Below are 72,089 nucleotides of genomic sequence, written 5' to 3'. Positions count from 1 at the left end.
AAAACTTTAGAAATAATACGGAAATTTTTTTCAGACAGTGGAAGGCAATTCAGTGGATATTTCGGCCCTATGTCCAAAGGCCGTCTTCAGCAAAACACCAGAAAAAAAATATATATAAATATATAAAAACTACATCAAAATGTGAAAATTAAAACTTAAAATTAAATTTTTTTTTTTAGAACAATATGGTTTTTTGATATGGAAAGGGAGTGTGATCGTCTTCACTGTTGGCCTTTAACAAAGCTGGAAAAAAACTATTATCTCCAAATTTTGATAAAATATCTTTTCAGGAGAGCGCAGATAAAAATAAGGTGGAAATAGGGTTACTGTCCTCCAAACGCATTCCTCTTAAAATTGGAACTACAACTTCATCGATTTCCATTTAAATAAGCCCTCTTTGAAGTTTCATTGGCAATTCCTTCCATACAAAGTAGCCTGGGAAAAAAATTGCATATTGACCCCTCTTTTCATAGTCTTACCCCTCTTTTCATAAGCGGCACTATTGCAATACATATGATGCTTAGATTTTCTTTTCTGGCATTGGAATCCCTAGATTTTAAGATACAGGTTTAAAGCCCAGCTTCTTTGGGGTCCTAAATTAAATCAATACTGGTAGCTTATGGTTTTCCCTTGAATAAGTCGAATGTTCTAGACATCAAGTGGTTTTGAAACTTTCTTTAATACTAATCGCAAAGAAAAACTTGTTTTTGTGGACCTCTTTCACGTCCGTTTCCGCAGAAACCATCTTTTATCAATTTGTTCCAGAACCCCCTTGACTCGAAAACTTATGATTTAAGTTTTACAAAAATTAAAAAAGGGATTTCGGCCCAGTTCTTTCGCACGAAATAGATAGAAAGTTTTGCCTGATGTTCAATAGGACTAGTTTATTCAAAGGAAGCTTGGTTCTAAGTTATACACTAATTAGAGAAAAAAAATTGTTTTAACCTATTATGGGCCTTCATAAAGTTATTCCTGCCTTAATAAAATATGATCTACTTGTGGGCTAAAGAACAATCCTTGAAAGTTTCAAGCCAATCAAAATTAAACTTAGCGGTCTTTTTCGATGAAATCATTTGTCTTTTAACAATGGAAAATTCTAGAATTTACGGTCCTTGCTCGTGGGGCTGTGCGAGTTACGTCATCCTTGAAGCCCCATATATTTGATCTATTAACTATTGTGAGAAAAACAAATATCGGTAAATTTTGGCCAAATGCAACGGGTAGCACAGGGGTGAACAGGAAAGGGAACTCAGCTGCAAAGGGATGCTAACAGTTTCAATTCAAATCAAACATACCCGCTGCAGATGTTTCTACAGCAAACTTTTCAATACGATATGTTCAGAACAAACTGGAATTAGCACTTGGCTCTTTTTTGAGGTAATACCTATGCTTTGACTTTAACTGATAAGATAATTGTTTGTAGCTCTTATCTCTTTTCCTAATTTAGATAGATGATCGTAAAAAAAAACCAATAGCTTCATTGGTCAGGGTATAAGGCAATCGACGTGACTTTACCGTGAATGTTGCTTCGGCAAGACAGACAAAAAACCTGCATATGATCTGCACTCACTTTCGCTAAACTACAGTAAAAAATGAATATACGTACTTTTCAAATGGCGAAGCGGAGGTCTGGAGGCGTCAATTTCTATATTTTTGAGTCCGGTTAAGGCATCGTCACTTATACTACAGTTTTCCACTCTAAGAACAACCAAATTGATCAAATTAGTAGTTATTTCTCTAAACAAGTTATCATCCAAAGGACACAACGATAAACGAAGAAATGTCAATTTTAGGAGTCGTGAGGCAACAAATCGGAGGCACATCTTGGCAATGTTAAGAGTGTGTTGAAGAAAACCAAAGTCTATGTCTAAATGTGTCAACTGTATATCCCGTGGTTTGTCTAACAATCTTTGTAAAATTGTTGGCTCTGGAAAATTGCTAAAATCATGTAATTTAAAATCTTCTATTATAAGAGTTCTAAGTTCCTTGAAGTACATTAAAGACTCTAGCCAACAAGAATCCAATAATGTACCATAGAAATGGAACGTTACTAATTTTTCCAAGTGACGACAGAGCAAGTCGAAATGTTCAGTAGAAATATAACAGATGTTAATAAATAGATGGACTATTTCGATTTGGTGAGTAGCGATTGCGTTGATTACAGCGCCATCAACAAATCCGGTTACTGTTAGTAGGTTCAATGATGTTAGTCGCAAATCTGGTACTTTTAACAAACAAACCAATCGATCCCTGCTTATACAGTTTTGATCAACACTAATTGAAACGATGGTGGCAAATTTCGGTTCAACTATACGTCGTACTATGTTGTATTCGGGTCTAGGTAGCATTTGACTATGTAGGTCATGTTCAGGTATCGTCACTTTGACGCCCGTCAAAGACAGAGAAAGGTGAACTAGGTTTGTCATGAAATTGGTCAATTTTATTAGTGATTTATCAGTGGAATAAGGACTATACTCATTTTCAGTATCCTTTATTTCTAGATGAGTTACGCTTACCAAGTTTATTAAATCACAATCTGAATCCGTGTCACTATCAACACGATCACAACAATCCACAGTGAGGCTCACTAAGGAAATACAGGAACAAAGGAAACTCTCAATTTGTCTTTCAGTTATTTTACACTTGTAGAACCTTAGATGATTTACGTGATCTGAAAAAAGCTTCCAACAATCCAATACTTGTTCCCATTCTGTTTCTGTAGTATCCAGACCGAAGTCCTACACACAGAGAAAAAATTAGACAAGGTAGGACACTGAAGATGAAAAACATCTAACAGAGAAGGTTCAATTCAAAACAGTCCGAACAAATTACGGTTAGCAAAAATTTACAGTAACATAGAAAACTCAATTTTGCTTCCATTTATTTTAGACTAGTTGAATCTAAAATGATTGACCTGACATTATACATATAAGAAAAAAAGCTTGCAAAGGACAGCCTCTACAATTTATTAATTTAAAAACTGAAACTAAACTGCACTTTACTTGGAAAAATAATCGTAGATGTAATCCGATCTTGCATAATTCTATGCTAAAACTTTTAAAAACCTTTGAAATTTATTACTTAGAGCAATTCCATAACAACGGATTGACAGCTATTCTAGTTAGCGTCTCATCTATTTATGAGTGGGACTCAGATATCAATCCTAAGGCAGTCAAATATTTCGTAAAGAAAAAATATTAGAGGTCTTTTTTTGAATTGCACCAGTACCATCTGCCGGAAATGACAAATTGAGAAATGGAGCGATTGTAGCACCTGTATTGGCTAAATATAGGGGGTAAAGAGACATGTAGAGGCACTGGGAGGAACATAGTAAACAAATTGACTAAAGGAACGTAGATGGCAGCAATAAGAGGCGACGTCCGGATGTGTTGAACCAATACAACTTGCAATAGGTGCAAGCTACTACTGCTACTCGTACTAATTCTACTGCCACTACTACTAGTACTGCTATAACAACTACTGCTTCTACCAACGCTAATCTTTGGGAGTGACAAGTGGTGGGACCGCAACTGGTCCCAGGTCTATCGGGGTCCCGCGCTGACAGCGCCAAAAATGTTACGAATTACAATCACGTGAGTGATTTTGGGACTCCGCAAGGGGCTTTACAGAAAAAAACCGTGGAACGGTCAGCTAGGGTGATAAGATGATTTTTAACTTTTGTCTGCGAAGAGTTCTTAGATCGGTTATTCTGTATAATTTGGTTACAACACGTTAGCGCGTGGAAAGCGTAAAGGCACTAAAATATCAACCAAATAATATGAAAGAAGCAGTTTTGACAGTGGCTGACGAGAAAAAACCTTCCAAAGTAAGAAGCAAAGTGGACTCGTTGGCTAACAATAACCAAGGGAATATTGAGTTTATTCTGGCTACAGTTGTTTGGTATGACATCCTGTTTGCTGTAAATACCATCAGCAAAACGTTAGAAGCCGCTGACATACAGCTTGACATAGCAGCATAGCAAGTTGAATGGTTATTTACTTAGCTTAAGAAATATCAGGACAATGGCTTTCCTTCGGCTCTTATTACCGCAAAACAAATTACATGCGAAATGGGTACTGAGAAGGCATCTGAAATTGACCAAGACGTCAGGCCCTACGGTGTGGCGACTGCAAAAGCCCCATGCATCAGTAAGAGCCCTTCTGACTGATAAAACAACAACTAATTCTATTGCGACTACAGCTTATACTGTAGATATTATGGTAAAACTTTCATGAAATAATAAGGGGGAAGCTGATATTGGCCTAATGGTATTAATATGGAACTTTCAGGGAATTTTGAGAGGATATTGAACTAGATTAAAAAAACAGGAGGTAAAAGTACCATTACAAGAAAGGCTTAAATTGTTAAGTTGAAACTATCAATAGATGAGGGAGGAATGTTGACCAGCACCCAAGGGCACAAACAAACACTATTACTGCTTACTACTGATACTACCACTGGTATCTCTAATACTACTCCTATTGCTCTAAATATAGCTTCTGCTACTATACGTACTATCATTGCTAATGCTAAAGGTATTATTTAAACTGTCAGAGAACAGTGAGGGCGAAGTGCATTCCTCATTGTCAAGATATACGGGCGAGATATCTTAGGAGCTGTATAGAGTATAAAGTTGAAACTTTCAAAGAAAGTTTATGTGCTTTAAAAGTGAATCAAAAAGCAATATGTGTATTCTGGTTATCACTAAGATGCCTCACCAATGTCTCAAGAGCGACTGAGGGTATTAAGTTGAAACTCTCAAGTGTACAACTATTACTACTTCTGCTCTTACGATTGCACTAAATCAAATCGTGAAAGTGCATCCAGGTTGAAATACCATGGATACAACAATTTAGAAAGGGTATTATGTTTCATTTTTCATGGAAACTCAAAATGTAAGACTAAATCAAAAGATATTATGTGACTCCAGATTTTTAAACGGCGGATATTACTGATAATTGTCAAAAATAGTTGTCCAACATATAAATAGTAAGCCAAAATATGCCAAAATATGGATTCTTAAAGAAAAGAAACAACAAAAAGGTTTAGAATAAGTTTTTAAGCAATAAAAAAGACTACGTCAATAAAAAATGAACAGAAAATAATTTCAAAATATGTTCAATAGATGATGTTTTTCAAAAAACGTCAAGAGGAACCTTACAAAATGCCCTGTAATAAAGTAAAATAATTTTCCAAACTAACACAAATTACATAACAAATAAAGCCAAAAGGAAGAGAAATTACAATAAATAACCGAGTCAAACTAAAAACGAACAGAAACTAAGACAAGAAGGACAGACGCCCCCCACGTCTTCTTAAAACAAGATTATAATTAGCAATATACTGAAAACAAAATTTATTTAAAAAAATTTCTCTTTTTAACTTGGTGAATTCAAAATTATTACTATATATCTGATATTATTCAAAATATCTATATATATTTTATCTCGTTAAACGAGCAATAATTGGGTATTTATCAAAAAATTGACAATTTTGGATATACTGGCCTAAAAAAAACGATCTATTTAGGTAACGAGTTTAAGGAGATTCGTTAAGAGCCTTGATCGTTAAGAGCCTTTGCCTCTGTAGTGGTTGTATCTTTTTTAGTGTCTATGATTCAGGCAAAATAACACAAGATACATATGATTGACAAGAAAAACCGTAAGATTAAAGTCATATTTATGAGTAGCAAAGGTAAAGAGTATGAAAAAACGTCAATAAAGTAATGACAAACGAAAATGATGAACAAAGAACTATACAGTCAGAATACTTGCGTCAGCAAGAATTGCAGCAAGTCAAAAATAAAAGTGAAGAATAATTTGGTTCAAAGATAAACAGCAGCAAGAACTAACACGATTCAAAAACAAAAGTGAAGTACAAAGAAATATGCGGTTACAAGACATGCAACAACAAGGAGTAGAAAGAATTAAAAATGAAAGTGAAGAACAAACAAATAGGCGCCTAAAAAGATATGCCACAGCAAGACCAAAGAAACATGAGAATAGAAGATAAGTGGCAGCCAGTATTACAAGCGATAGCAAGAAAGCAAGTATCAGAACGTTATAAAAGTGAAGTGAAGAACTTAGAGTTGTGCTGTTAGAAGACAAGCAACAACGAAAATCAGAACAAGCGAAAAATAAAAGTGAGAAAAAATAATACGTTAGAAGAACAACACTGTCAAAATCTTCAACGCCAACAAAACGTGGCGTAAAACCTAGCACAAACCTATAAATATACCATAAATTACGCAACTTTTGATTAAGTCATTGGGAACCTTCAACCTTATATGTATTCCCTAGCAAGCCCTCCATTTTCCCAAGGAAAGAGTAGCAAATAAATGTGATTTGATTGGAGATCGCTATCAAACAGTTCGTGGTAACGAACTGTAGTAAGGAGCGACCCGGCTCAATAGTAACCAAAACTCTAAAAAATTGATTTTTGATATCAATAGCTACATCAAAAGAATCGCATTTTAATGCTGATTTCAAATATATAAGTTTCATCAAGTTTAGTCGTACCCATAAAAAGTTACGAGCCTGAGAAAATTTGCCTTATTTGGGAAAATAGGGAAAAACACCCTCTAAAAGTCGTAGGATCTTAACGAAAATGACACCATCAGATTCAGCGTATCAGAGAACCCTACTGTAGAAGTTTCAAGCTCCTATCTACAAAAATGTGGAATTTTGTATTTTTTGCCAGAAGACAAATCACGGGTGCGTGTTTATTTGTTTATTTGTTTTTTTTTTGTTTTTTTTTCCCAGGGGTCATCGTATCGACCAAGTGGTCCTAGAATGTCGCAAGAGGGCTCATTCTAACGGAAATGAAAAGTTCTAGTGCCCTTTTTAAGTGACCAAAAAAATTGGAGGGCATCTAGGCCCCCTCCCACGCTCATTTTTTTCTCAAAGTCAACGGATCAAAATTTTGAGATAGCCATTTTGTTCAGCATAGTCGAAAACCATAATAACTATGTCTTTGGGGATGTCTTACTCCCCCACAATTCCCTGGGGGGGGGCTGCAAGTTACAAACTTTGACCAGTGTTTACATATAGTAATGGTTATTGGGAAGTGTACAGACGTTTTCAGGGGGATTTTATTTTGTTTGGCGGTGGGGCTGAGGAGAGGGGGCTAAGTTGGAGGATCTTTCCTTGGATAAATCTGTCATGGGGGATGAAAAATTCAATGAAAAGGGCGCAGGATTCTCTAGCATTACTATAAGAAAACAATGAAAAATAAACATGAAAACTTTTTTTCAAATGAAAGGAAGAAGTAGCATTGTAACTTAAAAAGAACAGAGATTATTACGCATATGAGGGGTTCTAAAAATACTTTAGCATAAAGAGCGAGGTATTTAGGAGGAGATAAATACCTTGATCTTTATGCTAAAGTATTTTTAGTAATTTCAACTATTTATTCTACGGCCTTTCTGATTCAGGGGTCATTCTTAAAGAATTGGGAGAAAAGTTAAGATTTAGTGTAAAGAGCGAGGTATTAACGAGGGTACAAACCCCCTCGTATACATAATAAAAATATAAGGTTATGAAAGTTTGTTACGTAAGTTAATTCTTAAGTTAGCTTTTAATTCTTTTAAAAAGTAGAATTGTGGCAAAGAGTCAAACTTTAGCGTAAAGAGCGAGGGATTACAGAGGGGACAACCCATTTCATATATGGAGTAATTTCTGTTCGTTTTAAGTTTTAATGTCGCTCCTTACTTTCAGCTAAAACAATTAGTTTTTTTTATTTAATTTCAACAAGAATCAATATATGCAAGCCTGCAACATGCCAAGTGTCAGGGTCTAGCCTCGAAATTGGCTACATAATTTTTTTTTTTTTTTTTTCTTAAAATTGGTATATTGACATTTTTGGCCACAAAACGATCTAAGCAGGTCAAAACTTTAAAAAGAATTTTTATTTTTCAGAGGGTGGTTGTATCAAAACTATCATTACATTTTCATTTTTTTTTTTTTCATTTTCAAGTAAACCTTAAACTTGGTTCTGTGAGTTGGACCCCTCCTTCACTCTTTCTGGCAGAGTAAATTATAAATTAACTTATATGACTTGCTATGGCTTTTAAGACAAGTTGCACAAAAAAGGGTTATACAAAATGAATATAAATCAAAGTTAATATGACAATTGAGAAATTTCCTTGAATTATTTACTTTTTCCAAGAATAGAATAGGCCACAGTTAAATTTTGAACCCTAAATGATTTTCTTTTTATTTACATATTTTCCATACCAATTTTAGCGTAAGACTGTAAGTTTTCCAATGAATTTGATTTTTTGTCTGCAGTCTTCTAGAGCTAGTGGTCTCAATTAGTAGGGGGGTTGTACCTAACCCCTCTTAATATCAAAGAACACCCTTTTTAGTAAGTTTACTACAAAATAACTGTTTTCATTTGTAGCTGATTAATATAGGTAAATTAAGTTCCCCACCTTGAACAACATTGAAAATCACTTGTTTTAGTGTAAAACAGCATAAGTTTCTGTCCTGAACCAGTTCTAGAGTTTAGGAGAGAAGGATTTTTGGCCAATCCTCAAAGGGGATTACTCCACTATTGTCCTGTGTTATATGTCCAGTATAAATTTCAATTAAAGTACTTTACCTCAATTGTAATCCTTTTGCAGCGACTAGGATATCTTGATAAAGCAGCTAGAGCCTCACTATGTTTTCGGTGGATTACAAATTCAACATTTCTATGAATCTTACTGTTGTTGATAAATGCTGCATACCAGCTTCTACATGTCTGACTGGCGGCTTCTACATCTCTGAAGTTTAGGTATTCATAGAATGTGCATATAACCTAGAATGGTATATATTACAACAAAGAATTTGGATGCAATGGGCGCTTTACTTTTTTTGTTGAATGAATGTTGACAATTAGCCCTCAGAAAGGTGAGCGATCTATGCCACCTATCACTTACATTTGAAAACGTCACATATTTTAATCATATATTATATACACTATTTAGCAATAACACAACAAGTGGTGTTATTGCTAGCAGTATATTCATTCCTCTTTAAGTCTTTTACAGTAAAGAGCTATATACCTTTTAGATGTTTTCTTTTTATATATTTTTCCTTTTGCCCAATTTATCTGGAAAAGGTGACCCTAGAAACATCAAAGAGGGCTCATTTGACTGGGTAAAATTTGAAGATTTTGATGGGATAAAAAGATAAAGTTCCATCTTGGGTCTCCCCTTGGCTTGAAATTCAAAGGGTTTTTTTTATATTTGCTTGCAATGAATACCCAAAAATCCTTCAGTCAAGGGTATCCACCAACTAAAATATCAGCAGCATCAAAGGAACAGCTAGGGAGATCAAGCTGAAACTTTAGTGAGCTGTTGAGGGGTCAAGTCAACCTCAAATTTTGGCTTGGGGGAGAGGCTGTGAGTAAAAATTAACCCCGACAGTGATCATAACTATTGAAATCATTTTCTTCATTGTACTAGTCATAACAGCAATAATATCAATGTACTGCCACTGACATCTTAATTTAAAGAGAGATCTTAGATATTTTTTTTTACAATGGACACCAACTTTGTATTTACTATGGACACTTATACCTCCCTCTCAAAAATAAATAAATGATACTAGCATTCAAAAGTGGAGAGGGCAGTCAATCAATAATAATAAAAATTGTCATTTTAACTTTAAGACTCAAGAGATTTGTATTTTAAAAGTACATACTTCACCCCAGGTTCGCCAATGTTTCTCAAACAGGAGAACAGACTTTCAATAGAGAGACATAGAGGATTTGACATGAAAGAGATAATTTACTAAAAGATTTTCAATGAACATTCATTTTCATTTTAAAACGAAATCAGCAGCGGTAATCAGAAGGAAAAGAATTCCTGCATAATTCAATTTTTGATACCCATCCATCCCTTTGGTAGCATTTCTTTAATATATAACCAACAAAAATCTAAAAATGTAAATGAAAATACATTTCTTTTACATAAATCAATCAATATTTTTTTTTCTTTTTTTTGGGGGGGGGGGAATTACCCCACTCTGACAGATTCCTTTCAAACTGGTCCTTAAGTTTTTTAGATAACAAAATCATTATGGGTAGGAGCTTTCACAGAAACACATAACATAGCATATATATTTTTAAACTTCTATACACCACAACTGAACAATCAAGACTTCTGGTAGTAACGGCTTCAAACGGTTTCTTCTGTTGCTTGATTTCTGTTCTGTTACTTCTTTATTTCCTGCTTTACCTATACCATGCTTCGCTTACGTAATGCTTGTGCTGTTCTTATACGTTGCTTTACTTTATAGTCAGCCTCGGTCAATAAACCTTATTAATACAAGAATAGCATGGTGTCAGAAGTGGGATCCATAAATCACCATGGAGGTCCAGCAACCAACCATAAACTGGGAAGATGGGTCCCTTACTGAAGAATGGAGTCACTTTGAACAGCATGTCCAGCTGATGTTCATTAGACCCCTTACAGAAAGAACTAAGAATTCCATGTGTGCTTATCTTCTGATCTGGACTGGGGAAAACGACAGAGAAATATACAATACCTTTGATCTTAAGGATGGTAAAGCTCACAAAACAGAACCTCTCCTAGAACACTTCTGGAAATGCGCCAGTCCAAAGAAAAATAATGTCTTTGCAGGGTTCCTCTTCCAAAAACAGGACCAGTTGGAAGGTAAAAGTGTCGAAAAGTACATTACAGACTTAGACATTAGCTAAACCATGTATGTATAAGGAACAGGATGAGATGATCCGGGATAGAATTGTCTACGGAATCAAAAACCAGGCAGTCAGGGAGAAACTACTGGCTGAAGGTGACTCATTGACACTAAAAAATGCTGTTGCAAGATGCAGAACCCACGAGCTGACCCAGGCTCAGTTAAAATAATTTTGTCAAAGCAACTCCATACCAATTAAGCAGGAAATAGATGCAGTTACACGCAGCTCACCCCAAAATAACTTTTGAAGTCAGAGAGAGTTGGCAAGTAATGTTCCAAAAAGTAAAGAATGCTACTTTTTTGGTGGGGCATACTTGCCCAAACATGTTTGCCCAGCAAAAGGTAAAATGTGCTCACAGTTTAGGAAGTTAAATCGTTTTGCTAAAGTCTGTTGAAGCAAGACTGTGAATGTAATAGATGAAGAAAACAAGCAAACAGGAGTAACTCCAGAAGAAGATGAGACAGTATTCCTGGACGTCATCAATCAGGACAATGGAAAAGACAAAGCCATTCATACTTTCATATTAAACAATCAGCTTCCAGTTGGCTTCAAAACTGGATACAGAGGCCCAAGCTAACATCATTCCCAAATCAGTCTTTGATCAACTCAACCCAAAACCCAAACGCTAGTCAACTAACCAAAGACTCACTAGCTACTGTGGTGCCGAGGTACCAGTTCTTGGAACCTGTGACCTAAAATGTAGCCACAAAACCAGCTCTGCAGTGATGCAAAAATTCTATATTGTTGACTCACCATCTGCTCCCATCATAAGCTACCAATCTAGCATCAGTTTGGACTTAATTAAGCTGATCCTCAATGTGAACTCAGGAGAACCCCAGGCGTGTATACAAGATCAGTGCAAATAAGTCTTTGATTGAATCAGTCAACTGGAAGGTGAGTGCAATATTCATCTGAAGGATGGGTCAGTACGTACTAACTACCCTGCTAGAAGAGTACCTGAAGCATTAAAGAATAAACACTTACAGGAGCTAATAATATGATGGAGAAGGATGGAATAATCAAAAAAGTAACTGAACCTACTGAGTGGGTTAACTCAATGTTCATGTTGAAAAATGGTCATTCTGGATTTTGGTAGAACCATGGAAGAGCACAATGAGAGTCTGAAAGCGCTCCTCGAGTGAGTGCTGCAAAAGGGGGTGAGATTTAACAGAGACAAGAGCCAGTTTGGTGTTAGCAATGTTTGCTAATTTGGACACATCACTGGAACAAAAGGCATAAAGCCAGATCCAGAAAAACGAAAGCCATTCATCAAATGCCCAGTCCCCAAACACGCAAAGAGCTCCTCACTCTCTAAGGTATGCTGAACTACCTGGCAAAACACATACTAAATCTGTCTACCCAAAACAAGGGTCTCCATAATGTCATCAAACAAGACACACTTTCTCAGCGCCCAGAAAAAAATTCAGTCTTGTCAGATTTTAAGCACCCCATTCTCTCAAATACATCATTCATCAACTACACAAGTACAGATGTAGAATTCAAAGTTGATTCCTTGGGCTGCAGTTTGGGAGCCAATCTCTGCTTTGCTGGGGAAGTGGTAGCATAAGAATCTTGGGCACTGAACAAGACAGAACAAAAATACTCACAACTTGAAAAGGAGCTGCATGTGGTTGTCTATGGCGGTAACATTTTCAACACTATTTGTATGGAAGATGTGTTAAAGTCATAATAGATCATCAGCCACTGGAGACAATAGTTGCCAAGCCAGTCCATAAAGCCCCTCCTCAAGTCCAGACTCATGTTGTAGCTTCAGTCTTACAATCTCCACTTGCAGTTTTGACCTCAATAAGAAACTCCTGTGGCTGATGGTCTATCCAGGCTGCACTTACCCAACACAGATGACAAACTACAGAAGGAACTTCATATTTATGTGCACCAAATCTGCAAACACTTACCTGTGAGTGATATTAAGTTAGCAGCAATCAAGGAGGAAAACAACAAAGACCCCTAACAGAAGGATTCCTCAAGGCTAAAGAAAATGGATGGCCAAGCTGCAGGAAAAGGTGCCAGTCAAATATTGTCATGTTTTGGAGCATCCAGCATAAACACAACAGCAAAAGGCATCATCTTTAAAGGATGCCAGTCAAATATTGTCATGTTTTGGAGCATCAAGCATAAACACTACAGCAAATGGCATCATCTTTAAAGGAGACACTTGTGATGCCCCAAGCTTTAAAACCTGAGATCCTGACGCAACTACATGCTGCCCACCTTGGAGTGGATACAACCAAGCAATGGGCATGCATACTTGTCTCCTGCCAAAGTATGAATGGAGACATTAAGCAGTATGTCTGGAACTGGAGATATTAGGCCAAAAACATGCCTTATAGACAAAAAGAGGCCTTGATTAACCATTCTGTCCCACCTCTGACATAGCAAAAGGTTGCACCTAATCACTTCAAGTGAAATGGAACTGATTTTTGATCACTGCAGATTATCACAGTCAATTTTTCGAAGTTGATAAACTGAGTACCCTCATGTCAAAGGCAGTGATTACCAAACTGAAAACCCTTTTTGCTCAGTATGGAATGTCAGTGGTATTCATATCTGATATTGGCAGACAGGATTCTTCAACAGAATTCCAGGGATTTGCAAAGGCATGGGGATTCAGGCAGCTCAAATCAAGTTAAATCTATCCACAATCCAACAGACTGATCAAGAAATCAGCACAGACAGCCAAGAGCCTGATGATCAAGACATCCAAAAATGATGAAAACCCCTACCAAGGACTCTTAGAGTACAAGAACACTCCTGTAGATGGCCTAACTGCACCAGCTCAACTCCTGATGAGCCACCAGCTACAAACAATCCTACCATGCACAACCAAACATCAACAAAAGAAAGTAGTCTCAGAAAAGGAATTTCTGAACTTGCATGCAGAGAGGAAGCAGCAGTAGAAGTCTCACTATGACAGATCAGCTAAACCCCTTTCTCCACTTTCTGTAGATGATTTAGTACATGTTCAAGCATCTGCACAAAGCATCTGGAGTCCAGCAACCATCATTGCCTGTTCAGAGATGCTGCAATCATATATTGTGGAAACAGAGGATGGGTTGGTGATAAGAAGGAACAGGAAGCACCTATCAGACGTTCCACAATGCTGTCCTGAATATCAACAAAGAAGGGCTGCATCAGTTTTGCCAAACCAGCAATTGCCCAATATACTAACTGTCAGAGATTACACATCCCCAGCAGAGTCATAGCACAAATGTTACAGCCCACCCTCACCTTTCACACGATTGCTACCAGCTGCACCGCATGTGGAGGTAAAACCCACTGGAGGTTCTGGGATGCCAGATAAGCATATGGTGGTGAGGCCAAGTACCAGCTCCAGTACCACCACTGTCAGTTTACATCAACCACTTCAAACCAGGTCTGTAAGAGCTGTCAACCCACCTAAAAGGCTCAATCTGTAAATAGTGACAGTATGGGAGGAAGAAGAAGTGAACTAGTTAATGAATATGTATGAAGCAAGCCTAGCACCTTCTTACATGTACCAATCTGAAGGTAGTTATAAAAGTGTGCAAGCCTGCTCACAGTGGATGAGTTGGAGTGAGTGTTGAGTGTTAATGTAAGAGGAAGTGCAGGCAGCTTAAATGACAAAAGAAGGAAGATATCGCATTCTGCTATGCTTGTGCTTAATTCTCTGTTGTGCATATACCATGCTTTGCTTACGTAATGATTGTGCTGTGCTTATATGATGCTTTATTTTATAGGTAGCCTGGTGCATAAACCAAATTAATATAAAAATTGCAGTAATGGCATCAAAGGGATTCTTCTGTTGCTTGATTTCCATTATATTACTTCTTTGCCAATGAGAAAAAAGTGAAAAACACATGAGAAATATATAGTTTTGGCTATGTATTTCATCAATAGGAGGGGGAAGGGGTATGCGGTAAAGAAATGTGAAGCACTTTCACATAATATGTAAAATATATATATTTCATATTAGGAATAATATTAGTATTTTAGATTTTTTGTTGTTGTGGTTTTCACAATTCGAAAGCAAATACCATGAATCAATATAACTAGATTTGCAGCTAGCAATGCTTGTCAAAATCTATATTTGGTAAAACTTTCTTGCTTTTCTTGGAGTGAAGTTAATTAAGGAGAAGGAAACTGAAGAATAAATCAAGGGTTGTAGGTGTATCCTGAGAAATTATTGTCAAGCTATTATTCTTAGTTCTTGGGCTGGTTGACAGCATCATTGGGATGTATTAGTAGCAACATGAAATCTGACAAAAAGACTAAATAATTGGATATGTTGCTAAACAATCCTGTTTCAACAAGCAGTATTTACAGCTTTCAAAACAGCTTTGGTTAAAACCTCTTTACAAAAGGCAAACTAGAATATATATATGATCTTAGAGTGATATTCTTTACTTAGTACCCCTTAAGGGAACTGCTAAGAGTATCTTTCTTGCTAATTGTGATGTATCTGTTTGTTTTTGTTATGTTATAAGCTTATGAAATTTATTCTTTACAGTTCCAATCAACAGTCAGATTTTCAGTTTCTGTTTACTGTTTCTTTTATTAATTGCATATTTTTATACTTTTCTAAGAAGTGCTATTGTTCTTTGTCATGAGACAGGTCTAAGGGAATATAGCACTACCAGGTCTATGGGAATGTAGCTAGAAAGGGCTTTGTTGCTCAGAACAAAATAGACCTATAGGCAGGGCTGTTCAAAGCATAAGGGGGCAACTGGGTCAGCTGCCCTTAATGCTGCTGCTGAGGGGGCTGTCCTTTTTGATTTGTTTTTTTATATATATATTTAAATTGGGAGGGAGTTGTTGTAATTAATTTTGCCCAGCACACCACCAACCCTAGGAACAGCTCTGCCTAGGAGAATGTTAGCATTTTCAGTTTTGTTTCTCTAATTTTCAATCATTTTCTGTAACAAGAATTATGTATTTACTTACTGTTTACAATAAAAAATAAAACCATTAGGTTTTTAATCTATCCTCCTTTCCAAAGAAGTCATTTTGGACATTTGCAGTCCTAATAACATTTGCTTGTTGTCTGCTCTGTTGGTTGATAAAACCAACAACTTTGTTCTGACATAAAACTGATTATTCTGTGTAGACTCAAGATATCCATTTTCACCTGAGCAATCATACTTAAAGTTTGGGTTGAAAAAAACAATATCTTAAAAGTGTCAATAATGCAAATAATAATAAAAAATACTATAATCTAATTGACTCAAAGATGCTGCATATAATCAACTAAAAATGTATTTTTTTTTTAGTTTGATTGACTATATGCCTACATTGTATGGCTATATATGATATTGCACCATCAAGAAAATGACAACAAAATTATCAAAAATTAAATCTTTCCTTTTTGTTTGTCTCCTTCAAGAGAGCATCTGAGCAGAAGATGATCTCTTTTCCCAGGATGCTCTCTTTTAAAAGGGAATTCTATAGGCTGACTACCTGATTGGAGAATTTTTTTTGTAACCTGATAATAATGTGCTTTCAGTAGAGTAACTTGACAACTTCATACTTTTATCATACCTCTTCTGAGCAAAAAACCTATTTCTTCAGGTTTCACTTTTGTAGCCTAAATATAAGCCTCAAAACGTAAGTTTAGTTTTTAGATAGTGATGAATAGTTAAAGAATTGGTTAAAAGCTAATAAGGGTAATATACCCAACAGTCAGCTAGCTAATCTTCTCTTTACTAGCTAAATCATAGCTTAATAATTACACTTAGAAAGTGGATTTTTCTGCCATTAGAGGTGGAAAAAAAATTAAGTATGTGTTTAGCTTGAATATTGTATCAACACAGAAGCCTAATCTTGGGTGCACATTTAAATCTAGAAACAAATCTTTGAAAACATAATCTAATCTTTGACACAGGATCTTACAATTAGAACAACATACCCTATTGACAGACACAATTGACATTGGATGCACTTTATCTAAGACAAGTGCTGTGAAACACAATAATTAGTACAGTATTAATATAAACTAGAGTGTAGAGCTAACTTTTGTCAAGTTTAGTCAAAAGCTGTCTAAACTGGAAACTATGCTGCAAAGCAACATAGTTTCTATACTCTAATTATACATATGAATGCTTATAAATCTAGCAGCACATCTATTTCTGTTTGACCCTCCTCCTCCATGGGGCAAACAAAAAATGTATTTAGTGGGCTTTCTTACAGGTAATATCACCTATAGAGCAAATTGTATTAGTCCATGAGCTGTGTAGGCTGCAGGGCAAGGTTTGTATTCTATATTTATTTATCTATATTTATTTATTATTTATATATATATTTATTTAATAAGCCTTGTTTGAAGTTTGGGTAAAATTATGACAGTTCATATAACTGGCCAACCAATAAACTGAATATACCACTTTTTGACTTTTTATGTTCTTTATGAATATAATAATTGCTTATAGCCTACTGCAAATTCAAATTTAAGCATTTTTGAACTCTTAAAAATGACAAATTTTCAATTAAAGTAGCCTATGAGTTATCACTCATTTTCTACAAAACAAAAATGCATTTTCTGATGCAATAATACTTTTCTGAAAAATAATACTAAATTTTCTCAGTGCTAAAATTATTTATAATAGGGTTAGTTTTGGTTAGGTTAAAAAGTGCTTAAATTAGAATTTACAGTAGAAGCAATTTTTATATTTGTAAAAAAACGTAAAAAAAGGCTTTGAGTGGTATGTTGAAGGTACACAAAAAACATTATTCTAGGTTAAATCCTAAAGTGCTTAAATTTGAAATTGCAATAGAGGCAATTATAATCTTTGTAAAGAGCATAAAAAATGCACCAAGTAATATATTCACTATATTGCCAAGCCAATAATAGGCTATGGACAGTCATATAGGCCCTTTTTACCTTGAAATTATGAAAAACAACATTCTACATGAATTTTCAATTAGCAGTTTCTTTTTCTTTGGCTCTTGTTCTGAAAATGCAATACCTACTAATTGAGTAGAATTTATTAATGTTTTTTGGAAAATTTAAGAAATGCATTTGCATTAAACCTTGTAGGCCTAATCATTAAAACCATGTAAATTCAGCAAAGTTTTACAACTATGTACAATTAAGTAGGCTACAAAACAATGATTTTGTAGGCTACATCATTTAAGCAAAACATCTATTTTGCAAGGTTTCATTTTTGTAAATAACAGATTTATAAATGTCATCAACGGTCAGGACCCTCTAGAGGGAGAGGGAGCGGAGGTAGCCTAGATACTTCAAAATACCTTCCCAGAACCCCTACTTTACCCTGTAGGCCCGTCCCTAAAAGTTTCATTTTCCTAGCCTAACCCCTTTCCAAAATGTCCAAAAGTAGAATTTTCCGTATCTCTAACCTCTTCTGGTAAACAACTCCAAAGTCCTTCCAATCTTTCTTTTTCAATTATTCTAGTTTCCATGCTTTCCTCCATTTTGAAAACAGGATGTATTCCACGTCAAGGAGATTAGGGTTGCCGCTGGGTAAAAAAATTACTAGAGACTTAAAATAAAAATCACTAATGCCAAGAGGGTGTTCCAGGTGAAAAATCAAGTAACTTTAAAGTAACAAGAGAAGTTACTTGAATTTTACATTCACCAGGAACGGCTTTTGAAGTAACTAAGGTCTTATTCAGATAGAAAAAATATTACAACCAAGATTTTGATAAAACATTTGTTTTAGACTCATTTAGTTTGAATTTAGAATAACTTCCTGTGCATAAGTCCTTGTAAATATTGTAGCTAAGGCCACCGACCAGTAGAGGAAACTCTTTGAATATTTTGGAACTGATCTTGAAATCAAAACAATTAGATAACTCTAGGGGTGTATGAATAGGATATTCTAGGCTAGTTGCATGTTTAAACTTGTTTGTCTTGGGTATAGTTTGAATAACGTAACCTCTTGCCAAGATAGCAAACAGAAGCTAAACTAGAATTTTACCACAATTATTTTTTCTGCATTGTTTCTGATTGATTAAGCTAGCCTAACCTATATCTTAAATTTAACCCACTGTATAAAATTGACCTATATTGTTCACAAAAAGAAAAGCAGAATGCTGCATAAATAACTTAATGCCAAATTCATTATGGAAAGGTATTAATTTTGCAATAAATCTGTGGGCATTAACCTAGATTTGGTTTAAATATCCTGTTTCTATATTAATTTCAGTGCATTAGTGTCTGAGATAGCATACAGTAGTGGTGATTATTGAAACTCTTTGGCTTAGGCCTATCACTTTCTTACATTCAGTTGAACTATTAAGGTTAGAATTTTAGACTAGGCTAGTTAAAATTTCCAAATGATGGCCTTTTCACTAGGCTATCTTGAAAAGTATTTGAGGTTACTAAATGATTTCTTAATAATGGATCTGCATCAAATGAGAAGGAGTTCCCCTAGATTTGGCAAAATACTTTGGGAATTTTCATTGAAATATATATATTTTGGTACATCCATCAAGGAACCCCCCTCCTCAGATTTTCAAAATACATTGCCTTCCCCCTCCCATTTACAGTTTTGTAAATTAGTGCCATTTGTGAATTAGCATAGCAGAAAGACTTTGGTTTTGTCCTAGATTTTGTTTTATTTTATACTTGACTGATTTCAGCTTATTCATAGAAAATTGTAAGGGTTTCATGTCTTCATTTTTATGGAATTTGTTTTTTATTTATTTGCATAATTTTATAGTATTTGCTTATGAATAGGTTAAACTTGTATCAGATCAAAGGTATAAGCTATATAAAAAATGCCAATTTTTCATGATAATTAAAAATGTTTTCTTGGGCATTAATTTGTGAACTTAGAACATTTTGTTGTTAGGGCAATATGATTTTCAGAAACTTGTTTAATAACCAAATCAGGCTCATACTTAGGCCCATGACCTAAACTTAACAAGAGAAAGAAACAAAAACTTGCAGGTAGGATTTAATTTAGAGTAAAGTGGATGACATATATTTGAAATATTCAGTTCACCAAGCTTAACCTTTATAAAGCAGAGTAGTCACAACACAGTTTTCAGTTTACTGTATTTGCTTCTAATTAAATTTAGGCTTTCTTTGAGACCACAAAGCCCAAATAAAGGAACAAAATTTTACAGCCTCCATCAAATATTCCAAAATTCATGAAAAATATAGCATAGAGATGGGTACATAAAAATTCAATGGCTGATTTAGGATTTTTCTGTGAAGGGAAATTTCTCTCTTCTGATGGCTGTTCAAAAACCATTGTCTTTTGATAGGTAGAAAACAAAAATAACTGAACCTATAGACTTTGTATGCATTCCTTTCATCTCAAATACTTGATACTCTTCAAAACACTCACTATTATTGAAACAGATATCTTACAAAATCCTAAATATCAAATAACTTCAAAAATTCAATAGATTATCTCAGCTATAAACAATTTTACAGCTTTTTTCAAATCTTCATACAATGAACTCTGCCTGAGTTCTGAACTCTGCCAATTCTTAAATGATTCATAAATAAGGGCAGCTTCCCCCTCCTTAATAACTCATTTTTCACCCTGAAGTTTTTAATATCTTATAAAAGTTTCTTAGGGGCCATTTTCACAAGGATTCAAGTTCAACTAAAATCCTTGTGAAACCAACAAAAGATGGATAAAATTCATCTTTTGTTCAACTTAGAGATGGGCTTCATAATCCAGTTAAAAATACGGCAAAAAACATAATCCATCTCAGTGATACCTTAACTCATATAGCAAATTTCAAGCAGAACTAACTTAGCCTACTAGCAGTTGTCTTTCATTTTGGAGAGGCCAGGCCACCCAAGCAAAGGGTGTATTGTCATTACCAATGATTTTTCTGAAATAAGCTGGTGGAAAACTATTAGGAAATGTAAGGAATCTAGTTTACTGTTTAGAGATTAGGATATCACAAAATTAAGCATTCAATATGCTTGTTTGTAAATCTTAAGTAAATACAAACCCTGTTGGAATTTTGTTGGTATCCATCTCACAATTAGTGTGTCTAAAGAAAGTTTCCAAAGAGCATTCAGTTTTCAGCATGCATTTTATCTTTATTGATGGTTAAAGAAAGCAATAGATACACCTGCTGTAGTTGATTAGTAATAAATAACTTGCTGCCTTTCTGCATAAAAATGTGCATTTTTATGTATAATGTATAGCTTTTAAAGTCATTAATTCCTAAGAAGCCCCTTCTCCAGTTATGCCAGCTTTATGGGTAGTAAAGCCTTTTTAAAATAATCTGAAATAATTCTTTGGGGTCCTTACCAGTGGATTTCCTTTCTACTGCAATTAGCAATAGGTGAAATATATTGCAGTCACTAAAAATTTACAATCTTACCTATTTTACCACTATTAAGTTGCAAAAAGGGTGAACTAAATATTTACCATTGAATTTGCCACAAAAGAAATTTCTAGCTTCAAGAAATTCAATCATGCCTTTAGAACAAGGGATCCTAAGTTAGGTCAAAGTCTTGAAAATGTGCTTCTAGTATAAGTAATTTGTAAATAAAAATTTGTATCTTTCTAAAAATGAGACAAAAAAAATCCTGCAGAAAAGAAACAAGACAGATTAATAAAGGAAGAAATACCATGGATGCCCATGAAATGTAAGATAGAAATGAACAAAACTTCAAGTATGCATCTGTTTTCTTTAAACAGACAGGAGGAATAAACCTCCAAGCTTTGACAAATTCAATCTCACTTTTGGAACCAGGTACAAGACTAATTTCCAGGGAATGAAAACAGGAAATCCCTGGCTTTTCTATTGACACAGGCAGCAAAGGGAATAAAAACACATTTATTGTTCTGCCTATTTGTTCAACTTCTCTGTCTGTTCTACAAATTCTGTATTATATTTATTTGAAAAAAAAAGGCAAAATGTCATAGATAAGATTTATTTGCAAAAAAGCCTGCAGGCCATAGCAAACACATGCAACTTTATACAAGCACCTAATTCCAAACAACTTAAAAAAGCAAACAAACTTGCAAACAACTTAAACAAGTTAACAAACTTTCAAACACTTTATGAATTCAGAAACACCCATAAATAAACTCTTACCAAGCTAACTCCTCAAACATGATTCCCTATGCTTAATCCCTAAACAAAGATTAAAAAAAAAAACTAGTTTTTTAAACTGAAAGTAAGGAGCAATATTAAAACTTAAAATGAACAGAAATTACTCTGTATATGAAATGGATTGTCCCCTCTGCAATCCCTAAATCTTTACACTAAAGTTTTTAATTGTTTTAAAAAGTAGAATTGTGCTCTTAACATAAAGAGCAAGGAATTGCAGAGGGGACAACCCATTTCATATACAGAGTAATTTCTGTTTGTTTTAAGTTTTAATATTGCTCCTTACTTCCAGTTTAAAAAACTAGTTTTTTTTATTTAATTTCTGAACATTTTCGAATTAATGCATTTTTGATTCTGGCTCTCCACACATAAATTATTAAAATGAAACTTGCATATTAATTTTTTTTTGGTTAAATGGTTTTCTCTTAGTTTTGATCAGACGATTTTGAGAAATAAGGGGTGGGGAAGGAGGCCTAGTTGCCCTCCAATTTTTTGGTTACTTAAAAAGGCAACTAGAACTTTTAATTTTTAACAAACGTTTTTATTAGTAAAAAATATACGTAACTTAAGAATTAACTTACATAACAAACTTTTATACTCTTATATTTTTTTATTATGTATATGAGGGGGTTTGTCCCCTTGTTAATACCTTGCCTTTTATACTAAATCTTAAGTTTTGTCCCAATTCTTTAAGAATGACCCCTGAATCAGAAAGGCTGTGGAATAAATAGTTGAAATTACCACCACTACTACTATATCATCTACAAATAATATACATGATAGCCTGAACCAATCCAAAGATACAAATGGGGCTCCATTATTTTTTCATAAAACTGTCTAAATCATTAACAAACAAGGAGAAAAGCTTTGGGGATAAAATACATCCTTGTTTCACACCCAAATGAGACATAACTAGTCTAGAAAATTTCCCCATCACCTTTACAACAAACTTCACCCTCCTATACATAGCTGCTATAATTGCTACAAAACAAGACGGCAAGCCTATTTCTAACAGGCTTTCAATTAACAACCTCCTATTTAATGAATCAAAAGCACTTCTCAGGTCTAAAAAGATACAAATAGCCAACCATTTTTCCATCTCAATATTTCCAAAGTAAAAATATGGTCAATAGTGCTGAATGTCAATCTGAATCCCACTTGTACTGGACTCAGTATTTCCTCTTTATCTAACCAATCTCTTAGCCTAAATTCCAAAACAATATTTGCACATTAGGGGAAGGGGGGGGGGGGGGGGTTGCATTATATCAAATACCTAACCTAACCACCTCTATATATAAATATTAATTTAAATATAATTGCATCATAGTTTGTTTCACAAAAGAACCTAACTTTACTTATTGAGTGTGTTCTGAATAACACACAAGTACCTAACAACCATATTGATGCATAGCTTAGATTTTTTGTTATGCATTGATGTATACAATTCTTCTCAATTCCTATTTTGATAGCAATACATGAGGGTTTGAGTTTCACATTATTTTGCATAATTGCAAAGCCTACTAGTTTTGACCCTATTTTCTAATGTAGCAAGAAGTTAGGCCTACTTTAAAAAGAAAAAAATTGTATGCTGACCAATGGTCAACATTGCACAGCAAGTGATATCCTGATTCAATGTCTGTAGCTGGGAGTGTTACAAAACATTGATTCTTCATTTGAATTCATTTGAGTGCAAAAAACATTTGATTCTTCTTTAGTTTTTCCTCTCAATTTCTCCAGGTAGGCTAATCATTATAGCTAGATATACTGTGGCTAAGCTTACAGAGTCACACAATTGACCCTTATCCCAACCAAAATAACAGCAACACCAGGCCTTAAACTCCTAAGCTTAGGTTTTCAAGCCTGGAGTAACCTACAAGAAACTTTGCTAGGAGGGCTCAAATGTATCTATAAATTAATATTAAAAAGTTGTTACAGGCTACCAATAAACTGAAAAGTTTTTTGAAGAACTTCAATGAATTACAGAATTCAATCTAGCCAAGGCTAGCTTAAGTAATTATCATTGAATGTTTTAAATCAGCTTCCAGAGTAAGACAGTGTTTCTTTCTGTCAAGTGGGATTGAACTAAGCTTTCTTTGAACTATATACGTTTTTTTCTGGACAATTAGACCTATTACTCACTCTAGGCTATGCCATCTCTACAAAACAATTTACCACTGACTTTGGATAGGCTAACAACTGTCCAAGGATTACAGGAATTTAATTCGAAGCTTCCTAAAGCAAGACCTGAAAACTTCACCCCCAACAAACTATTCAACCAAGCTTCTCTAGATATGCCCAGCAGATCACATTAATGCTTGAACTTTACCAATAAATTTTTTTATTAAAAATCATTTTAAGGTCAAAATAAGATTGTTTACCATCACTGGTTCTTTGAACATTCTCTTCCCTGCATAAGGGCTCATAGTCTTCAAACTTTTGTTTGTTAGCCATCATAAAAGTTTTATATTATTGTAGTGATGATAATGATGTTAAGTTACTTAACTAAAGATGCTCGTTAACTATCTTTAGCAAAAGTTACTGAAAAAGTTACTTTGAAGTAACTTTTCTGTCGTTCCAGCTGCTAAATAGCCTCAGCTGGAACGGAAAAAGTTACTTTTAGTAACTTTTCCGTAACTTTTAGTTACTTTTTGTCTCAGCTGGAACACGCTCCAAGTTTACACGCATAGGATTTTGTAAAAATCCTGTAGCGAAATCCTTAAGGGTTCCAAAGAAAAGTGTTCACACGTAAAGAAGCGTCTATATGCATAGAGTAAGCACGTAATTAGTACCGAAAATATTTTTGAGAGTGAAATATTTGAAAAGTTCAAATATGGATTCGTATTCAAATCTGGAGAAAAGAAAAGACGAAAAGCAAATTATTGAATGTGAATTTTAAAGACTTTAAAGTTATCCAATTCAATCGTGGAAGTTATCCAATTTAAGAGTGGAAGTTTGACTTCTAAGCGTAGAAAATAGTAAAGAGAAGATGAATCTCCCTCCAGATCCAGGGATAGTTGTACCTGTGACCATGCACCACAATGTGGTTGGTTATCAACAACATGGACAATTTATATTTGTGAGATCTCCCATTGCCAATCAAGGACAGCCTGTGATTTTCCAGAATATGCAAGTGAACCCACCTGCAAGTGTTTCTAGCTGCCAGGGACAAGGTCATTTTAGTCCAGTGTCAGGAGGAATAACAAATATCAGCCGTTTCCCAATTGTGACAAACTATTCAGTGCCTACTTCAAACAGATTTCAATCCCTTCAAGAATGGAATGAGGACTTTCCTCCTTTACCATCAAGTGAAAATAGTGAAGAAGAAATGAGAGCAGTGAACCCACTAGAAGCTGAAGGTGTCATCAGTGAGGCAAACACTGACAATCCTACAAAAACTGGAATGAAAAGAAGAGATGTTTCACCAGTGTCTGAGTACCTGAATCAACCTCAAAACAGAAATTTGAAGCGGAAGCTTAATGAAGTACAAAGTAGCATAAATCAGAATCCTACCATGTTGAACAAGAAAAGTGTTGAAATGCCATATAGTGATCTTTTATCCATTTCTGTGGAAGCTCAAGTAACTGAGGATAACCAAATGTTCCCAGATGATTTCACAATTACTAAGTTTTTGAGCTCTATTTTTGGAAAGGAAAAGTTTGAATTTGAAGTTAATAAGACAAAAGAAAGACTTTTAATCCATACAGAAAAAGAGGAGATAGCTGCTAAACTGTGTACAATAAGTCAAATAGCAGAAACTAAAGTTAAAGTGAATAAACAGGAAAGCCTGACTCGAGGCATGGTGAAAGGTGTTCCTCTACATCTCTCAAATGAGGATATTCTAGCAAGTATAAGGTCAAACATTGAAGTTTTATCAGTTATCAGACAGAAAAGATTTAACAAAGAATTGAAAAAATTAGAGGACAGCCTTGCAGTTTTAGTTACGTTTAAATCAAATCTTCTTCCCTCTAGCATATGGTTCTGTGGAAGAAATAGGGAACTTCATACCTATAACAGAAAAGTGATCCAATGTTTTAAGTGCCAAAAATATGGTCATATCCAAAAGGACTGCCATGCCAACCAACCAATCTGCTTGCGATGTGCAGGGAAGCATTCATCAGCAGAATGTCATCTTAAGAATAACCAAATCACTACCAACAAAGACATGTATAAATGTGCCAATTGTCTTGGAAATCATTCTTCAACTTCACCAGCCTGTCAAATTAGACTGAAAAATAAAGAGATTCTGAATGTGGCTGAAAAATATCAAGTAAGCTTTAAAAGAGCTCAAGTTATGTACAGAAGTTATGCCCAAACAGTTCATAGTAGTGCAGTAAAACCTGAAAAAACCAATGTAAATAGAATATGGACAGACACCATAGAATCAGTGAAACGTCAAACTATAACAGACACAGTGAATAAAATCTTGATTGCATTGGCTCTATCCCCTGAAGTGCTTTCAATAGGCTCAGCTCCAATTGCAGAAAGAGTGGAGAAGATATGTGAATTTATGGATAAACTCAATTTGACAACAGTTGACACCAGTTTCATAAGGGATCAGTGTGCTAACAAATGACTTTAAATCTAAAAATAATATCATGGAATGCCAGATCACTTGTGAAAGTTAATAAGGACCTTCTTGTGCAGTTTTGTTTGGATAATAAAATAGATATCTTTTGTATCTACAGGACAGACATTAGAAGGTTTATGAGAGAACATCAAATAAAACTATGCGAAGAATTACTCGGAAGAGCATTAACTGAAGAACAATCGATTGAAAGTATAAATTTAGTTTGTGAATTTTTGAGATGGATTGATAGAAAAAGGACGTTGTAAACTTTTCGCAGCAAATTGTAAAAATACAATTGTGGAAGTGCATGGACCCTAAGGTGTTAAAACACAGAGGGGGTCTTTCGGCGATTCACTTCACTTCACTATTCAAATCTGGAAGAATTGGCGATTGGGTAGCCTGATTCAATTTGTGTGGCCAGAAGTATAATTTCAAGATTCATTATTGTGGTTTCCATTTGTCTTTTTATAGTCATTCCATTCAGGTTACCCTGGATGTTTTTCATTGTGACAGATTGTTGTAGGTGAAAGACCTAATGCTCTGCTGAAAGAGGAAAAATATTTTAATTACATAGGATAGGAAAATTTCAGTAGGCTAATCAGTTAAAAGTCTTAAACTAGCCAGGTAACTGTTTATTCCACTAAAAAATCACCATCTATCTTTTTTGCCTCCTTTAGCCTGTATCCAATTCCTGATTGCCATTTAAATTTCATTTTGTCTGTTACTCATTTCTTATCCATATTACTGAGGGTTCATAGCTAAGCACTAGAGAAGTCATTGTTAAATATCTTGTGCTTAAGTGTATATATCTTGTTGCAATTAACTAGAATTTTACCCTTATTTTTTTCTCAGTAGACTATACAATGTTTTATGTGTTCTGAGCCAAAAGAAGGACCTGTAGGCCTATTGAAGAAATTATTGTAAAAAGGGATTCTTTATAATTTACATAATAATTATAGCTAATACATTCTACATGTAGCCCTACTTTACTTTACACTCAACCTTCCTAATATAGAAATATATTGCTGAAATTACATATTTTCCATTGATTCTTCCAATCAATCCCTTGACCCTAGTTCCTGTCAATTGAAGCAACTGTGAAAAAACAAGAACTGGAAAAAAAAGTAACAGGTGGCACAGTACCCTGGAAATATGTAATTTGGGCAATATATTTGCACATTAGACAGGTTGGGGGTAATTTTTTGTTCTTCATATTTTTTACATAAAACTAAAGTGAACATGCCAGTGACACCTTTTTATGCTCTTTCCAAATATAATAATTGCTTCTATTGTAAATTCAAATTTAAATACCTTTTGACTTAACCTAAATAATTTTGGCACTGACAAAACATAGTAAATTATTTTGTCAAAAACAACCAAATATGCATACTTTAGTTGAAAATTCAACACCAAGAAAGAAGAAAACAGTATAATATTGTAAAATTTATTTATCAACTTAATTGTGGATAATCAGTGCTTTTGGATTATATGACATTTAAAAAAATGGATTTATGATGAAACAGTAAGTTTGAGCCCAATGTTTTAAAGTTTGAGACCAATGTGTTAATTCTTTTTATGCCCAAAAACTAAAATATTTGGTCATTTTCAAAAGCTCAAAACTGCTTAAATTTGAATTTGCAATAGAAGCAATTATTATATTCATAAAGAACATAAAAAAGCATCAAGTGGAATGTTCACTTTATTTGTAAGTCAAAAATATGAACAACAAAAAATTTACCAATTTATAGTATAGAGCTGCATGATTTTTCCCCTGGGTACATAGACTAAGTGGAAGGTCACTTATACCTGATGGTGTTTCTACTGTTATTAGTTGGATAGAAAAAAAAACAAAGAAAGTTCCTATTGAGAAGAAATGAGCCCAAAATTGAGATTGAATTGTCAAAGCTTGGAGGTTTGCCCCTTCAGTCTGTTTAAAGAAAACAAATTCATAATTGAAGCTTTGTTCATTTCAATCTTAAAGGTAACCTATGTTTGTGACACTTCATTAAATTTTTGTAAAGGGATACTTTTATTTATTCATTTGTCTTGTCTGTTTTCTACAAGATTGTTTTTTAATCTTTAAATTGATATGCATTTCTTACAAATTAATTAGTCATTCCAGAGTTCTATTTATGAGTTTTTGACCTACTTTGTAATCCCTGGTCTCAAAATTTCATATAAATTTGTTGAAGCTAGGACACATAGAAATACTGTCTGTTCAAAGAAAATGGATAGACATAAGTAGGTTTTATTACACTAAAGCCCTAGTGTCATGGCAATTAAAACAAAACAATGAAGATTAACTTTAAAATACTTGACATCACATAACTATAACAGTCACAAAGAAAAACAAATCACAAAATTTTACTTCTCTGCTCAGTTGCCAACCTGAACAATTGTCCTACATTTTTAAACCTTGCAAAATATTCACCCCCATTAGATTCAACAGCCATCACTCGTGACCCCCACTCTTATCTATACACCAACAATTCAGGGAAAAGGAAGTGCAATTGGAACCTAGGGCCCAGGCATCCTATGCTTTTGCATGTCCTTCCTGCTTACTGTCCCCAGATTGCTCTAGGTACTCATTTAAATTTTGGCCAATTCTTGCTTAGCTTAGAGAGTCACATCACTGACCCCTTTCCTAAACCAAATAAACTGGCAATGCCAGTAATGAAACCTATGCTCCTTAGACAAGAGATTCTCAACCCAAATTGCCAACCACTTAGCAATGAACACAAATATGACCAGAAAACAACAATTACTTGAAAAAAGAAAATATTTAAAAAAATCAAGTCCTAGTTGCCAGGATGCCTTGCTGCCATTTTCTCTACTGTCCTATAAACAATATATATTTTATTTAGACAAATTAATTTTAAGACAGGTATCAACAAAACTCCATCAGGGATTGTATTTACTCAATATACAACCAGCAATATTAATGCTTAGCTTTGTGATATTCTAGTCTTGAAATAATAAAAAAAGAAGAATTATATGTGCTATGTTCTATTTCTTTTCTACCAGCTCATTTGAGCAAAATCATTTGTGACAGCAATATGCTTAGGGTTGGCTTAAAATCTCTCTAAATGCTTTAAAATAGATGGAACTTAAAAAACAAAACATACTGATGAGAAAAAAGAATGTTACCATAACTCTCTAAACTTGGTACTGTTTAAGACAATTTTTTAGCAAAGCAAATGCAAAACTTTAATGCTGTCCTTTGTCAGCTAAAATAAAAAAAAAAAGTTAAAATGTATCAGATGTATTTTGATATAAGATACTTCAGAGAGTTTTAACCAAATCTATGAATTAAAGAGCAAGGCATTCCTTCCCAATTTTTACAAAAGAAGAAGCTTGATTAAAAAAATATATATATCTTTAACAGAAAGCAAGTGACATTAATGAAATTAATCAAAACAAAATTAACTGAGATTAAAGAATATCAGCTGTATATTTATCCTATAGAAGGTGGCATAAAAGATTGTTTCTCAAGTTAGAAAAACCCAGTGTTACAACTTAAAGTTCTAATCAATAACAGGAATTGTAATTTAAGAACTAAGGCCAGAGAAAAAAAAACTGAAAATTATGGTTATATGTTGTTTTTTCAAAGTTTCAAAGATATAGACATGTCATGTAGGCAAATTTTAGGACCCTCTATAGGGAGATGGAGTGGAGATAGGTACTTTGCAATGCCTTTCTGGGACATACTTTAGCCTGTAGACACATCCCTGAAAGTTTCATTTTCCTAATCTAACCTCTTTCCAAGATAATCAAAAGCAGCTAAAGTAGAATTTAAGTCATTCTATTTTCTCCAACTGAAAATATAGTGTGGTTTAGATGCCAAGCCTGTTTGATATGGTAATATAAATCTTGTTTGATGTTTTTCTTTTTTTAGTTTGATATAGGAATAATAAATCTCATTAATGTAACCTTCAAGCCCTGGGAATAAGAAAAGGATATAAACAGTAGCCTAGCCTGGGGGAAAATATTCAAGATTACATTTTAGAAACAGGATTTATTTCTGATAGTTGGATTCACAAAACTCAATTAGGCTATGTTCAAAGGTACAAAGAAGTTCCTAAACTTCTTGATTGGTCAAAATTAACCTAAGATAGACCTAAGTACAGTTCTATCGTTAATGCAATCTTCAAGCCCTGAAAATAAGAAAAGGGTATACATAGTAGCCTAGTTTGGGAATAAAATTCAAGATTGCATTTTAGAAACTAAATTTGTTTCTGATAATTGGATTCAGCAAACTTAACTAGCTACTTTCCTAGGTACAAAGAAGTCCTTACACTGAAATTTTACCCCAGGGCTCGTAAAGGAATAGGCCTATGTCCAAACTCTAAAACAATGCCCTAGCAGAAAAAAAGTGAAGCACCCAACTAAACTAACCTTTTTAGAGTTACTGATGATTACAACCAACCTATCCAAAGGTGATTTAAAACTATTTCTTCTTAAAAAAGCGTATGCATTAGAAAAAACTTTAAGGCTTTAGCTTATTACTTATAAGGATTTTGCTCAGAGCTTGAAATAATTTCAAGCTAAAAATCCTTTCGCCCTTTAAGGAAACGGCTTAAGTATTTGGCCATTATGACCAAATCCTTAAAGGATTTTTCCAAAATCCTATGCGTGTAAACTTGGCATAAACTAGCGTGTAAATCCCTTGATAAATGACTAGAGATTACTATAATTATAAAAAATTTTATTATTGTAATTAATCGATTTTTTGTATCCGTACTATATTTTATACATAAGCATCTACAGGAAGGGGGTAAAGTTACTCCCAGGTGTGGAAAAATATCTAGATATATGTTTTGTTTTTTCTCAAGCCAAAATTACCCTTGAAATTTTGAAAAACACCCTTTTGTATTTTTTAAACAAAATCCTTGCTTCCTCCTTGTATTTTCCTTATCTGATACCCTTGGCTTTTACCCCGCACACTGAAAATTGGTTATTAGGGATCTAATCAAAATAATTATTTTGCTTTTTTATTTTTTTTTCTTATCGACCCAAAACCACAGTTTTTATCCCAAAAAATATCGAGAATATTTTTCTTTTTGCTCTATGTGAGGTAGTATAATTATTGAGACACCAGTGACAATTTTGCAAACGGCACTTTTATTTTTCCATGAATTAAATGTGCCTCACTCTTCATAAATTTCAATAAGCACAGGTTAGGTTGCTTCTTTAAAAAATAAGGTACTTGTTACTTATAAGGAACGCACCCAAGAAGTAAAATTATGTTAATCCTAGTGAAATAAACCAAATATGATGTAAATATAATTCTTTAGTTTATATACTAATATAATTTGCTCTGTATATTTGCATATTAAGGGGTGTCGAGGTAATTTAATATAACCCAAAATTTAAGCCACCCTCCAAATATGCACATATATAGCCCAAAGAAAACAAGTCCAATGCATTCCGTCACCCAATATTTGTCTTGGTGGCAATGGAACTGGTTTTCATAGATCATATATCATCCTTATTATACTTAGCAAATTATCTTTAGAAAACTTTCATCCCCAAACCTATCCTTAGGGGCAGCATGGGTCATATTAAATCTAAAGGTATAGTTTTGGAACCTTTCAACTAAGCTTTACAAAAACGGCTATCTGACACATTTGATCTAACAACTTTTTAAGGAAAAAAGGATGTGGAAGGGTTGGGGATGGCTTATAGCCATCCAATCGTTTAGGTCAAATAAAAAGGAATTTAAACAAATAAAAGAAATTTTAGTTTCCATTGAAATGAGCCCTCTTCCAAAGTTTTAGGACCGTGGGTTCGATTCAATTACGCCTAGGGATTATTTAAGTTTTATCTGTATCATGGTTGTAGAGATGGCTGAAACCTAGTGAAGAACAAACTCTGGCACATATCTGACTTAGTTAGCTACCCTATTCTCGGAAGTTTGTCTCTAACTTTTCAAAAGAGGAAAATCCATATCCTTTTTTTCCGATTTTTATTTTAAAATAAGCTATAGAAAAAGATGAACTCTAGCCCATATTAAGTGAAACATTAAAATAAAATGCAATTTTTACAAAAATTAAATCATTATATGTGTGATGATGTGACACACTTATCCTTCGAAAAAATAATATAATATAGTTTATCTTTTCATTTTAATGTTTTATCTAACTTATGTAAGTAAAAAGTCTTAATAAAGAATTGGTTTTACAACAATTTGGTGGTAAATTTACTAAAACAATAAAAAAAAAAGTAAAAATCTGCTTTTTAGTGGAAGCCAGCGACCTAGTAAGAGAAAATCATGTTTCTTAGCATTAGTGGTAAAAATTAAAATAATTATACTATTTTCGGAGGAAAGCCCCCACTCTTTACTCTCAACCGACTGAGGTAGTCAAACTACGATTGATTTAATCCATCCGGTTATATTACAAATCCTATTATAAAATGTACCAAGTCCCATTTTTTTTCAATAATTTCTTTTTTCATTTAGAAAATTATATTATATGAATAAAAAGTTTTTTATTTTTCAATGATTCCAATTCTCTTTTATTTGCAGATATAGAGGGTGTATTTACATCCATCAATAATTCCTATTTCAAAGGTTTCAACAGAAGAAAATCTAATTTAGAAGTGATACTTTATAGAGAAAAAAACACTCATATGAAGACAAAAATTCAACCCCAGCAAATGTTGCTCGGGTTAAAATATAGACCACAGATATTTACCTCATTCTGGGGTCTGTATCTGCTATGAATTTACGGTTGGAAGTCAACAGTTTCAAAGGCAGTATATTTGCGTAAATCCAAATCTGGAACATACTAAGAACTGTTGTCAATCACAATTTTGTATTTTTGTTAAATAGTTATCTTCTTGAATAATTTATTCGATTGAATCATGAATCTAGGAGCTATACTGAGAAAAATTTCTGAATTTTGATGACATCAGTAGTTTTAGAACAAAAATCAGTATCAATAACTAGCTAAAAGAAAATCACCAGGCAAGATAAACAATCACTAGAAATAGTAATAGATCACTAGGGGGTGGCAACTCTGAGAGAGATTTCTGAGATAGTGAACGCTTAAATGAAGATATTGATGTAAAACAAGGTAAAAATCATCCGTTCAGGATTTTGTTCTTTGATCTTTTACCTTATTCAGTGTGCTCACGATATATTGATCAGGTGTAACTTTATATATAAGAAACTTAGTATTCTCACCTAATTTATGAAACTCTACAAGCTTCAGGATTTAAAAAATCAGGGTTGGCTAAAGAGCGATTTGAATGATTGGAGCCAATTGGGATCCGCACTTGTAAGGACCCCGCGCTGACATCAGAATAAACAAAATTTGAAAGTTCTGAAATATTCATTTTCCTAGCTAAAACCAATAAAAACTATCTAATATCAACAGTAAATCAGAAAATTTAAATAGTTTAGCAGTTATGTCGATTGAAAGTGAAAGACGCAAGGACAGTACATCTTCAAAGAGTTTTGGAAAAATTTACAAATTAAAACTTGTGAGGGCTTGAACCCTCTTCTGTAAGGTTCTCTGATACGCATGATCTAATGGTTTGATTTTAATTTAAATTCTTTGACTATTAGTTCGTGCTTCCTCCTTCTTTCAAAACCAGGCAAATTTTTGCAGATTCTTAGCCATTTATGGATTAAACTAAGTCTAAAAAGTCTTATATATTTGGAATCAACCTGATCAGTCGATGACATATCCATTGATAATTAAATTTTGTTTCTAGTGTTTCGTTTACTATTGGGCCTTGTAGCTTCATTCTTACAGTCAATTAACACAAACACTTTGATATTTTAAGACATAAATCCAAAAACTTAAAGAATAAGACATTATCTGTAGATAATAGGGGGTTTCAATTCCAATTAAGAGAATTTAGAGAATGATAGGAGTTTTAATTAGATATCTGGGTCGCAGCGGTTGCTAACAACCTAATAAAAAGCGATCTCGTCCCATAGTAAAAAACAAAATACCCCATTATTCCTGAAACTAGAGTCAAGTCAAAAACAGAAGTACACTATCAGAACCATTTTGTCTTAAATCCCTATATAAGAAATTAACTGTCCCTAATGTCATCTCTAACTGAAACTAAATGTTGACAAAATGGATGTCTCAAACTATTGATAAAATGTTATTTTTGGGAAATGATGGATGCAGAGGGGGAGCGACTTATTGCCCTCAAATTGTTTTTGACTCTTACAAAGGAAAACTTAAGATTTCAAATGAAACTCCCGATCAGAAGTTTATATAATCATTTATTTCATAAAAGCCTTATTTACAAAAAGGGTATAACATAAACCTTTGCCCCAGGGATCTTAGAGTTATTTCTGCCCTGGAGTTATTGTTAAATGCCCTTTGGGCTATTTAAAACAAAATGGCGATGTGACAGTTGTTATCACATGCATTTATGAAAAATAGTGTCTAGATGGGGGAGGGGGGCTAATCACCCTCCATCACTTTGAATCTTTAAAATGTCACCAGAACTTTAGATTTCTAATCCTGTCAGCCCTTTCCGAAGTGTATACGACTTCTCTTTACATGGGGTTTTTATATACCCCGGGAGCATAACTTACATATTTTCCCTGAGAGCTTTGGACAGGATCGCCCACCTTAAAGACTTAGTTACAAGACGTTTAAACTATGCTGAAGAAAATCACTGTTTCAAAATTTTTATTGGAGGGGTTGGGAAAAATGATATGCATGGGGTTTTCGGGGTTTTTAGTGATTTGAGGTTGCCCTCAAATCACTAATAACTATTAAAAAGGCCACTAGAACTTTCAAGTTGCAATCGAACAAAACCCTTTCAAATTTTATAAGACCACTAAACATTTTTATAAGACAACTTTTATACCCCCGGGGTATAACTTACAGCTCTTTCCCTGAGGGATCTAGGGAGGTGTATCCTCAAAGATATAATTTGCGAATTGTCTAACTATTTTGAACGAAATGGCTATCTCAAAATTTTGAAGGTATGTTTTTATAGAAATGATGAGTGTGAGGGGCTTTTTACCTTCCAATCACTTTTGAATATTAAAATGGGCACTAGCTTTTTTCATTTCTAGTCAACTGTAGAGGGTAGATAGTATAATTATCACATTTTCTCTATCACACTCATTCTAATCCACCTTTCGCTTTTACGCCAAAGTTTAACTTTTGCATTTAGAATGATTTGAAAATGAAAATGAAAAGGATATTTTGGTCAGAAATGAGTTATCTATGTGTCAAGGCTAAACTAAGCACGATAAATTGAAAAGTGCGGTCAGAATTGTGTTATATCGTACCTTTACTAATATAAAACGATACATAAGTCTCTAAGTGGTGTATGTTTTTTTTTATCAGGTATTGCTATATTGCTATTTAACAAATGACCTGATATAAACTTTGTACAATCCTAATAGGGGGGGGGGGGGAGGTTAAAGCCGGATTTGCATCTCACTCAATCGGACTCTACGCCTTGGCTTTTTCTACTATTAGCCATGGCTTGATACCCACAGACATTCAACTTTAAACAACTCTCCTGAAAAGTTACAAAACTGGTATATGTTCCACTTCTAATTATTAGAGACGACTGGTCAAGGGCAAAAACAAAACTTAGAAAAATATTAACTAAATAAGATCCTATCAAAATAATGCGATTTACAAAAAGTCGCTTAACAATATACTGTAAATAAATCATTTCACTACATAGTATTTCACTTCACTATGAAAATACTTTAAATAATTGGAGATTAAAAGTCCATTTTACAGCCTAATCGCTTGCATGGTTTAAATATATTCCTCAGACTGAAGAGAAAATAGAAGGGATATCTTTTCTCAATATTGATAAGAAGAACCGCTCAGGTAAATTTGGCCCTAAAAACAATAAATTTGTGAGTTTTCGGAATCCCTTCCACAAAGAAATGAAATTTATAAAAGAATGAAATTGTCAAATTTCCTAAAACTTCCATTCAGTAATGAAATAGCGGATAGCCATCCCTCTATTTTGTGTGGACTGCTTAACTTAATGTTTAGAGGCAAGTGTGGCTTGATGTTGCAATGCGAGCTCTAAGACTAGGACAATTTTCATACAGCTTTTCAGAAGTCTAAGTCAATTAGCTATCCCCTAATTTGCTTCCAAAGTTGAGTCAAAATTAGTTTGTTACACGTATAATATCTTTTGACTTAGGAGATGGGTCCAAATCCTGGTGTTGCTGGTTATTTACTTTGGAAAGGGGCCCAGCGGCATGATTCTATATGCTTAGCCAAAGTTGAATCAGCTCTAAATGGGTACCTGGTGAAATTTTGGGAAGATAAAGAGGAAGGCTGTGTGAGAGTAAAGGGTAGCTGCCGCCCAGGCCCCCTCCCTTTGCACTTTTTAGCTCAAAGGCCATGAAATGGATATCAGCACCGCAAGTAGGAGCTATAAAGTCCATTGTTGTATTCTTTACCTTCACCTTTAGTTTTGTTGCGATGGCATTGAAGGGGAGACAACGATAAAATGGACATACTGTTTTTTAGAGTATTGTAATGATGGGAGGAAATATCAAGGAATTGCAAAAAAGGTGTGGGGTAGTCAAAGAAGTGGAATGTAGATTCCAAGACCAGGAAATCCCGACATGGAACAAGATGTATACAAAAGATTCCCTTGAGTTCTCTTGCAGCAGATATTAGGGCAAAAAATTTGTTTTAAATTTGATTTAGGACTTAAATTTAAGTAAATTTTAAATTTCCTTTTGTTAGATTATTTCAATTTTTAGGCAGTTTAAAGTCTCATTGTCAATCATTTGGATTAAAATTATGGTAGAGAGAAGTTAAGATTCATGTTTCGTCCTTATTTTGTCCGATGTTTGGTTATGGTAACGAAGATAAAAAGAAATTGTAGACCCCAAAATATTTTGCTTTGAAGGCCTTCCGAAAACAACTTATAACAATTTACAAAAACGGTTCCAAGATTTTGTTTAAAAGATAGGAGGTTTAAAAAAAACTTTAGAAACGCTTCAAAATTATTTATATTAAAATTTGTTACGTTTTTTCGAGCTGGGCAGAAATTAACTTGGGGATTTGGGAAAGGTTTAGCATTCCCTGTTCCCTCCCATTGGATACATCCTTGTCAATTTAGTTTTTGGAATAAAAAAAAGCAAAACAAACCTAAAAATAGAAGAAACGCCAGTGAATTAACGGCGTGCCACCAATCTGTTTTTGGCGACATAACGCAAAAATGTTTTAGCACACCAGTGGCGTGCTGTCACCGAGCATTTTATTTAAATTGAATTTTTTCTCATAAATTCATGGACAAAATAGTGTTCAGTTAAGCTCTTCCTTATAGCTTCACTTATATTCCTAGCTTTATTCTATGACTTTCCAATGCTAAACTTAATTTTAAGCACAGCTCCTTGAGTCAAGAAAGTGTTGCAAGGTTGGTAGTAAACTTTCACAAATTAGAACATGGAGAGCTTATAGTAGGCTATAGGGCAAGAATTGAAAAAGATCTACCTATGTCTCTTTATTTAGTGCTATTAAGAATAAATTACTGGCGGCTTTTTTGGAGAAATTAAGACTGTTTTTACCTTACCACATTCGACAATCTCAAATTTGACCTGTGTCTTTAGATGATATTCGGTTTGCGCTTAAAAACGTTAAACGGTTTCCAACTATGGATAGCGATGGGATCGGTTTTCATTACTTTTCTTATGATTGCATTGCTATTATTTTCCGTTTACAATTACTATTCCAATCATCCCTTGCCAAATGAATTGTCCCAGATAGTTTTTTAGTGGTTTTTTTTTCCTCTATCCCGAAGCAAGGAAAAGACCTTAAAAATTTTAGTAATTATCGACCAAATACTGTTTTATATTTTCTTAGCAATTTGTTTGAGCATTTATTAATACCCAAAATTAATTCGTTGTGTGATTTGACATCTCTGCAGTTCGAGTTCTGCAAAGGGTTCAGCTGCTCCCATGCTCATCGTATTCTTACCTGTCTTATGAAAGATGCTATAAAGACTAAGTCCTGTTTACTGTGTTACGGTGGATATTTTGGACACTTTTTATAATTTTGTGCACTCAAATGCCTTTTATTGCTTGGCTACTTCTGGGGTTAGTATGCAATCCCAAACTTCTTGAAACAGTGTCAAAAATGAGAAGTATAATATTAAAATCGCCATTTTTGGAAACATTGTGAAGAAAACTTATGACTCACCAGCTTGAGTAACAAGGAAAAATACTTCCTTTAAAAAAGTGCACACTGATATGTCCACTTTTTTTTACTTTTTTCTTCCATAAAAAGGAAAAGGAAAAGAAGAGGCGACAAAAACCACAAATCACTAATTTAAGGCTAATAAGAAAATGTATTAAATACAGTTCACATTAAATACTGTAAACTCAAATTACAAGCAACATCCAGATAACACTTTTCACTATTAATTACATTTTCCCATGAACGTTTATCCCTAGGACTGCCCCACGTATTCAAACGAGCAAGGTGCAATTTACTTTTATGATCAAGCTTAGATTTATTTTTGATTGTGAAGACAACAAGGAAAACAGCTAATGATGGTTTCGCAGGGGTGGGTTAAGAGATATTGGGCTTAGAGGGGTGTGATAGAGCAACCTCGAGAATGATACAGTTATGAGGCCATTTCAATTAATCTAGAGAAAGGCTTACTTTTGCATTTAGAGTTGGAAATCTGATACGGGGATAACAAAAACTTCCCATGGTGTTATAATTACAAAAGTTGGCACTTCAATATTCTCTGCGCAGCAGTGGGCTCGGTAGTAATTTGTATCGACAACTGGCGTGAATTGCCTGAGATAATGTATCCTCAAGCTTGCCGTCGGTCAAGTTCATAACCCAAATGATAGGCTTTGGAACCACGATATTCTCAACTACCATTACCTCTGTCAGACCTTTCCCCTTTTACTCTCTGAATGGTTATCTTCGGAGCAATTTAGACAACTTTACATTGATCATATACAAAACGCTATTTGTACCATACTCTTTTTTTACAGAAATTCTGGCGGAATTTCAGCCATTTGACCTTTGAGAAAGACGGTTCGGAATATGTTTTATAGGTTTTCGTAAAATGAAAATTCGTAAAATGTGATTTGTGAAATTTAATGGTCACACATGGATTTTGACACTACGTTGATACATTTTTTGACTAGTTTAGAGGCAAGTTAACTTCCTGGTTCTTAAGCGCACTCTCAATTACACATTGTATTGTATCTACTCTTTGAATAAGAGAGTGTCCTGACTCAATATTTCACAATGATTGTCTCAACTTGTGGATTTTTGTACAATTCGCTCTTTATATTGTAGCTCACGATGGAGTTTCTATTTTGCGGAGCACATACATCTAACCATGTTATTAAACTCCTATTATCAAGAAATGTCTGAAATAATTCATCAAGAAAAACTTCCAAAGTACTTGCGATTTCATATCCAGTCCTACCATCTTGCATCTCGGACCAAATGGCGCTGTAAACTTTGATAATAGTATCCAATGAGTTTGTCGTAAAACTCATTTTAGCTATGAGGATGTAAGTTTTAATCTTTTGCTTATAACAGAATCAAGACATCATTTTTCCTCTTAAAGCTCATACATTTTTCGCAAATTTAAGCAGCTGTCAAGATATTCACGAGAAATTTTGGAGCAACGGTAATAAGACTATAGTTTTGAAAAAAAATAATGCAATTTAATGAATGAAATTATACGAATGCAATTTAAAGCATCTTAATTTTACTAGTTTAGTTTCCAGAGTAGGCTACTTTGGTTTAATTTAAAGTGCAACTACAAATTTCATTTCAAGCTTATGAATCACGAGGAGAAATAGCAAAAGATTTTTTTTTCTTATCATGTAATTGTATTGTATTACATCAGATTAACGACGGTCATTGACTACTAAGGTCCTTGCGTTCGTCTTGCAATGTGCTGCTACAGCTATGTTTGATCTCATTTAAATGCAATTTAAAAGCAATTTATTTTGTTTGTAGGTGGTGGAGTTCCTTTGGGACTGGGTACTTCATCATAAGTCTTTGTATTATATGAAAAATAAATCCTCAATGTCCTATGCTGACAAGTAAAAGTCTCTGTATGCATTATGTTTTTTCTTGGTTGTCACGTAATAAAAGAGGGTCTTCTTTCTCCTAGTCTCCTTTTTGTTTCTCTGTTTGCCAGGCATTTAGTAGTCTTAAGATATAAATTTTTTTCATCTCTTTTGACAAAGTCCAGAACGCTTCAAAAATCTCTTTTTGCTCTTCTTAGCTGATTATGTGAAAGGAGCAGAAACATGTTGAACCACACTTGCACGTTGTTATCTTACATTCTTTCCCGTGCTTTTAACTTTTAATAGGGTCAACATAAATTTTTCCGGAATTAACTGCCACTTTGATTTCTTCTTGAACTATTGACTTTCTGTCTTGACTCTTCTTCTAGTCCTTTTCATCTGCACAGTCAGACAGCTCGACAATGGCCTTACCAAGCGACTCAACTATTAGTGGATCATCTTTAATTTGCAAAGGTAACACATAGTCTGGCAATTCTGCTGAGCTGGAAGGACCGAAATCGCTTTTTCTAAGGACATGTGTGCCACAATTTCACTAGTTTCATCATGCAAATAGTCAGGCTGAAAGGCCTCATCATACGATTGATAAATAGAAGATATTATGTGTAATAGAAAATATTTATATCTTATAGTCAAAAGGATCTCATATCACATCAAATCATCTACATCAATAATATCTACATCTCAAAATCAACTACATCTACACTTCCAAAGCATACATTCTTAAGCTGTTTGAGGCCATTTGCTTGTAGCTTTTCATTTACTGATTTTTCATCCATGTTTCTCTTCTTTTTTTTGGTGCAAGCTTAGAACAGAAATTGAATAAGCGCAATTGGATGTTTCAAATTTTAAAATAGAATTTGAGTTTTTCTTAATTTTCAACCCCTATATGGTTATTTAAATTACCGCCTAACAAATTTAAACATTCAGATTTAATTTTCACTGTCCTTTATAGCTCAAAAAGCAATATTTTCAACGTAGTCCTAAATTAGGTTTTTCTTTTCAATACAGAAGAGCCATTAGATACGATTTTCGCTATGCAATTCTAGTGGTACTTTCCCTAAGATTGTCATGGAGGCCTTAGACGTTGTCTTAAGAGGTTTTCCAGCAAGGGAATAATTTGAAGCAGAGAATTGAAGTGTGTTTTTACACTAAAAGTACGTCTTTCGGTTTTTAATATTTTTTGGGATAAAAGGTATAATCTAGTTTACCTGTAAAACAAATGGGTTTTTCATTATGCCTCTTTCACATTACGCCATAGAACCTCTCACACTAACATAACTTAAGAGTTTACAATGTTACGGAGTGAATTCGGCAGCGTAAAAAAATCGGTCTGTAAATTTGGCAGTGCTAGGTAGACTCTTGCTCTGCATTAAATTTTACCCTAGCCTATATAAGTTTGTCGTATGGAAAAATCAAAATAGTAGTAAGAAACCGGAATTTCGTGATGATTAATTAACAAAATGGGAAAAAAAAAATCAATAAAGCTTTTCTACAAGACCGTTTACGCATGATTTGGGTGTGAAAATCCGTCTGAATTCCTTATTTATAAACTTTTAATCTTTGAAATTCTTTCAACGACACTTAGTTACAGTTGGTACGAAGAGCGAAAGTGTGTTTTATGCTAATTGGTTTAGAACAGTGTACTTTTCAAAATTTTTTGCTGTTAGGGCCGCATTACGTTTTCTCCATTGTTACAACGTTCTTCTAAAATTCCCCAGCAAAAATTATTATTTAGATTTACAAAAGTCTTTTGTCTGTAATCATAGCCAATGGTGACTACGAGTTATTAAATGTGTTAAAAAAGCTACCTGATGATAAAAATGCCGTATAGTGGTGATTCAGGAACGGCAATTATTACTTTGGTTCATCTTAAAAGTAAAAGTTTATTACGAAAAAAGATATTTAAATTGATTTAAATAACAGGTTAAAAAACCTCCAAAAATGGTGTTATATAAATATGATGAGTGTACCATTGTCAAACATGTAAAGAATCATGCATAAAGGAGCTACAGTTCTCCACTATCAGCAAGAAGGAAAATCACTTTTTTGCATCGGTAGAGCAAAAGTGTCATTTTTTTTACCAGGCCTAGAGGGTTGCCAAAATCAAACAGTTTGTGGTAACGAATTGTAGTAAGGACCGATCCGGCTCACTAGTAAACGAAACTCTAAAAAATGGGATTTTAATACTAATAGATACTAATAATTTAATAGTTTAAAAACGGTTATCAAGAAATTTTTCCTCTTATCTAGTAAGAGGTTCTTAAATATAGACACTTATAACAGGAAAGCTATATGGACAAACTGCTTTAAGACTACAGTTAACTCGAGATGTTACAGCTTAAGTATGACTTTTGATTTATTAGAATTTGTTTTATATAATGCTTATATAAGATTTAATGGTAATTTGTACACGCAAATTGCGGGAATTCCCATGGGGGGGGGGAATGCCAGCCCCTTTATAGCTGACTTGTTTTTAAGTCAACTCGAATATAAATATATTATAGATAAGAATAATCCAAATAATTTAAAACATGTTTTGTCAAATAATAAAAGATATTTAGATGAAATTTTGCTTTTAAATTGTAAGGAATTCATTGATATTTCTAAAAATATATATCCATCAGAGCTTACTTTTGAATCTAGTCATGGCACTGGTCTAGAAGATCATTTCTTAGATTTGAATATTAATATTTCTGATAATAATAAATTAAGTTTTAAAATGTATAATAAAACGGATGATTTCGATTTTGAAGTGATTAATTTCCCGTTTCCTGAAAGTAATATACACTCAAATATCACATATTCGGTATTTTCCTCACAGTTACTTAGATATGCAAGGCTTTGTAGCAATTATATTGATTTTAAAAATAGATGTAAAATTTTAAGGCCAAAATTTGATTTTAAGAGGTTTTTTTTGCAAATAAATTAACTTATTTCTTAAGTTGCAATTTAAAAAATTTTGTTTTCATTATAACGAACTTTTAAAATAAATACTAAAAAAATTATCTTCAAATACTTAGCGGAATCTTTGGTTAATTTTGATTTTCCTTTTTACTGAGTTTGGCGTGTCCCTAATTTTTGACAGTAGATTTCCGGAGGATTTTATATATATTGTCGTTTTAAATGGTCTTCTTTACATTTATTTCCTTGATTTTTATCTAGGTCACATTTAGATTAATAGAGACATTTTGACATAGTGAAAAACTTTGAATAATTGTTTAGTTTTAATATAGATTGTGAATTGGTAACTTAAATACACGAGAGCCAGAACTAAGGTAGGATTAGCTTGTTTTGGTGTTACTTGGCTGTTCTACAGTTTTTTCATAGGCATATATTTTGGGGGTGATACCTAACACGGGGATACCATGGGGAATTTGTGGTAGGCATGCTACTTGCCTGGGTAGAGAATTTAAAGTGCCGAAACCCTATAGGCAAGTGTGTATTCTATGATGAGCCCTTGTTTTGGGTTGTTGCCACTGAATTATTTGCCTTTATTTTTAATTTTTTTTTTTTACTGTTTTTAATGTTATGGTAAATGACGACTTATACTTACTGACGACATGACTGCCTGTCCATGGATTATTCTTTGTGGTTGATTGTGCATGGTTATGATGTTTGACCTATGTGATTGTATGGATGAGTAGGGTTAAGGCCTCATTAGAGGGCTGATCTATATTAATCACTAATGTAGGAAAACAGTCTTCCTTTTCTCCTTCTGTCTACGGGTGCGAATTTTTTTCCCAGGGGTGACCGTATCGACTCAATGCTCCTAAAATGTTACGAGAGGGTTCATTCTAACTGACATTAAAAGTTCTAGTGCCTTTTAAGTGACCAAAAATATTTGAAAGCACCTAGACCCCCTCCCACGCTCATTCTTTTCCCAAAGTCAATGGGTCGAAATTCTGAGATAGTCATTTTATTCAGCATAGTCGAATAACCTAATGATTATGTCTGTGGGGACGACTTACTCCTTTTCAGTCCCTATTGGAGGGGCTACAAGTTAAAAACTTTGACCAGTGTTTACATATAGTAAGGGCTATTGGGAAGTGTACAGAAGTTTTCAGAGGAGTTTTTTCTGGGATAGAGAGGGAGTTGAGGGGAGGGGGTTACAAGGGATGATCTTTCCATAAAGGAATTTTTCATGGGAGGAGAGAATTTCCATGAAGGGGGCGCAGGATTTTATAATGTTATTTAAAACAAAAAAAAACAATGCAAAGATAAATATGAGAAAGTTTTTTCAACTAATAGTAATGAGCAGCATTAAAACAAAACGAACAGAAATTATTACGCATATTAGGAGTTTGTCTCCTTCTAAATACATACTCTTTACGCTAAAGTATTTTTAGTAATTTCATCTATTTCTTCTACGGCCTTGTGATTCAGGGGTCATTCTTCAAGAATTGGGACAAAATTTAAGCTTTAGTGTAAGGAGCAAGGTATTAAAGAGGGGGCAAACCCCCTTATATACGTAATAAGAATATACTTTTATTATTTTTTCTTTAGTAAAGCACAAATTATATTCCAATCTTGAGAAGGCACGGGGCTTGTAAACCCTACCAATGTAATTATTGCTAGTTTTCAGTTTGACTCGGATATTTATTGTAATGTCTGTTAATTTTGATTTTCTTTATTAATTAATGGTAAATTGTTGTAGTTTTACGCTTGAAAATTATTTGACTTTATTTTTGATTATTTTTGGCTAAACGGAATTCTAGGGTATTTTTTTGTTTTATCACATAAATAGATTTAGTGACAAGATGAATAAATAAATTATAAACCAGTTAAAATGAATAATCAAGCCAAGCTTAAAATGAACGAAAATTAGCATAAACAGGTGTTTGGCTGCTGTCCTTTTCTCTTACCTTAAGTTTGAAAGCCTAACGTCATTGTCATTTGCGAGTTACAGAAAACTATTTTATTTTTATATTTACAATATTGAAACTTAAAATTCAGTTAAATACAGTGCTGAATTGCTGTGATTTTCAAGAACTTCTATGATTATAAATTAAGTGTGTGGTTTATTTTTATAAGTTCTTTCGAATTATCTTAATTATTATATGATTTATTTTGATTATTCGGTAAAGTTTTGAAAAACTAACGCACAAAGAAAAGCCAATAAAATAGATTCTGTTGAATAAAAAACACAAATATAGCTAAACACTACTTGCGTGTATTACTAGAAATATAATACTTTTTATAATTGTATCAAAATAATTAAACTGAAATAAAATCTTTTCAATAGTCTTTTATAATTTCGCTCAAACGTATTTTATGGAAAGAATGCTCCTTACCTTTGACAAATATCCAAAATAAAAGACAAATCTGTAGATGTAAACATTTAATCAGCAACCCAATAAACCAACGATGGTCTGTTGGCAGTAGTGGAGGCCCAATCTATTCCACAACACCTTAATGGGTGAACCTTAAGGAAAACCCTGAAAACGTGGCTCTTACGTAATGTTATAGTACACCTGTATGTCACGTAATGGGAAATGTCTGTTTATTTTGCAAATGTTTTCTTCGATATTTAGGTGTTTTTTGACGAAATAAGGATTGTTTGTTAACTTATGCAACTGTCAAACAGTTCGTGGTAACGGACTGTAGGAAGGAGCGACCCGGCTCAATAGTAACCCAAACTCTAAAAAATGGAATTTTGATACCAATAGTTACATTAAAAGAATTTTATTTTAATGCTGATTTTGAATATATTACATAAAAAAAACTAGCTTTTTTAACTGAAAGTAAGGAGCGACATTAAAACTTAAAACGAACAGAAATTACTCCGTATATGAAATGGACTGTCCCCTCCGCAATCCCTCGCTCTTTACGCTAAAGCTTTTAATTGTTTTAAAAAGCAGAATTGTGGCAAAGAGTCAAACTTTAGCGGAAAGAGCGAGGGATTGCGGAGGGGACCATCCATTTCTTATACGGAGTAATTTCTGTTCGTTTTAAGTTTTAATGTCGCTCCTTACTTTAAGTTAAAAAAGCTAGTTTTTTTTATGTAATTTCTGAACGTTTTTGAATTAATGCATGTTTGATTTTGACTCTCCACACGTAAACTATTCAAATGAAATTTGCATATTAATTCCTTTTTTGGCTAAATGGCTTTCTCTTAGTTTTGATCATACGATTTTGAGAAATATGGGATGGGGAAGGAGACCTAGTTGCCATGCAATTTTTTGGTTACATAAAAAGGCAACTATTAATTTTAATTTTAACGAATTTTTTTATTAGCAAAAAATATACGTAACTTTAGAATTAACTTACGTAACAAACTTATATATTTTTTAATTTTTATTATGTATATGAGGGGGTTTGTACCCTCGTTAATACCTCCTTCTTTACACTAAACCGTAAGTTTTGTCCCAGTTCTTTAAGAATGACCCCTAAATCAGAAAGGCCGTAGAATAAATAGTTGAAATAACTAAAAATACTTTAGCATAAATAGCAAGGTATTTATCTCCTCCTAAATACCTCGCTCTTTATGCTAAAGTATTTTTAGAACCACTCATATGCGCAATAATCTCTATTCGTTTTAAGTTTCAATGCTACTTCTTCCTTTCATTTGAAAAAACGTTTTCATGTTTATTTTTCATTGTTTTCTTATAGTAATGCTAGAGATTCCTGCGCCCTTTTCATTGAATTTTTCTTCGCCCATGACAGATTCCTCCAAGGAAAGATCCTTCAACATAGGCCCCTCTCCTCAGCCCCACCCCCAAACAAAATAAAATCCCCCTGAAAACGTTTGTACACTTCCCAATAACCATTACTATATGTAAACACTGGTCAAAGTTTGTAACTTGCAGCCCCTCCCCCAGGGATTGTGGGGGAGTAAGTCATCCCCAAAGACATAGTTATTATGGTTTTCGACTATGTTGAACAAAATGGCTATCTCAAAATTTTGATCCGTTGACTTTGGGAAAAAAATGAGCGTAGGAGGGGGCCTAGATGCCCTCCAATTTTTTGGTCACTTAAAAAGGGCACTAGAACTTTTCATTTCCGTTAGAATGAGCCCTCTTGCGACATTCTAGGACCACTTGGTCGATACGATGACCCCTGGGAAAACAAAAACAAAAAACAAACAAATAAACACGCACCCGTTATTTGTCTTCTGGCAAAAAATACAAAATTCCACATTTTTGTAGATAGGAGCTTGAAACTTCTTTAGTAGGGTTCTCTAATACACTGAATCTGATGGTGTCATTTTCGCTAAGATCCTACGACTTTTAGGGGGTGTTTCCCCCTATTTTCCTAAATAAGGCAAATTTTCTCAGGCTCCTAACTTCTGATGCGTAAGACTAAACTTGATGAAACTTATATATTTAAAATCAGCATTAAAATGCGATTCTTTTGATGTAGCTATTGATATCAAAATTCAATTTTTTAGAGTTCTGGTTACTATTGAGCCGGGTCGCTCCTTACTACAGTTCGTTACCACGAACTGTTTGATAAGTTTCCTCAAGTTTAGTCTTACCCATCAAAAGTTACAAGCCCGAGAAAATTTTTCTTGTTTTAGAAAATAGGGGGACACACCCCCTAAAAGTCATACAATCTTAACGAAATTTACACCATCGCATTCAGCTTATTTTTTCTTCTTTTTTCCAGGGGTAATCCTATCGACCCAGTGGTCCTAAAATATTGCAAGAGGGCTCATTCTAGCGAGAATTAAAAGTTCTAGTGCCCTTTTTGAGTGACCAAATATATTTGAGGGCACCAAGGCCCCTTACCATACTCATTTTTACCCAAGGTCACCAAATCAAAATTCTGAGATAGCCATTTTATTCACCATAGTCAAAAAACCTAAAAACAATGAAATTGAGCACGACTTATTCCACCAAAGTCCCCGTGGGAGGGGCTAACAGATACAAACTTAGACCAGTGTTTACATATAGTCATTTTTTTGGTTTGGGGGGGGGGGGGGTAGTTGAGGGGGCTGGGTACGTGGGAGGATCTTTCTATGGAGGAATTTGCCATGGGGGAAGAGAACTTCAATGAAGGTAGCGCAGGATTTTCTAGCATTATTTAAAAAATACAATGAAAAAATAAATATGAAAAGTTTTTTTTTAACTGAAAGTAAGGAGCAGCATTAAAACTTTAAACGAACAGAAAATATCACGGATATGAGGGGTTCACCTCTTTGTAATACCTTGCACTTGACGCTAGAGCATTTTTTGTAATTTCAACTTTTTTTCTACGGCCTTTGTGATTCAGGGGTCATTCTTCAAGAATTGGGACAACATTTAAGCTTTAGTGCAAAGAGCGAGGCATTGACGAGGGGGTGAGCCCCGTCATATACGTAATAAAGACATACGAATATAAGTTCGTTACGCAAGTTATTTCGTAAGTTATATATATTTTTTACTAATGAAAACGTTTGTAAAAAATTCAAAGTTTTAGTCGCCTTTTTAAGTAATCAAAAAATTGGAGGGCAACCAGGCCCCCTCCCCCACTCCTTTTTTTCTCAGAATCTTCCGATTAAAACTCTGAGAAAGCCATTTAGCCGAAAAAAATTAATATACAAATTGTGTTTAAATTATTTATGTGCTGAGAGCCAAAATCAAAACATGCATTATTTCAAAAATATTCCCTGCTCTTTTATTGTCGTGCTGTTTCTCTCATTTTAACTTCATTTTGTTTTTGCGTGTATTATTTGGCTGATTACCACTATTTTATGTCATCAAAGTCATGCAAATGGAAAATTGAAAGTAAAATTATAATCAAATTTGACCCTAACATAAACCTATCTCTCTCTCATATAAAATCTCTCTCTCTCTCTTTCTTTCTTAAGGCTGGTAAAAGGCTGCTGAAACCTTCATAAATTATCTAATATTTTGTTTACTGCTATTTATCGAATTTTCTCTCATCACAATATTGGTCTGTTGCATCAATTTCATGTATTTCACTAAAAGCTAGTGTTACAAATTCTAAAAATTAGACAAATCACGAGCCAATTTTTTCGCAATAGTTTGTCGAAAATATGTTAAACTTCACTCTTAATAATAAAACGTAATTCTTTAAGCTTATACCTAAGAAGAACATGATATATCGCTCCATAGTACGATTAATTACATTAGCTTCAAAAAAAATCTAATTTTTAAATGTTTTAAGATGAAGTTAGGCCACGTTATCAAGTAACACATAGTGAACTTAATTTCGTTTGAAATGTGAGGAAAAGAGCCAAGACGAATAATATGAAACACAAGATATTTAATGCCAGAATTGAACGACTGGCCAGTAGAGTAATTATTATCTAGCCGCTCGAACTGTACAAAAACATACTATGTTCGTTCAGATTCCTGGAAACCCTCCCTCAGGCACCTGGCACCTTTCTTCACAAAGCATTTTTCTTCTCAGATATTGCTCTCGAATTATATAATGATGAAGACAAGAAAACATATAAGAACCAATGCTACAGCGTCCGGGGTTTTATCCGACGACCATGCGATACCATCTACCGTTTCCGGGGCTACCAACAAACCATCTACCGCGTCCGGGAAACCGACGAACCAGTTACTGCATTTGAAATAGCTGACGAGGTGACGACTGGCTCCACTGGAAAGCTTATTGATAGCCTGACAACCGGCTACACCGCAACTACAATTTCCAACGTAACAAATCCTGAATAGGACCCCCCCCCCCCTCCACCTCTTTGGCAATAGGAACTCTATATGTAAGGACCCTGGCTAAGGATGGAAAGAAGGATCTACTCGTAAGAGAAATCAACAATATAAATGGGACATCATTGGTCTCTCAAAAACCTATCTTCCAGTAACTGGTGTTGAAAGGATTTGGGGCACTAGCAGTATAGGTGACAAATACATTCGCTTGTGAGGAGAGAGGCCCTGAGACGACCACCAAGGCCCGAAGGGACATAAGTCAAGTAAGTCATCCAAATTTTCTATGGGGCATATATTATTAGAATTTTTTTTAAATTTTCGCCAATCACAAATATAGCAGGCAAAAATTTGGATTCTTATAAAAAAAAAAGAAAAGATTTAAAATATTATTTGTATAAAGAAAAGACTCGATTACCAAAACTTGTTAATTTTGAAATCCATAACACAAATTTTTTCAGAGCAAATTAAAGAACTAAATTCATCCAAAGATGAGCAGAAATAGTCAAATAATTTTTCAAGCTTAAAACTGCCATAAATCATTATGACCAAATAAATAAGACCCAAAACGAAGAGGAACAACAATAAAACTGGAGCAGAAACTATAAACGAGCAAAACGAAGAGGAAGAGTTGACTTCCCCTGTGGCTTGTCTAGGGATTGGTGCATAAGTTAACTGATGATCTACATCTGATTTTTAAGAAATGTCGGTTATGATTGAGTCTATTTTCTATATTATGAGAAATTAAACACATGACTTGAAATTGTTTTCAGTAAAGTGCAAATTATGTTCAGTTTAGAAGGCACGAGGGGCTTCAGCTGTACTCTTTTTGGTGCAAGTCTTGAGAGTCGGTCAGTTATTTATAAGAATTTATTCATTTATTTTGGTATTCATTTATATACTTATGGTTGTCTTCCATTTGACAAATTATTTCCTAAACTGACATATATTTGATACACCCTGATACTATTCCAGTAACTCGTAATTTTGAATAATCTGCAAGCAGTTCAAAAAGTGGAGGGAGGGGAAACCTGGACATTTGCTCCGTGCACCGTGACTTGAGGGGCTGGAGGATTACCCATTTTGATCAAATTTTTGTCTTTAATTTTGCTTTCTACTTGAGTCAGGAAGGGGCACTAGAATAAATTTTTTCAGGCAACACCAACCACAGGAAACCCTTTGTCTGCAAGGCTGCTATTGAACAATTTTTTTTTCAGATTGTAGGAGATGAGTTTCGATTTTTTTTTCTATATTAAAATGCTTCCTATGTAGCTTCTTAAGGCATCTTAATTCTATTTGGTTTTTCAGGAAACTGTAGAAAGTTTTGATGATTCGAACAATTTACTCGTATTCAGAACTTTCTTTTGTAGTGATGTAAACAAAAAAGGACAACATACATTAATTTAGAAGATAGTTATATAAAACGATCAGCCACAACTTATTGTTGAATAAAAATCCAATTAGAAAGTATCAGCTTGAAAGACCGTTAAACTAAAAACTACCTTCACTGCTAAAGTTAAAATGAATATAGTAAAAATAATACAGGTTATTGATTAGTAGCAGTAGAGCAAATTTTATTATCAAAACAATGAAATATCATACTGATAGCACAGCAAAAGCATAGCTTGCGAGACAGCGCTATTGGACAACAAAAAATCACGAGAAAAAATATTGAAGTAATCTTCATCGTCGGAGTAATAATATTGGAGTAATCTTAGGAATCGCCGGAACCCAAGGAACTACCATCACTGTAATCACTGGAATCATCACTGTAATCCTCATCAAGGTTGGTGTCCAATTTCAGTAACGGCAGAGTATCCAATAAATTGGGTTTATCTAACATATAGTCAGATAAATCTGACATACGTAGGTATCGAAGCTTTGGACAATATGTCTTCACAGTTTCGAGCGTTTTTCTAGTCACTTCACGACAACCCTGGAAAGAAGGAGAGAAAATTAAGCTCATGATTTCAAAAAAAGAGACAAAAATTATATGGCAATTAAACAAAATCGACATTAATTTATAATGCTTCTCAATGCTTTCACCTTTTTTATCTTTTCTTTTTTTGTGTGGAAAATGTAAAACAATTAAATTGTAAAATAATATGTAAAAAAATTAACAGCAGGAATATGAAGTATTCATTTTTAATTTTTTACCACATTTATTCTTTTATTTGACAATTAATATTCAAAACTTTGTTTTTCCATTTTCCAATGCCTTTGAAGATATGTCAAGTGTTAATTGACTATTCCCATTAGTAAATCAATAGTAGCGAAAATTACAGCAGAGCAATTGCCCTGCCTCAGTAAAGAACGATGTTAGGACAATGTAATCTTTTCTTCTGACCAAAGCACAGCGTAGAGTAGGGATTGTCATATAATCTTCGAAAGGCGCTCATTCGATCGAAATTGAAACTTCATGTGCTCTGTTTTAGAGTCAAAGCGATTTGAGGGCAATCAACCCCCCCCCCTTATGATCACTATTTCCCCATACATATCGAAACAAAATTTTGAGATCGCCATTTTGTTCAACATGGTTGACAGGTCTTTGGGCTTTTTGGAATTAAGTCTTTGAGGTTGAGAACTTTCTCCACCCCCTAAGCCCTCAAGGGCAGGGGCTATAAGTTATACCAGTTGCCCATTCTCAACATATAAGGTTTTGGCGGAACAGGTGAAGGGACAAGCTCGATTGGAAATAAGAAGTTCAAAGGCCCTTTTTGAGAGTTAAAAGTTATTGGAGGCTAACTAGTGCCCCATTGTCCTCTTTTACCAAAATATATGAAATAGAAATTTTGAGATAGCCATTAGATCGTATAACAAGGTCTTCGTGGTTTAGAAAACCCCAGAGAATGGGAGAAATGGTTGTAAGTCATGCCCAGGGGCATATATGATTTCTGTGGAAGGGGTGGTCGCATAAACTTTAGAGTATGCTCATTTGATTAGAAACTAAAGGTTCTGGTTCCCTTTTTAAGAGTCAAAAGCGATAGAAGCCAACCAACGTCCCCTCCCCCGAATTTCTCTTTTACCTAAACGCATCTGATTGATTCTTGGAGATATAAGTATCGAAAGTAAGTTCAAAGAACATATAGCAGTGCCTTCAAGGTTGACAAAATCCTCCAGGGCTCAGGGGCAAGGGTTTTTAAGTTTATGCTCCGGAGGCATATACGAAGGGTGGATCCAGGGGGCCAGGGGGGAGGGCCTGGACCCCCAAGATTTCAAAATGGATAAAAAGAAACAATCTGGATAGGAGCATAGAACGGATAAGAGACGAAGACTGATGGCTGAATGTGCAAGGGGATCGGAGGATATTTCCGGACATTTTAATAAAATATCCGGAAATCGAAAGGTAAGTTTTGGCTAATAATAAACCCCCTCCCTCCTCAAATAAATCCTTAATTTAAGTTTTGTGACTAATTAAATAGCGCATGGCCTAATAGGGCTTTCGTGTGAATAAATCTATCCATCTATTTATTTTAATTACATAGCTAATTTGGTTGAATTTAGATGAATGAAAGAGTTAAAAGCAATTTGAACAGTTCCACGTGGTCAGAGGGGGCGACCCTCCCCCAATATATTTCTGGTACTCTTATTCCGTTCTTTTTTCTTTTTTAAATCTTTTATAATATAAACTTGTCAACTTAGTGCCCACCTCGAGTCACATTGGCACCCTTGGTCCAGTGGCCCCCTCACCCAAGATTTTGTGCTTTATCTGTTAGAGATTTGGACATGAAACAACTCGAACAATCAGTTTACGAATCATTTCGTCATAAAATTATAAGAAAAACCTCGTTTTCGAGGAAAATTATTCATAGAATTAAACTTGCTTGCAAGTTGAAGTACTGATTCTGAGGGCAGATCTTCAACTTCAGATTGTGTTTTATTTTTTATTTTTTGGCACATTTTTTTTCGATTCTCTTTCTGAAGAGCCCGTTAGGGTACGGTTTCCGGGAGTTATTGATAGAGGTGTGAGGATGGGTCCCAGGAGAGGAGACGCATTATAAACAGGGTTTTGGAAAAGGTGTTGGATATTTCAGTTTGCCGAGTGGGATTTGGGAGAGCTAATTCACATGCTCTATCTTATTGAGTTTCCTTACTGTAGTAAGATACAGGATAGAATACCATCATCCTAGGACGAAGTCCTATTGGAACGTCGTCTGTGTCATCTTAACATAATTTGAAAGTTGGAAACTAACCAAATTGACAAGGTCGACGTAGACTGGCTGATTTACAAGGATCAATTATCTCAAGCTCTATCGTCCCTGCAAGACAACTTGGGAGACTAATCAGATTTTTTTTTGTTGCCCTTGTCTCCCTTCCTTTCGTCATTGACTATCCTGATAAAACCCCCATATTTTGTATTATTACCATAAAGCTTCTTTGATAGAAGTACATTTGTTGGGACCCATCTGCAAAACAAAAGTCATGGCCTGCAAAGAAGCAGGTGAAAAATTTTAGGTCTGCGAAACACCCAACTTTCCCAGGTGGGAGTACATTCCGTTAAATGCATTCTCCATTTGTAGATATTTTGGTGCAATAATTTCATAGATTCGAAGAGTGGTAATTATAGAAGAACAAAACGCTAAAACAAGAGGTTTCAACCACTTGCATTCCCTGGTACTCCATTAGAAACCGATAGCTTTCAAAGACATACTTTTTCCCATATTTGAAAAAAAATCCAGAGAACGAAACTAAACCAAATCCAAGTCCAAAAAATTTGAGAACTTCTCTGATTTTTATGGAAGTTTAAGGGACGCTTAAAATTTGCCCTAGATGCTACCGTGTTAGTCATAAAATTTTTAAAGTAAGGTGTTCCCAGTTGGGCACTAATGAGTTAAGATGTAAATTATTAATACACGTGTAAAAACAGCGTTTTGACCGTGTTTCGACAAAACAAACAATCCAAGACCATCCATTTCTGAAGTGAACAATATCATCATAAGAAAATTCTGTATCTCTACTTAGGGTGCATTTTTGAGAATATTTTTCTTATTTTTCACTGCTTCACGGGGAATTTTACAAAGAAAAAATGACCTCGGTGGTTGTAACAAGAGGAATGCTCAGATTGATAATTAAGGACTTGATTGAGCACTAGAGGTCAATATACTGATCAGACAGAATTAATGAAGCCTAATAAATTCGTTTAGAAAAAAGCGAACTCAAAAAAACAAATTTACTTAGACACTGTGGATTTACGGTCGACGATTGTTGAGAAAAATATCGATTATTTTGAGTCGCATATCTTCACTAGGATTTTAAAAGGGTTTCTTTTTAACAAGAAAAAACACAACAAAATTTCTTTCAGATGCCACAAGTCTGTTGTTTCCCTCAGTTCAGGATGCTCATTAAATTCAAAGACTCTGACGACAACTTCAAGTTTGCCGTTACCCGTTGCCTCTAATTCTCACACAGAGTTGACTACAGAGACACTGCCTACCAACTTGGCCAAGGATAACGAACTGTCACCGCCGACTTTTTCCCAAGATTCCGACACAAACATTGAAGTGAAACATTCTGATCAGCTACCAGAAGGATCGAGAGATGATACAAAAACCAAGATGCAGCAGATGGAGAGACACACCCAAGTAGCAGTACACTCTCCTCGCTCCACACCGGCATCACGCCGAAACTCTGACTTCGGTTTCACAGTGATTCTAAAAGAAACAAACCAACTAATATCTGGATATTACGTTTTTTCTTAACAAAATATGGAAGGCAAAGAACCAAGGCGAAGTTCTGACTTCAATACAAAGACGAAAGTGGGATGAAGTTACTCGTCGACTTAACACTGAGCTTCTTGCCCGGTTTCCCTGGATGTGGTGAGCCGTCACCAAGAACACGAGGGTCTTTGGTGTAGTGTTTGTGTCATAATAAGAACCTCCAATAGCGGCGGAGGGTGGTTGGCTATTTCTTGGTGTAAAGATGGTGCACTTACACAATATGCCAAGTCACAGTATTATATGAATTACCCGTGTAGAGCTGAAGCGTTTTTAGCTTCATTCAAGCAAGAGGATCAAGATGTCAGGAATGCCTTGAACTCTGAAAGAATTAAACAAATACACCAAAACCGTGAATTATTTACAAGCACTGAGGAGACAATTAAACTTTGCAGGGCGCAGCGGGAGTAAGTATGACTCTCTTATTGGACCAATACTTGTTTGTTAGCTTTTTGAAAGGCACGCCCGCCTAGAGTCTCAGGCAGGTTGACCAAGAATTTAAATTGACCTAGGACCTTTAGATTACCTGGGATGAGAGGTAAACAAGGCACGCCTACCTATGGTCTTAGGCAGGTTGAACCAAAAATTTAGAATCACAACGGCACCCTTGGTTCAGTGACCCCATCAGATATTTTTTCTAGATCCAACCCTGGCATAAAAAGTTTATGGGTGGTCGTATAAACCTCAAGTAGGGCTCATTTGACTAGAAAAATTGAAATTATATTGCCCTGTATAAGTATTAAAAGTGATTGGAAGGCAATAAGCCCCAAACACCATCCCCGCTCATCATTTCTCAAAACATATTCAATCAAAATTTAGAGACAACTATGATGTTCAACATTGTTGGAAGATTCAGTAATTATGCATTTGGAGATGTCAAAACCCGCACAGCTATCAGGACAAGGGCTGTAAGTTAGGGAAATCGTTAATTGTTTACATATGAATATGTTATTGAGAAATGTGGGCATATTTGATCTTTCCTTTCAAAAGACAAAAGGCATTCCAGTGACTTTCAGAGAATATCGAGGAAGATTTTGAGCAACATTAATACACGCTATGTGCATACGGGTTGTCAAAAGGGCGTAACTAAAGAATGCCTTAGTATACTAATTTGAAACTTACAGGAGATGATAAGCAAGATGATCAATTCACCAAAAAGGCAACGTTTATACGCTATTACAACTACAAATACCACTACTTCAACAGGTAAATTTAATGCTACTACTAGTACTGCTCACTGAAACTACTGCTTCTGAAGAAAGAACTACAAAGGCTATGGATATCGAAATAAACATTTTAGGGATGGTTGAGGGGACAGTTGCATTAAATCAAAACATACTATCTGCATACCGATGGCTGATACGGGCGTATGATCAGTATTTTTGTAACAGCTTACGGTATCAAGAGGAAATTTTGGAGCATTATGAGTGGGATATTCAACGGACCAAAACACAACGTACACCTACTATTGCTGCCATTACAGTTACTCTTACTACTAATAATACACTATTACAAATTGCCAAAGATCTTCCTGTTCGGCCAAACGTCTTGGGCTAAACGGAAAAGCAGGTCATCCACAGTTTGAGTAGGAAGATGTCGTAAAGAAAGATTTAAGAGAAATTGGAACTTCAAGGGAGGGTGTAAAGAGGGAGGCTTTGCGTAGATTAGGGTGGAAGAGGAGCGTTCGTAGCTGTATTGGCCTTAGGTGGATTGGTGCTGTGGTGAGTAGTTAGCAGTAGTAGTAGTACTGCCACAGCTGTTCCTACTATTACCACCCCTACTATGATGCTCTACAATTAAGGATATGAGAAAATACTAGGAGAAAATTTAAGGCTAGGAGAATATTGAAGGCAAAGTTTAACTAAATCAAAAAATGCTTTGAGGATACATATTGCTGATACAATCGTATTAGCAATATTTTTGGAACGGCTTACCGTATCCATACGACACTTCTGGGGCATCATGGGTGGGATGTTCAACTGACCAAAAGGCAACGTGTGTCTGCTAATACTGCTATTAATGCTGCTGCTACTACTACCATTACTGCTATGACACTAGTAAAATTAAGGCTATGCATATTAAGAGGGAAATTTGAACAAAATCAATACACACAATGTGCATGCATGTTTGTAATAAAGCGTATTTGATGGAGTCTTAACTTGGATATTAAACTATAGAGATTACTTTTAGGGTAAAATCATTTCACAAACATGTGCATGCCCACTACTAACACTGCTACTTTTACTGATATTACTGCTACTAAACTACTCAAGCCACTACTTCCATTGCAACAACTTGTAAGCCTTTGAATATTCAAGTCAAAAAAATATTTAATTGAGTCCAAAGGGCACATCAGCAATGTTTTTCGATGGGCTTACCACATCAAAGTGAAAATTTCGGGGCATTATGAAGGGGATATTCAACTGACCAAAAGGCAACACATTCATGCTACTACTCCTGTTGATACTACTGCTACTACTTTAATTACAACTAATAATAATACACTACTACAGCTACAACTTTTCCTACAGGCACCATAACTACTGCGTTACTAGTACTACTAAGGCTAAGTCTGTGGAGGTGAAAATATTAGAGAATATTGAGAGCAAATTTGAACTAAATTAAAAGCTAAAATTAAAATTGAGATTGTCAAAAGAGTATATCTTACAAATCGATTTGTGTATTAAGTTGAAACTCTCAAACTCTCACACTACTAGCAATACTACTACCACTGCTACATTTAGTAGTTCTACTACTACTATTAATCCAACTACTACTTCTATTGCAACTGCATGTAAGGTTAAGAGCATTAAGATGGAAATTTTGAGAAGAATATATATCAGCAACGTCATAGCAATGGCTAATTGTATTAAGTAGAAACTTCCAGTACCTCATGAAGGATATTTTCAACTGACCAAAAGGCAATATGTTAATACAACTGCTGCTACTAGTACAAGTTTCTAATATTGTTAATACCAATACAATTACTACTAGTACTAATACTACAACTGTAGCAAAACAGCGATGTGCATACCTTCTCATCTGGGCAGGCAAACAAGGGCAAGAAATTTTCAGCACATTTGACCAAACTGACACTGAAAAGGAAGACGTTGATACACACTTCATAAAATTCAGAGAATATGCAGCCCCTAAGAAAAATCAAATCTTCTCATGATACATCTTCCAAAAGCAGGACCAAAAGCAGGAGAGCATAGACAAATACATTACCGATTTGAAAATCTTAGTGAAACCATGCGGTTACGCAGACAAAGACGAAATGCTAAGAGACAGGATAGTGGACGGAGTGGCCAATCCCAAAATACGTGAGAAACTCCTCTCGGTAGGAGACACCCTATCCCTGAGCCAAACAGTAACCATTTGTAGAGCATTCTAAAATTTCTAAACTAAAATTTTACTCGAGAATGAATATTTTAAATTGGGTAGTGAGTTTAACTGTTGAAAATCTGAGCTTCTTCCTTTAAAATGGAACAATTCGTTGAACAATTCGAATTCGTCCCACTTCGAATTTGTCCCGCTTCGTTGATCATAACAATTCGGTCAAATTGGTCAACAATTGGTCAGCAATTCGGTCAACAATTGGTCAAAAGAACAATTCGTCCCACTTCGTTGGTCCATATGGGGTGTTTCTTTCATAAAGCCAGTACAACATCTTTACCTTGGGCATTCCATTAAACGATGAAAAAAAAAGCCTGTTTGCTTCTTATTTCCCATCTTGAAATAAAGCATTGTCTGTCTTAAGTATCGAAATAAAATCAAAAAGTTTCAACAAAATAATCCTTGCTAAACAGTATAAAAGTTTCAATAAGTCAGTTTCATCTGTGGCACACTCTTCTTATACAGTGATATTTAAAGTGTTATGTATGCAACAGTTGTTCAGAGTTTAATATGTGATCTTCATCAACAGTTTGACAAATACTATGATGTCTTTTTTGATATTCCCCTTTTTAAGTCTTTTTCTCTATTTGGTACTCTGTCTTTGTTCTCTTTAACTAGATAAAAGTTATAAAAAGTAAATAAACAGAAGTTTTAAATAAGTAAAGGCTACCTATAAAATAATGCATCAATGTCGAAGATACAATCTATTGAAAAAAAAATCCTGAAAAATGGCAACAACCAACTAAAAATTACCTTCAAGTTGAGGACGCGTAGTCTTTTTAATTCCGGAAGGAGTTTAGACAAACCCCAGTCAGTAACTTTGTAGCAGCCACTCAAATTCAATTCTTCTATAGATCGCTTGAATGATTCTGGTTGAGCTGCAAGGTTCACAAGACCACAGTCAGTAATCTAGAATTAGAAGAAATTTCGAAAAAATTCAAACATCATCAATGAATTTACATCTAAAACCGGTCAAAATTAAATTACAGAAAATGAAAAGAATGCGTAAGAATAGATTAAAAAAGGTTTATTGTTCTTTACACAGTAAATTATAGGGTATTTCTGCCCTATGTACTTTTAACAAAACTCATATACTATGTAATAATATAAAAGACCGACAGAAAACAATAAACAGTTCAAAAGATGATATTTTATCATCATTTATCATTATATAATCTGATAAATAAATTCTATACATTGAAGTATATAGTGATCAAGTTCCTTTTTTATGCCTTTTGGAAGCTTTTGCTATTTGTCAGAACAGCACATCCTGCTAAAGTATTTGACACAATGGAAGTGAAAGGAGAATTATTTTGTGAAGAAGGATTAAACACATTACTTAGAGAATTAAAACAATAATCAATATGGCACTGTTAGTCTGGTAAATGAGTCTTTTGAATATGGTGGTTGCAAAGCTACAGATAAATTACTGAACATAGTGACATTTTTTTTTTGAAAACAGGAAAGTAAATAGCAATTTTAGAAAACTTCAACTAAACGCCTATATAGGAAAAATGAATCGCAAGTAAAGATCTGCCACATGATGATGCCATTGTGACTAAAAGTTCTGGGATAAAGCTTTAAGAGAAAAACAGCGTCGCTTTAGGAAGAGGCCATGTCCCAAAGGCCAAATGTCCGCTTTATATTAATGAGCGAGAGGTGTCTGTGTTATCAAACCTCTTTAGTCATCAGTTTATTATACTATGAGCAAGCGTTTACTTCAGCCACCAGAAGATCTTTAAAGAAGGTTCTATCCATGCATGGAATACCAAATATAAATATTAAAGTGATAAGTGCAAAACTGATAAAAGATATTTCCAAAAATAAAATTGCAAAGGTTAAGCAAGGCCACTGGCAAGGCCACTAGCGGCTAGTTTTGAACTGAACAGGAGCTGAGCAGCGGTGCGTTCTATCCCCATTTATATAGATAATTTTGATGAACTTTATCCTAAAGAACAGAGCAAAAGCTACAGAGAAGCAGGGAACTAAATGAAAAAGCTGAACTCTCCTAGACTTAAATTATACTAAGGATTTGAGCGGTCTAGATGAATGTTTAGCAAAATAATAAATTTTTTGAGGTTTTGAGAGTATATGTAATCAATATGTATGCATTATGTATCTACGCAAATAGAGAATTACAAACCTGAGAGCAGTTTCTTAAGGAAAGTTTCTTTAAAGAACAGGACGTAAATGCTGACTCCAAAGATACGTCAGTCACTTTAAAGCAATTACTGAGGTCTAACTCAGTCAGCCCTGCAAAGAGAAAAGAAATAGATTTTAAAAAAAGACAAAAAACACACCAACAAAGAGAGTCATACAAAAACAACTAAAGCTATAAAAAATTATGTAATTTTTTATTTTTTTTTTACTGGAAAAATTGCCTAAAAACATGTAGAGTAAATTGTAATTTGAAAAAAAAGGTTCCGACGATGTTCCAGCGCTTCAGATAAGAAAAAAGAGGAGCTGTGCTGCTTCAACACAATATGCCACCCTCAAAATTTAGATATCTTTACAGTTAATCCAACAATTTCTTATTTTCTTCGACAAATCTTTTCTTCCTATTTCTTTCCTCACTCTTTTGCTAGTTTGAAGTATGTCCTAATTTTTTTAAAACAACTCCTGAAAGACAAGGGTTACTCAATTAGAAGCTTCTATAAAAGAACAAAAAATTTAAGCATGAAAACTGATGTGTTAAAGAGGGGGCAACCCCCCTAAAAGACGTACAAATTTCTGTTCATTTTCAGTTTTGATATTTTCCCTTTTAGTAGAAAGCTTGTTTTTTTTTTCTATTTTTGGCACAGAAACAAACAAAGTCCAGACTATATGAAAAAGTAAACTTGTTCACACAGAAAAAGCATATTATCGTTTTTCTGTAAATTTGGCACAAAAACAAGAAAACTTTTTAGCTAACCGATTGGGCAAAAAAGGCTAAACCCTGATTACACGCAAAAAGTATGTATGTCTAAGCGAAAACAAATTAAGCTAATTCTCAAATAAAAAAGCCTGAGTCGCAGCAAAAATGAGGTAAGCCCTGACTTGGGAGAAAAAAAACAACCGCAAAAAAATCCAAGTAGTGGCACCTCGGAAAAACAGTTGAAAAAACAAGAACTGTCTTGACTTCGTATAAAAAGCACAGCTAGTCAGACTATGTCAGGCAAAGCACAGACTAAAAAGCAAACTTTCGGCTATTACTCAAGCTATTACTCATTAGTAATCCAAGCTATTACTGAAGGCAAAAACAACTTATATCCATTGTAAAGAGTTTCAATTACACAGTGGAGTTCAGCATAGGCCTCACCGTAAAAAAAAGCTTCAGTTCTGACTCAGGCCAAAAAGGGGCTAAGTCTAAGCTATAGAGAGATTTAATGCCTTACGATTCACCTGGTAACTCACGGAGAAGTTAAGGCGTAAATGTACAGCCTCTTATGCTTCTGATATGCTCACATCACCAACGCAAAGATCCTCCATCCCTCCTCCATGATGGCTAATATGTCACAATACACAAATGCTCATGGTTTTATCAAACCTCAAATGAATAAACGTATTAAATGAAGCATACTAATAAATTTTTATATTAATTTCGTTAATTTTTAGGGTTTCTCTTTAGCAATGAGTGCGTCATCACGGGGCATTAATGTCTTGGAAACTAAAAAGCTAAATATTTAGTTCTTAATTAGTTTAAATTGACTGAGTGGCTAATAATTTCGTCGAAAAAAGAACTTATCACCAGACATGTCAAGAAGAGTACTTTTCAGATTTAAATATTAAAATTTCTGATGAATTAGTTTTTAAAATATATAATAGTGTAGATGATTTCGATTTTGAAAGGAATAATTTACCGTTCCCAGAAATTGATAAACATTAAAAAATCTCATTCTCAGCCATATTACTCACAATTACTTAGGTCTGCAAGAATATGCAGTAATTAAACTGGCTCTAAAAAAGATGTCAAATTTTAAGCTATGAACTAGTTTTGAGAGGTTTGTCCATGAACAAAATAGCTCAACAATTCTAAAGATTTGGTTTTTAATGTGATGAAATCTTATTTTAATAAACAAAGAGTTACCATGTAATAGTACGAGTAATTTTTTCTAATTTCTCTGTTTTTCCGATTTGCGTTCTTTGGTACGAATAGTATAGCATATTGTATCTATATCAGCTTGAGAGGATTTTAAAATACAGCGGTTCCCAAGAACTAATAATTCAATTTATCTTTTAAGCCATCCTGGGTTTGTTGAACATAGGTCTATTCTAAAAAGTTTTTTGGGCCCATGCATTAGTTGGCTCCTAACAGGGATTCATCAAATCTCCTTTTGCATGCATATATTTCACAAGATTAACCTATCACAGCGATTGTATATTCAAAAGCTTTTGGTAAGCGCGCCACTTTGGGTCAGGAATTTTAAACTGAAAAACCCATAAGGGCAAGAATGTATTTCTCTGATGAATTCTGATTGATGGTGATCACTTGAAAATAACTAATTAGATTTGACATACTTTCACTTTTAAGTTTACGACGGCTTATTAGAAATATAGTTATTAGGAATGGTTATTAGGCCTTTAACCAAAAAAACAACAACTTAGAAATAATAGGTAATTTTTTTTTCAGACAGTGGTATTCAATTCAGTGGATATTTCGGCCCTATGTCCAAAGGCCATCTTCAGCACAACACCAGAAAAAAATATTTATAAGAACTTATATCAAAATGTAAATTAAAACTTAAAATTAAAAAACAAACTTTTTAAAACAATATGGTTTTTGATATGGAAAAGCAGTGCGGTCTTCGTCACTATTGACCTTTAACAAAGCTGGAAAAAAACTATTATCTCAAAATTTTGATAAAAGGTCTTTTCAGGAGACCGCAGCTAAAAAGGGGGTGGAAATAGGGTTACTGTCCTCCAAACGCTTTCAACTCTTAAAATGGGAGCTACAACTTCATTGATATCCATTTAAATAAGCCCTCTTTGAAGTGTCATTGGCAAATCATACGAAGTAGCCTGGGAAAACAAATAACAGCATATTGACCCCTCTTTTCATAATCTTACCCCTTTTCTCATATGCGGCACTATTGCAATACACATGATGCTTAGATTTTCTTTTTCTGGCATTGGAATCCCTAGATTTAAAGATACAGGTTTTAAGCCCATCTTCTTTGGGGTCCTAAGTTATATCAATACTGGTAGATTATGGTTTTCCTTTCAATAAGTCGAATGTTCTAAGCATCAAGTGGTTTTGAAACTTTCTTTCATGCTGTTCGCAAAGAAAAAGTTGTTTTTGTGGACCTCTTTCACGTCCGTTTCCACCAAAAACCATCTTTTTTCAATTTGTTCCAGACCCTCTTGACTCGGAAACATAATGATTTAAATTTTACAATAATTAAAAAAGAGGTTTCGTCCTGGTTCTTTCGCACGAAATAAATAGAAAGTTTTGCCTGATGTTCAATAGGACTAGTTTGTGCAAAGGTGTCTTGGTTCTAAGTTTCACACTGATTAGAGATAAAGCTTTGTTTTTAACTATTATGGGCCTTCATAAAGTTATTCCTGCCTTAATAAAATATGATCTACTTGTGTGCTAAAGAACAATCCTTGAAAAATTCAAGCCAATAAAATTTAAACGTAGCGGTCTTTTTCGATTAAATCATTTTTTTTTTTTTTAAGAAAAATTGTAGAATTTATGAGAAAAACAAAATATACAGTTTTATATATATATATATATATATATATATATATATATATATATATATATATATATATATATATATATATATATATATATATATATATATATATATATATATATATATATATACCTATAGTATACATAAAAATATACATATAATAGTTTTTCTCTATTCTGAGAAAAACAAGAATCGGTAAATGTTGGCCTACTGCAATGGGTAGCACAGGGGTAAGGGAACTCAGCTGCCAAGGGATACTAACAGTTTCAATTCAAATCAAATGTACCCGCTACAGATGTTTCTACAGCAACTTTTTCAATACAATATGTCCAGAAAAAAAATATGTAGTTAACACTTGGCCCCCTTTTTAGTTATTACCTATGCTTTGACTTTAACTGATAAGATAATTGTTTTGTAGCTTTTGTCTCTTTTCCTAATTTAGATAGAGGCTCATAGAAAAAAATCAATAGCTTCACTGGGCAGGGTATAAGGCAATCGACGTGACTTTACCGTGAATGTTGCTTTGGTAAGACACAAATAAAACCTGCATATGATCTGCACTCACTTTGGCTAACCTACAGTAAAAAATGAATATACGTACTTTTCAAATGGTGAAGCGGAGGTGTGTAGGCGTCAATTTCCATATGTTTGAGTCCGGCTAAGGCATCGTCGCTTTTATTACAGTTTTCCACTCTAAGAACAACCAAATTGATCAAATTAGTAGTTATTTCTCTAAACAAGTTTTCATCCAAAGGACACAACGATAAACGAAGAAATGTCAATTTTAAGAGTCGTGAGGCAACAAATCGGAGGCACTCCTTGACATGGTTAACAGCGGTTTTGGAAATTAGGTGAACAGAAAAACCGAAAAAGTCTATGTCTAAATGTGTCAACAGTATATCCCATGGTTTGTCTAACAATCTTTGTAAAATTGTTGGCTTTGGGAAATTGCTGAGAAAATCTTCTATTTTAAGAGTTCTAAGTTCCTTGAAGTATAGTAAAGACTCTAGCCCAAAAGAATCGGAAAATTTACCACGTAAATGGAACGTTTCTAATTTTTCCAGGTGACGACAAAGCAAGTTGAAAGGTACAGTAGAAATACAAAAGGTGTCCATAAATAGATGGACTATTTTAGTTTGGTGAGTAGCGATGGTGTAGATAACAGCGTCATCAACAAAGGCATCATCAAGGTCATACTGATTTGCTAGCTTCAATGATGTTAGTCGCAAATCTGGTTCTTTTAGCAAACAAATCAATTGATCCCTGCTTATACAGTCTTGACCAACACTAATTGAAACGATGGTGGCAAATTTCGGTTCAACTATACGTCGTACTAGGTTGTATTCGGGTCTAGTTTGCGGTGGACTAAATAGGGCAAATTCAGGTATGTAATCACGACCCTTCAAAGAAAGCGAAAGGTGAACTAGGTTTGTCATGAAATTGGTCAATCTTATTAGTGATTTATAAGTGGAGTATCCACTATCCTTAATTTCAAGATGAGTTACACTTACTAAGTTAATCAAATCACAAACTGAATCCGTGTCACCTTCAGCCAAATCACAACAATCCACAGTTAGGCTCACTAAGGAAGTACAGGAACAGAGGAAACTCTCAATTTGTCTTTTATTTATTTTACACTTGTAGAACCTTAGATGATTTACGTGATCTGAAAAAAGCTTCCAACAGTCCAATACTTGTTCCCATTCTATTTCTGTAGTATCCAAACCGATGTCCTGCATACAGAAAAAAAGAATTAGACAAAATAGGACACTGAAGATGAAAAACATCTAACAGAGTAAGTTCGATTCAAAACAGTCCGAACAAACCACGGTTAGCAAGAATTTACAATAAAATATAAAATTCAATTTTTCTTCCATTTATTTTAGACTAGTTGAATCTAAAATGATTGAGCTGACATTATAAAACCTTTCAGGTTATATATATATATATATATATATATATATATATAAAGAGAGAGGTATTGAGGTGGGGTAACAACCTTCATAGTCGCAACAATTTTATTCGTTTTAAATTATCATCTTGTTCTTTACCTACAGTTGAAAATTGTGTGTTTTTTATTTCATTTCTGATCGTATTTAATAATGCCGGGAAATTCAGCCCCCCCCCCTAAATGGACCTGCATACTTCATAATAGCCAATATTATATGTAGACAATAATCAACAACTTGTGTCCCTTACCCCGGGGGCTTTGGGAGTCAAATCATCCTCAAATACATAGTTGTTATATTTTTCATGACTTAACTCTTAACTGAACTCTAACTGAGCAAAAGAAAGTCTGAATCAGCAAACCAAAAACTAAGAACGAATAAATGAAAGCCTATTAGATAACTTCGAAGACCACACTGCCTTTCCATGACGAAAGTAAAACAGTTCAAAATAGGGATGATACCTTTTTATTGACAGTGAATAGATATAAAATTATTTAACTGGATTTTTCGAAAACATAAACAGTGTTCATCATCAGCAGTGGAAAACTCTGATCAGAGTTTTACTGCTGATGATGAACACTGTATATGTGTTCGAAATATCCAGTTAAGTAATTTTATATCTATTCACTGTCAATAAAAAGGTATCATCCCTATTTTGAACTGTTTTACTTTCGTTAAGGGTTTAATGGATTAATATTCGTTCACTTATTTTTTCCCAGAGGTGCTTCTTGTGGAAGGGGTGGTCGAATAAGATTTGGGGTGGGCTCAGTCAATTGGAAACTAAAAGTTTCAGTGCCCTTTTCTAAGATCTAGTTTGTCTTTCAGTGAATTTCTACTGAATAAAATGTTACTGACTACAGTGGCTATATTAAATTCTTATTCTAGTTTAACGGCCCTTGTCTTTCAGCAGTTGTTTTGAAACAATCTTCAGATAAATACAGAATAAGCTCTAAGGGAGAGATGATGGCAGGGTGGAGGTAGAAATTGAAATATAATCCTCAAGACCGTATCCAGGACTTTCGTTTGGGGGGAAGGCTTCGGAACAGACTCAGTCACCTGAATTAGGATCCAAGTCTGAATGAGAGGAGTTAGGTTTGCAAGCAAATCCTGTCGAGGACAGTCTCAATGATTGTGAAAGTGACTGAATGTTCTGCTCTGCTAAAAGTGTTACAAGCCTCTTTTTTAGTGGTATTCGGTACTTATATAAATAAATGAAAAATAACATTATATGACTTGAGGAATGTGGCTGAATACGGCTATTTAAATGTGCAAGGCTGTTAGGGTAAGATTTATTAGGTTTAAATGTAGAAAAAAATGACTAATATGATTTTATTCCCAAATAATGGTAATTTTTTTTTTTTGAAAATGGATGTCTGAAATCAGGCACTGTCCAATTGCTGATATATATATATATAAATATATATATATATATATATATATATATATATATATATATATATATATATATATATATATATATATATATATATATATATATGTATGTATATATATATATATATATATATATATATATATATATATATATATATATATATATATATTCAATAAACCCTTATGGGTCTTTACTATAGGCAATGCCCTACTGTTGCTATTGACTTAAACAGAAGAGTAGAAATTTCCATTTCTATTCTAATGAAAATCCAGAATTATCCAAGGGAGAAATAGGGGGGGGGATTTTCTGCAGAGGAGGAGGGAATATTCCGTGGGGGTGTTTTCCAGGGGTAGAGTGGTAAACGTCGGCTCTTGGGAAAAGACGGCATGAATACAATATCTCTCTGAGATGTGAAATTTAAAACAAATTGAGGATATTGATCCTGCTTAGGCCCTCCACATTGTTAAAAATCTAGATCATGTAGCTCCCTTTGATGAGGTAACTTCAATATTTGAACCAAATGGCTTCTGACAATTTTTTTTGAAGGCAATAGAAATATAAAAAAAATCCATAAATAGGGACTTTGCTTTAAATAGAGATACTGGAGATATTCCTATAAACCCAATTTACAACAACTTAAAATTGAAGGATTTAAATAAAAATTTTCTTCAGTTTAAATTGATATCATCTGACCACACTTTTAGAGAATTATGTCAATCGACGAGTTAAGCCAATCGCTAAACAGGAAATGTTTGCCCAATCTAATTGGTAAATAGGCTTTCATTTATTCGTTCTTGGTTTTTTGGTTTGTTGATTCAGTCTTTCTTTTGCTCAGTTAGAGTTAAGTTAAGAGTTAAGTCATGAAAAATCTAACAACTATGTATTTGAGGATGATTTGACTCCCAAAGCCCCCGGGGTAAGGGACACAAGTTTTTGATTATTGTCTACATATATTATTGGCTATTATGAAGTATGCAGGTCCATTTAGGGTGGAGGGGCTGAATTTCCCGGCACTATTAAATACGATCAGAAATGAAATAAAAAACACACAATTTTCAACTGTAGGTAAAGAACAACATGAAAATTTATAACGAACAAAATTGTTACGACTATGAAGGTTGTTACCCCACCTCAATACCTCTCTCTTTATGCAGAAGATTTTTTGAATTTTTAAAAAAGCTTATTATTCTGTTTAATGTATGCCTTTCGAACATGTATGCCTGATCTTGGCTCTAAGCAATATCTCTTAATTTAGTTTTTCACATGTTTACAACGAAATTATACAAAATACGAAGAAAATTACGTTCTTATGAGGACTGTCTGAAATAACCTCTCAATTTGATTCAATCACATTATTGTCTTCAAAAATATATGCCAATAAGTGAAAGCTAGTCACCCAAGGCTATTAACATTGACATGCATTAGATCAAAGCTCATTACCAATGAGACCTGATACCCCTAAATTTATCTGAAATCGAAGTCCACTAGCATGAAACTTCTTAAAAATGGTTATTATACGACATTGCTGTTAAAAATAGCAGACTATTACGCTGTTCGGTGACTCATTCTTGAGTGAAAGATATTTTTGAACTGACTGGTTTGACGAGAGGTGAAAAGAGGGAGCTTTAGTTTGTACGGAAATCTTCTATGTCACATTCTGGGAAGGTTAGGATTGGCTGGGCCATAGGGATTGTGTCGCGGGTGATTTTTAACTTTTGTCTGCAGAGAGTTCTTAGATCAGTTATTTTGTACAATTTGGTTAAAACACGTTAGCGCGTGGAAAGCCTAAAGACACTAAAATATCAACTAAATCAAACAATTCGTGGTAGCGAACTGTAGTAATCAAACAGTTCGTGGTAACGAACTGTAGTAAGGAGCGACCCGGCTCAATAGTAACCAAAACTAAAAGAAAATGAATTTTGATACTAATAGCTACATCAAAAGAATCGCATTTAAATGCTGACTTTAAATATATAATTTTCATCAAGTTTAGTCTTACCCATCAAAAGTTAGGGGCCTGAGAAATTTTGCCCTATATTAGAAAATAGGGGAAAACGCCATCTAAAAGTCATTGAATCTTAACAAAAACCACACCATCACATTCAGCGTATCAGAGAACCCTTTTGTAGAAGTTTCATGCTCCTATCTAAAAAAAATGTGGAATTTTGTATTTTTTGCCAGAAGGCAGATTACGGATGCGTCTTTATTTGTTTGTTTGTTGTTTTTTTTTCCAGGGGTGATCGTATCGACCCAGTGGTCCTAGAATGTTTCGAGAGGGCTCATTCAAACGAAAATGAAAAGATCTAGTGCCCTTTTTAAGTGACCAAAAGAATTGGAGGGCACCTAGGCCCCCTCCCAAGCTAATTATTTTCCCAAAGTCAACAGATCAAAATTCTTAGATAGCTATTGTATTCACCGTAGTCAAAAACCTTATAACTCTGTATTTGGGGACGACTTACTCCCCCACAGTCCCCTTGGGAGGGGCTACAAGTTACAAACTTTGACCAGTGCTTACATATAGAAATGGGTATTGGGAAGTGTACAGACGTTTTCAGGGGGATTTTTTTGTTGGGGGGAGGGGTTGAGAAGAGGGGGATATGTTGGAGGAACTTTCCATCAAGGAATTTGTCATGGGGGAAGAAAATTTCCATGAAGGGAGGAAAGGATTTTCTACCATTATTTAAAAAAAAAAACAATGAAAAAATAAATATGAAAAAGTTTTTTCAACTGGAAGTAAGGAGCAGCATTAAAGCTTAAAACGAAAAGAAATTATTAAGCATGCGAGGGGCTCAGCTCCTCCTAATACCTCACTCTTTACGCTAAGATATTTTTAGTAATTTCAACTATTTATTCTACGGCTTTTGTGATTCAGGGGTCATTCTTAATGAATTGGGACAAAATTTAAGCTTTAGTGTAAAGAGCGAGGTACTGACGAGATGGTGAACCCCCTCATGATGTAGTTGCGTCAGAGGTACTGACGCAACTACATGCTGCCCACCTTGCAGTGGATACAACCAAGCAATGGGCATGCATACTTGTCTCCTGCCAAAGTAGGAATGGAGACATTAAGCAGTATGTCTGGAACTGCAGATATTTTGCCAAAAACATGCCTTATAGACAAAAAGAGGCCTTGATTAACCATTCCGTCCAAACTCTGACATAGCAAAAGGTTGCATCTAATCACTTCAAGTGAAATGAAACTGATTTTTTGATCACTGCAGATTATCACAGTCAATTTTTCGAAGTTGATAAACTGAGTACCCTCATGTCAAAGGCAGTGATTACCAAACTGAAAACCCTTTTTGCTCAGTATGGAATGTCAGTGGTATTCATATCTGATAATGGCAGACAGGATTCTTCAACAGAATTCCAGGGATGTGCAAAGGCATGGGGATTGAGGCAGCTCAAATCAAGTTAAATCTATCCACAATCTAACAGACTAATCAAGAAATCAGCACAGACAGCCAAGAGCCTGATGATCAAGACATCCAAAAATGATGACAACCCCTACCAAGGACTCTTAGAGTACAAGAACACTCCTGTAGATGGCCTAACTGCACCAGCTCAACTCCTGATGAGCCACCAGCTACAAACAATCCTACCACGCACAACCAAACATCAACAAAAGAAAGTAGTCTCAGAAAAGGAATTTCTGAACTTGCATGCAGAGAGGAAGCAGCAGTAGAAGTCTCACTATGACAGATCAGCTAAACCCCTTTCTCCACTTTCTGTAGATGATTTAGTAAATGTTCAAGCATCTGCACAAAGCATCTGGAGTCCAGCAACCATCATTGCCTGTTCAGAGATGCTGCAATCATATATTGTGGAAACAGAGGATGGGTTGGTGAAAAGAAGGAACAGGAAGCACCTATCAGACCTTCCACAATGCTGTCCTGAATATCAACAAAGAAGGGCTGCATCAGTTTTGCCAAACCAGCAATTGCCCAATATACTAACTGTCAGAGATTACACATCCCCAGCAGAGTCACAGCA

The 72,089-nt window shown here is 34.4% G+C and overlaps 2 protein-coding genes across 4 annotated transcripts in view; both read right to left on the bottom strand.

Annotated features, from left to right (window-relative positions):
- The window catches only part of LOC136033918 (uncharacterized), a 23,787-nt gene extending 5,596 nt beyond the window's left edge, over window positions 1-18,191 (bottom strand). Inside the window, exons 1-3 of the mRNA XM_065714933.1 lie at window positions 18,058-18,191; window positions 8,602-8,799; window positions 1,607-2,738 (exon numbers count right to left, since the gene is read on the bottom strand). Coding sequence (XP_065571005.1) covers window positions 1,607-2,738; window positions 8,602-8,799; window positions 18,058-18,132 — 1,405 coding nt within the window. The 5' untranslated portion in view covers window positions 18,133-18,191. The remainder of the gene's footprint in view (window positions 1-1,606; window positions 2,739-8,601; window positions 8,800-18,057) is intronic.
- A 22,877-nt stretch (window positions 18,192-41,068) lies between these two features.
- On the bottom strand, window positions 41,069-67,035 carry LOC136033919 (uncharacterized). 3 transcript variants are annotated; one of them, XM_065714935.1, is made up of 5 exons: window positions 66,954-67,035; window positions 65,356-66,487; window positions 61,220-61,329; window positions 59,830-59,985; window positions 41,069-41,154 (listed from the first exon to the last, which is right to left on the bottom strand). In XM_065714935.1, the coding sequence occupies exons 2-5, from the start codon at window positions 66,188-66,190 to the stop codon at window positions 41,110-41,112; spliced, it is 1,146 nt and encodes a 381-aa protein (XP_065571007.1). In that variant the 5' UTR covers window positions 66,191-66,487; window positions 66,954-67,035; the 3' UTR covers window positions 41,069-41,109. The 3 variants fall into 3 exon arrangements, with proteins under 3 accessions (XP_065571007.1, XP_065571006.1, XP_065571008.1); XM_065714934.1 differs by lacking the exon at window positions 41,069-41,154 and adding an exon at window positions 51,289-51,902 and having other exon boundaries at window positions 66,954-67,021; XM_065714936.1 differs by lacking the exon at window positions 41,069-41,154 and adding an exon at window positions 58,732-58,775.
- Between the last annotated feature and the right edge of the window lie 5,054 nt (window positions 67,036-72,089).

Source organism: Artemia franciscana, chromosome 12, assembly GCF_032884065.1.
Source record: "Artemia franciscana chromosome 12, ASM3288406v1, whole genome shotgun sequence".
In the NCBI taxonomy this organism is placed as follows: Eukaryota; Metazoa; Arthropoda; class Branchiopoda; order Anostraca; family Artemiidae; genus Artemia; species Artemia franciscana.
The sequence above is the reverse complement of the archived record's forward strand: the minus strand, read 5'-3'. Positions and strand labels throughout refer to the sequence as shown.

What these genes read in the sequence shown, in the direction of transcription:
- LOC136033919 (XM_065714934.1), bottom strand. Translation starts at nt 66,190, where the DNA reads ATGACAAACCTAGTTCACCTTTCGCTTTCTTTGAAGGGTCGTGATTAC. An exon ending in TCCGCTTCACCATTTGAAAA is followed by an intron (nt 61,330 to 65,355) that starts GTACGTATATTC and finishes TTCTCTTTGCAG; the next exon opens with GGCTGACTGAGTTAGACCTC. An exon ending in TACGCGTCCTCAACTTGAAG is followed by an intron (nt 51,903 to 59,829) that starts GTAATTTTTAGT and finishes CCTTCTTTCCAG; the next exon opens with GGTTGTCGTGAAGTGACTAG.